The following is a 72,089-nucleotide window of genomic DNA, read 5'->3' as shown; positions in this document are numbered from 1 at the left end:
ATGAACAGATTGTATTTAGGAATAGATTGTGTGTGTATGTGTGTGTGTGTGTGTGTGTGTGTGTGAGAGAGAGAGAGAGAGAGAGACAACAATTAATGAAAAAAGAGGACATAAATTGGAAAGACTGCAAAAGAGGTATATGAGAGCATTTAGAGTAAGAAAGGGCTAAGAATAAATGATGTGATTATATTTTCATCCCAAACAGTAAAATAGAAATTTAAATGGCAATAACAGTATCTACACTAAGATTTTTAAATTTTTTTTATTATTTAAAATCAACTTTAAATTAAAATATATTTTGATTTTCTTCTTCTGCCCCCCTGGTGCCTCCAGATTCACTGCTCCTCCATAGACACACAACTTTGTTTCTCAAAAAAACAAATAAAAAGTCAATAAACCAACAACCGCACTCTCCAAAATGAAGAAAATAAGATAAAACAACACTCAAAAAGGAAAACTAAACAACAGGTGTACCAAATGAATGCACACACACACACAGACACACACACACACACACACACACTCCTGAGGATTACATTATATGTTGGTCATTCACCCCCTTGAACAGGTGGTTTGTCCTGGAGTTGTTGATATACCTAGTGTCACTCTATTAGAGAAAACTGATTTACTCTCTCCCATCAGTTCTAAGAGACAGTTCTCTTGTTAGCATTTACCCTAGTGACTAAGTTTGCATCCACCCATTTATTTAAAGACAAAACAAAATAAAATATGAGATGAAACAAAACAGTCACATCAAATTTGGCATGGCAGAAAGAAATTTCTTTCTGTTGAAGCCTAATGAAAGGCACAAGAATCAGAGACTAACCCATCTAGATACTCAAAGGTCTTATAAACCCCACTAAACTGGATGTCATAACACATACGCAGAGTACCTGGTGCAGATGCATTTGGCTTTATATAAGTTTATGTGGCTTTGCTCATGTTGACTTAGAAACCTGGGCAGTTTGTTGTTGTTTGTTTTGTTTATGTTTTTGTTTGGTTTGGTTTTTGTTTGGTTTGGTGTTGCTCATTGCTCTTGTACTCTTTCTGCCTCCTCCTCCATGGCGGCACTGCCTGAGTTCTGTGAGGAGAGATTTGATGGAGACATTCCTTTTAGGTATGAGTGAGTATTCCAAAGGTTTCTATGTTCTACATGCTGTGTGGCTGTTGGTCTCCATATTTTTCTCCTCTGATACAGGAGGAAGCATCTCTGATGATAGTTGAACAAGGCACTGATCTATGACTATAGCAGAATATCATTAGGAGTCATTTTATTGCCACAATTTTTTCCTTTTTATAATCAGTTTAGTTAGTTAGTTAGTTAGTTAGTTGTTAGTTAGTTACCCTAGGTCCCTGGGCTATCTAGTCTCAGGTTTTTGATTACCCAAACAGTGTTGGGTATAGAATCTATCTTGTGGAGTGAACGTGAAGTCAAATCAGTTATTATTAGTTGAGTTATTCCCACAAGCTTTGTGTTACCACTACCCTAGCACATCTTACAGGCAGGACACTAAAGGACTAGTGGTTGCCTTGGTTCTTACACTTGTCCTTTGAGACCGTGAGTGTGTTTCTGTACCAAAGATGCTGAAACAGGGGTGAATGTAAGCACCAATTGGACATCTCCATGTGCAATGACTTGTGTATGTGTTTTCTTCAGCAGTGAGGACTTGATGACAGTTTGTGGAGATCAACCTGCAGATTTAAATTGGTAAGATTACATGAAGCAATTCTTGAAATAGAGATAACCCCCAATAAATATTAATTTACACCAGGAAACAAATTGTTTGTTGAATTACTTACAAAGTAAATAGTTATTCTGGAATGACTCCCATTTAAGACAAAGTCTAAGAATTGACTCTATGACAAAAGGGATGAGGAGTTGGTAATAGTAGATCTGGATCATGGTTCTCTAAGCTCAGAACTGAGGAGGTTTCCTATATTTCCACAAGAACAGCTCAAAGCACATGATTTTATCATTGATCTATGCTGCATTTGATCAGGTTAATTTGATTGTGTTTAGACATTGCATGTCAAGAATGATTGTCACATAATTCTAAACAAGCAGGATAAATACCAGCTTAACATTTTATTTTTATTTCTAGAACAGAAAGGATAGAGTAAATATCAATAATACTCTTTTTTTCTGTCATTTTTCACCAGTTGAAATAACCTCACATTTTACTTGGTTTCAGAGAATTGGGATACATTTGTTTCACTAACTAATCCCCACTGTCACAAGATTATGATAGAAGAGCTGTTCGTTCATGTCATAAGCTAACTGTGAGGCCTGGAATTTCACTTTACCTGTCTTATTTCAGGACTTGAGATATATAGAATAACAAAGTAGTCCTTTTGTACATAATTCAGGCCCATTTTTCAGAATTACCAGTTCTGTGACATAAAGAAAAGCATACACTGGTAGATCTGCACACACTACTCTCAAAGTAGTCTGCTAGGCATGCTTCAAGGTCTCTTTAACTCACATCCAATGGCCTTAACAAATCCCAAACCTGTAGTAATGGTATAGCAATTTCTTGGTTAATTTCAATGTTAATGATGTGGTAATATATAAGCCTAACCTGAAAGAAAAGCTTTTATTCAAAGATATCCTAAGTTGAAGATGCAGCTAAGCTGGAATAGATTTTTGCCTAACACTCATAAAGTCTTGGGTTTGATACCCAGCATTGTATAAGCCAGTGCAGTAGGGATGCCTGCAATATCAGCACTGGGGAGATAAAGGCATAAGATTCAGATGTTCACATGGGACCCTTCTCTAAAAAAGGTTAAGGACACACTGAACTCTCTCAAAATAAAATATTTCCTATTCCAAAATTACTGAGGTTAATAAAAAATATATTTCAAAAGTGTCTGTGAGCTCTGCCTAGTGGTATGATTTTGTATCTCAATAGTTTAAAGGCAGATGAAAGAGGATTGAGAGCTTTGAATAGACTGCACTTCATCATAAAAGTATGAAGAAAAAGCATTTGTGCGGTTATGTGTGTTTGGAGTGGTAGCACCTATTGTAAAACACATTTGGAAGAACATTGTTGTAGGCAATTCAAAAGAAATTACCCTGCTTTCTGATATATTTTACTAATTTAAACAATCTTGATAGGATTTCATATGAATTATTTGGTGACAGCAATTACTATTATCTGGCAAAGGTAGATAGCTTGCTTATGCCACAGTCTGGCACCCACAGGAAACAGACAGACATTAAATTAAATCTTTAATTATTGATCCTAGACATTTAATTAGACTCAACCTTAAAATTTTTTACGTAAAATGTATGCATTTTCCTCATATGATTAATTTACAGAGTCATAAATCAGAGGCTCGACCCAAAACTTAGCTGTGAGGGGTACTCAATCTCATTTATATTTTAAAGCAAGATATTCAGAGACAAAGATGCAATAATTGGGTAATTTCATGGAAATTTACAGAGGAAAGTGCCAATTTCATGGTGACATCTAGGGAAATGTGATGATTTCATGCAGATTCAATCCTCCGTTCCTAAAGCATCCATAAACACAATTTACACAAGTGTAAAAACTGCTTCCTGTGAAATGGCCACTATTGTAATTACAAAAATGAATGGAAAGCTAGAGAATTTGAAAGTTAGTATAGTTGATTCTATTACTACTATGAGGCTAACTGCTCTGTCTTCTGAAGTTAATTTCTTTCATTACAAACTTTGTAAATTAATTTACAATGCAAACAATTCTATATTGACACACATAACTAACTTCCTTTTGACACAAAAACTAGCCCATTTTTCATAGAGAGCACATACTGCCACCTGACACTCCGCTTCCAAAGTTTAGTACATAGTACTAATAAAATCCTTTAAAATAACTTAATTTTTAAATAATGTTACATGATGTTCTACTAAACCATGGTGAATTAAGACACAATGCATATATCAGCCAGACTTTTAATTTCAGCTTTATCTCACATTTAAACCGAAATTCTTAAATAAATGAATTATAGAAATATTTTTGTAATATGTGACATTAAAAAACAAAACAAGTAACAAACCCACAATACACTAAACACGCAAACACACACAAACATACAAAAACACACACACATGCATAGTACACCAAACACACACATAATACACCACACACACATATATACTTTCTTACACACACTCACACACACAAACACACTCATACACAAATTCACTGTACATCATAAACAAACTATCGTAAGACTCAGGCCATAACTTACATGAAGATTTGTAATAAACATAATTTAATGAGATCTGAGAATGTTTCGTTTCTTGGTTCTATGGAAGTAATTGGAAGGTCTTGAAAGAGACTTTTTACACAGAGAGAGATTTGTGGAGGAAACAAACGATTGGATTAAGAGATTTATAAGAGAAGACAAATGTTAGACTCACAACCATCTTATAGAATCCTTCCCTCCTTTTCTTCCAGTTTCACATAGCATGGCCTGCAGAGTTGTACTCTGATGTTTATGCTATTACATACCAAACGTAACAACAACAACAACAACAAAAGTAGTATATAGTGCTTTGATTGTTGGCAAGATGGCTCAGTTCAGCAGGTCATAGCACTTTCTACCAATCTTTTTGTTTTTTATTATGATTACATATTTATTTTATATATTGTGCCAGTAACATAACATTTAAATTTCAATTAATAAGAAGTAGGCATATAATATATTGCAACTTGCATACATTCTGTCACATATATAATACACTTTTTCTCCTTTTTTTAATTAGATATTTTCTTATTTACATTTCAAATGTTATCCCCTTTCCTAGTTTCCCCTCCCAAAATCCCCTATCCCCCAACCCCTGCTCTTCAACCCACCCACTCCCCATTCCTGGCCCTGGCATTCCCTTATACTCGGGCATAGAATCTTCAAAGGACCAAGGACCTCTCCTCCCATTGATGACCTACTAGGCCATCCTCTGCTACATACACAGCTACTCTGGAAATCAGTTTGACAGTTCCTCAGAAAATTGGACATAGTACTACTGGAAGATCCAGCAATACCTCTCCTGGGCATATACCCAAAAGATGCTCCAACTGGTAAAAAGGACACATGCTCCACTATGTTCAGAGCAGTCTTATTTATAATAGCAAGAAGTTGGAAAGAACCCAGATGTCCCTCAACAAAGGAATGAATTCAGAAAATATGGTACATTTACACAATGGTGTACTACACAGCTATTAAAATGCAATGAATTTATGAAATTCTCAGACAAATGGATAGATCTGAAGGATATCAATCATCCTAAGTGAGGTAACTGAGTCACAAATGATATGCACTCACTGATAGGTGGATATTAGCCAAGAAGCTCAGAATACCCAAGATATAATTTACAAAACACATGAAACTCAAGAAGGAAGACCAAAGTGTGGATACTTCGATCCTTCTTAGAAGGGGGAATAACATACCCATGGAAGGAATTACAGAGACAAAGTTCAGAGCAGAAACTGAGGGAATGACCATCCAGAGACTGCTTCACCTGGGGATCCATCCTATAAACAAGTACCAAACCCAGACACTATTGCAGATGCCAACAAGAGCTTGCTGACAGGAGTCTGATAAAGCTGTCTCCTGAGAGGCTCTGCCAGTGCCTGACAAATACAAAAGTGGAAGCTCAGAGTAGAATCTCTGTCCATCCATTGGACAGAGCACAGGGTCCCCAATGAAGGAACTAGAGAAAGTACCCAAGGAACTGAAGGGGTTTGAAGCCCAACAAGAGGAACAACATTATGAACTAACCAGTACCCTCAGAGCTCCCTGGAACTAAACCACCAATCAAAGAAAACACATAGTGGGACTTTCTACCAATCTTAAACACAAGAGTTCGAGCCCTAGACCTCATATGTGGAATGAAAAAACAGACTCCTCCAAGCTATTCTCTGACCTCTGCAAGTGCCAATGTTGATATTTATGTATGAGCTCATATCTCACAAACACAAATGATAAGTATATGGCAAAATAAACACTGAATGCAAGAGGTTTTGTTAGAGAATGAAGGCAGTCAAATAAAACTGAAAAAAGCAAGATGGCAGTTTTAACATCTGCTAAAGTTGTGAAAATGTTGACTTTTCTAAAGAAACAGGACTCAATGTCATCTAAACATAGAGACTTGCTGTACTGTGCATAACTGCAGTTCCTCGCCATGAGTGTGGTCATATAGATAATGATGTACATTTATTTGTATTTATAAATCACTGAAATCTCAAAGTTTTTAAAAACTACAACTAACACGTTTTAGAGCGTTTATAATACAACAACGATATGCACTGAAGAAAATTTCCAGGGATAATGACTCCTTTTCTTTGCTTTATTAATTACAGAGTAAGTGAATCACTGTGATTACTCTCCATATAATTTTCTTCTTCCCCTTTAAATTGGCCTGCTACGTTATTTTCTTTGCCAGTACATGAAAAAATACTTTGTAAACTACAACTTTTGATTCTAAAGTACAATCTTCAGGACATGGGAAACAAAGGAATGACTGACACATGGACTCTGGATGAATGCAGGTAGACAGGGCCCCACCATGCACAGAGCAAGAGGCTGAGGAATAAGGATAACCTTATGTTCTAAAACAAAACATAACTGGGGCACAGTTTTGGTTTGGTTTCATTTTGTTTTTAAGGCAGGTTTGGAATGAGCTGTGATTTACATGTTTAACACCCTTCTCTTATTGAAAAGGTATAAGCCTGACTAGATGTAAGAAAACGATAAAGAACAGAGTTTAGCATACAGAGAGCTTGTCAAGTGGTAAGATGTGAAGAAGATGCTAGTAATATCCCTCTTTATCTTTTTATAGCACTTTATTGTACAAATGATGATTAACACAGAGATCCTTAACTTGCCAAGTTTCAAAGAACAAAAGAGTGTGGAATACTCCATTATAAATCGGACATCTACAATACTTTCTTGTTCCATGTATCAAGGATCATTGTGAGAAGACAGAAAGATTTTACAAGACAGAATTGTGGGATGGAAGGAAACTATTTTCTGAACATTACAGTGAAGCTTATACTTACATGAACTTGCAGTATTTGTGACAGCCCACAGAAGTCTATCATACATTTAAGTCAAATAAAATCCCAACAATGAAAGCTATAGAGAAAACAAAGTCCCACCCTTATCTGAGGAGCTATCTATAGTTAGTAGTCACTGCAAAAGCAAGAGTCAATTCTATTTAAGCTTGTGGTTCCTGGTAGGTTGACAGTTCATCAGTGGATAGTCATATACCAAAAATGATATGGGCAGCACAAACTAGACTTGAAATTTTTAAATAATTTTATGATGACAATAAGTTGGGTAAGTAGAGAAGGAGGGAAACTGACTAGGGAGGGGGTAAATATAATCTTTAAAAAATTACATAAAATTTCAAAAAATAAGCAAAAATAACAATCAATAACAAAAAATAAAGAGATGGCACCAGTAGAAGAATAAGCACAACTAATTCTACAAGTTTAAAAAGGAACTCTAAGAAAATGTTTGTTTGATGCCTACTTTAAGAAATAAAGATGTGTCTATTGTTATCAGAAAATAGATTTGCCAGAATAGGAAATTGTTGTTATAATAATAAAAAAGCTTTAATATGCAAAACTACAGGAAAATTACACATTTCAATTCCTTTTCTGGGTTAGCTTTTTAATCACTGTAACAAAATAGATAACAGAAACAAGAAAGGGAAGGAAGATTGGTTTTGGATTATCATTTATGAGATCCCTCCATTCAAGTTTAGTTGGTCACAATGTTTCTGAGTCATAGGACAGGAGCTCAAACATGGTGAAAGGACATGTGAGCACACAATTGCTTGTCCTATGCTGCCAGGAAAGCAAAGACAGTAACAGAAATTAGCTCCGGCCAAAATAATCTCTTGAAAGCTATGTTCCTAGATACCCAACTCCTTAAAATAAAGCCTTACTTTCACTACCCCACCACTTTCCAATAGTATGCTAAGATTTTAGTGCATTAATGAGTTAAACCATTGACAGGATCAGAGCCATCATTATCTAGTTGTCTCTGGAAATGTTCTGCAAAATGCACCCAGCAATGTTCTTTAATAATTTCTTAGTCATGCCTCAATACATCAGCCTGGCAGTCAGGACTAGCAATGACAATAGGAGAGATGGATGGAGATAAAGGAAGTTATTACAGTATTTTAAACTAATGAAGAAAAAGAAATCTGGAAAACAAGATATTCTGCAGTATTCTAGAGGATCTGTTAAATATCACAGTTGTTAGAATATATTATTGAAAATGCATTTAGGAAAGAAATCTAGATTTGAAGGAAACCATTAAATTAATTAAAATTATAAAATAGACAAAGCTATTCAAGAGGAGTGTAAAGACAAAAATAAGAGAGATGATAACAGAACTTTGAAGGTCACATACTTGGGTAACAGTCGAAGCTCAATGCGTGAGTCTCTATGACCAGCCTAAGATAAGATGATATAATAAAGTGGAAAATGTATTGTTTGGTCCAGTGCTGATAAGAATGTTGCAAGATTCTAAACAGCGAACATAGGCAATAAAGTCCCTTCAATACTTTGATAACATCTGATAATCAATACATTCTTAATCATTTAAAACCTTTCATTCTTCCATGACACCATTGATAATGAAAAAATGGGTGTTTTTCTTTGAATACAAGTTCTGAGATGTTATACAATGCTAGGGGACAGAGTTTTCAAAAGTGCAACTGTGAAAACAAATCTGAGAAGTGCGTTGATGTTACATATATGGCAATATTGTAGTCTTAGAAAAGTGGTTAGAGACATTCAAAAACTATTTCAAGCAATCAGATTAGAACTACAAGAGGAAAAATAAACTCAAAGATTATGGCAAAGAATATTACAATGTTTCTAGGACAAATTATGCTTAGTGATTCCAGATAAATGATTCTCATGCACTCAGTGATAAGGAAAATGGCAGGAGCAAGCAACTGAGTTTGAAGTTAGTGATAACAGGTTTACATTGTTTTAAAAAACATCCTAAAATAATACAACTCCAAAGAAAGGAATTCACCACTGAGCCAGCACTGATGAAGATCTGTGGTACTTATTAAATCAATCTATAAATGCATAAATATATGGATGCAAACCTCACAATTTATCCTAAATACAACTGCAATTGATAAAGAAATAACATTCCTGTCCATAAAGGTGGACGAGCATGAACTGTAGAAATTTTACCTTTAGTTTAAATGATTAATTTCTGTTGTTTTATCCCAAAATATTAGTACCTTCAAACTTGAAGTTATATTTTATGGTTCGGTAGAAAAGTGATGCTGGCTTTTTCTCAAATTAATTTTAGGCTTAAAACAAAAACTAGTTTATAACTATGTTCTTAAACGCACTAGCTTTTAATACGTCGTTGATAACAGGCATACTTGATTGGTCTGTCGAGTTAACTGATAGTGCCTGTTAATAGGATCAGTGTGTACAGTTGAAACAGTCAATTAAGAAACCGAGAAAAACAAAATGAATGCGAATATTTTAGATTTCTATTGCAGAGTGAAATAAATGATAGTCATACTGGAGTTTGGATTCCATTTGAAATATTACACGTGGCATTTTGCAACAAAAGATGCAATTAGCATCATGGCTGGCACTGTCACACTGCATCGGAAACACTTCACTGGATGTCTGTCAAAATCAAAAGCAGCTGTCACAATTTAACATAGAAAACTATTTTAAAGAACTTTTTGTATCCTGAAGAAAAAAATCAAACTAGTAATTATACACATAGCCGAATGCAGACTAGAAAATTAATACATTTTTACCCCAAATCGTTTTGCTTTACCCTTTCTTGGGATTTTTTAAAATGTGACTTTGAAAAAGATCTCAAAGATGGCAATACTATTATGACAAAATTTGCCATTCTACAGGCTTAGATGTCTGCCACAAAAAAAAATGTTGACTTTTACTTCATGGTACTTTTCTGTCTTCAGGGCACTGTGATTCCACTCAATCTTTAAATTACTGACTTTCTATAGAGACATTTATTTCAGTGATTGAGAATAAGACACATAGATAGCTCACAAGACTAGCTAGGGACCTTGGGAATGGAGATAAAACCTGGGAACCACTGATTGTACATTTGTGATATGGAAGAACATTCTTGGTTTTGTCTTTAACGGCTCTGAAAAAAAATGTCTTTAAAAGATAAATTTAAGGAGCTGCTTAATGTTCTCAGTTGAAATGACAATTCCTGCAGTGAAGCTGGCCTTTCTTAGGCTTCTGTATGTGATGCTGCTTATGATAAATTGTAAATGAACCGGGAGGAGAATTTTGATAAGGCCTTGAGTGTGCCATTCTCCTTTTCTAATTCAACATTTTTAAAAAAAACTTCAGAAATATGGATTTTTCTCCTTCATATTAAAGTACACTAAAAACAAAATGTTATATCAGCATTGTAAATACTGTTTTGCAGGTCAAATATGTATAGGAAACTTAAATCATCTATGACTTTCTCAAAGAGAAAAACAACTCTTATTTGCTGCATCTGATGGAGATACTCTTTTCTTTGTCTGTTAAGAACAGGACCACAAGCCCTACAGTACTGATCTGGAATAAATGGTCTAAGCATCATTATGAATCTACTACCTTGCAGGAATGCATTCAATGTGAGTGTTCACAGGAAAGACTGAGATGATGCCCAACTTCAGAACCTTTAAGGTAATTTGACAACTCTCTGAGTGAACTTAGAGGAGAGTTGGATCAAGAGAGTAGAAGAGAAAGTATTTCTGAGACCATTAAATCGGCAGATACCCATAATACGCATAGCTTGAACATTTAGCTTGAACAAAATAGAGAGACTGCTTAATGAACTATCTAAGGGTTGCCCTGTTAACTTCATGACATGGAGCTCTGTCAGTCTGATGTGAGAGGAAGAAGGTCACTCTCCCTTCACGACCATTCCAGACTCTGCACATATCTGAACCCATAAAATCAGGCTGGCCCAGCTGTCAGATCAGATCTTTGACAATAATATCGAGCAATAATCTATTCTAATCATATGTCAAGCTGCTAGAACAACGCAAATCATATTTCAGACATGTAAACTATTCAAAATTTTGGCAGGATAAAACTATTTGCCAATTGAAAGGTGAAAAGGTGGTTTTATTTGCAATGATTTAAAAACTTTAATAAAAATAGTAGGATACAAAATTAACATACAAAAACATCAGTCTTCCCATATACCACCAGCAAACATGACGTGAAAAATAATAAGATGAACAATTTTACATAATCGAGTATTGCTCAGCAGCTAAAAAGTGACATTGTGAATATTTTTTGGTATTTTAATTTATAATTTGCTCACAGTCATCCATTGGATGGAGCACAGGGTGAAGAAGCTAGAGAAAGTACCCAAAGAACTGAAGGAGTTTGCAGCCCTAAAGGAGGAACAATATGAACTAACCAGTACCCCCAGAGCTTCCTGGGACTAAACCACCAATCAAAGAAAAGACATGGTGGGACTCGTGTCTCTAGCTGCATATCTAGCAGAGGATGGCCTAACCGGTTATCAATGGGAGGAGAGGCCTTTGGTCCTGTGAAGGTTCTATGTCCCAGTATAGGGTAATGCCAGGGCCAGGAATGGGGAGTCGATGGGTTGGGGAGCAGGGGGAGAGGATAGGGGATGGGGGACTTTTGGAGCAGAAACTAGGAAAGGGGATAACATTTGAAATATAAATAAAGAAAACATCTAGAGAAAAGTTTTTAATATCTTTGCTAATATAAAAAATAAGGTTTTAAATGATTGGGAAAATAAAAGAAATCCTGACAAAAGTCTAGAAATAATCATCTTGGTATAATGAGAGTAGCCTTCCATGGAAAAATGTACCCAGTGAGCTTAAGTCACTGGGGCACAAAGATTCTGAGATTCTGATCAATCTGAGATAACAGCATCAAATCTTAACAATAAATTAGTAAATTATTCAAGAGTTTGAACTGTGTTTTTGCATAATACTATGGGTATTGGCATATACAATGGGTAGATGGAATTGTCAGTGTTTTAACAAAACACTTTAGAATTGGTAAATTGATTCTGTACTTCATTTGGAGTTCCCTGCCATTAGAAAATCAAATAAGAAAACCAAAATAATGTGATTATGTAGGTCAGAGGAGAATCTCCTTTTGTTTTGTTTGATTATTTTCTTGTGTTTTGCATCAGGGATTTGCTGTTTTGTTGTTGTTTCACAGATGATGCTGGAATGATTGGCTACACATTGCAAAAAAAAAAGGCAAATAAAGACTCATTTTATATAAACAGAACTCAAACTAGATTACAGATCTACATCTAAATATAAATCTATAAAACTATAGCATATAGCTAGATATGATGGTGCATGCATTTCAAGGCCAGCCTCACCTACATTTTGAGTTCCAGGATAGACGGAGCTACACAGGGAGACCCTGTCTCCAACAAACAAACAAATAAAATGTGGCTTAGGAAAATAATTGGGAAAAAAAAAAAGAATCTTAGCCCCGATACGAAAAGCATGATTCACAAATGTAGGAAAACTCCCAGTCATAAATGTGAAAGGGTACAGTTGCTCTCACAGGCAGTGTGTCGGTGTCCTCACAAGTTGAGTGTATGTGATATAAAAGTCACTTTCCTAAGCATTTATTTTAAAAAGGGGAAGAGTTACATGTGGATACATATCCAGACAGGAGAGAAAGAACAGAGGGAGGAAGGCAGAGACAGAGACAGAGAGAGACAGAGAGACAAAGAGACAGAGAGAGAATTAATGCTTCATTTGAGAAAAAAATAGAAATTATTTTATATTTTCTTAAGAAGATAAAGAGTTACAGAACATAGTACATCCATAGCTGAGACTACTCCTCAGTTATAAAAGCAATGTGAGATTGAAGTACACAATGACTGGAAAAAGAAATTAATTATTATACATGAAAAGCCAATCCCTAAATTCCTTAGACATACTATGGGCTGGAAGCATGTGATTAGCCTCCATCCCCCATTGTGATTTGTATGTTGACACTGATCTTTAATGTGTTAGTGTTTGGGAAATAGAGTAAGATGGCATCATGTGTATGAGGCTTTCATAATGGAATTAGTACCTCGATAAGAAGGGGCAGCACAGGCCTTGTTAATTTGAAATGTGGTTCATTTAAGGACACAACAAGAATGGAGTTTTCTGCAAGCCAAATTGATGGTCCTCACTGGGAATTAAATGGATCAGGCATTTGATCTTGAAATCTGCAGACTACAAAACTATGAAACCACAATGTTTGCTGTGTACATGCTTGCTATTCAAGCCGTATGTATGATGCTTGCTGTTTAAGCCATATACATGATATTTGGCATCATGTGTAACATTTGAGAAGACACTATAAGCTTTCAATCATATTACCTATGAAATGAAAAAATTTACAAATGAAAACTATCTATTGGTAAGTAGGGGTTAAGGAATGGTTGAAAAGGGAAACAAACAAACAAACAACACCAGTTTTCCTTATAAAATAACAACCTGAGTCACATCATTTTTAAAAAATCTTCTGCAACTAGACTGTGTCATTGTCATTTCTGGTTATTGCATATTATGTCTGTAAGATGGTACTAGTGGGAGAAATCAATAAGAATGCATGCCATTTCTCATATTACTTCTGCCAAATACTTAAATTTTACGTTTCTCAAGATAAAAAAAAATGTTTAATTAAGCATATCTATGAGAAAAAGTAGACTTGTATATTATTAGCAAAAATTAGAACATATAGATAAATTGGGACAAAAATCCTAATTCATAGCTTGTTTATAGGGGCTGAGGCTTCATTTAGTACTTACTGGTGAGATAAATATTTGCTTAGGAAAAAAATTCTCTGATATCAAAGAATGTCTTTATTTTCAAGATGCCTTAGATTTTAGAATAAAGAAACTTAAATCTAAAATGGATACTACCAGTTGTCTTGCTGTTACTGTGTCCTTCTCCCTTTGTTAAGGAATTATATAAGCAACAAATTCTTTACCACTTTATTAAGCCAAGTAACAACAAGAAAGGAATTCTGTATTGGAAGAAACATAAACCTGAAAAACTTTATCATAATTTTTAAAGGACATTATTTTATATACAGAATTGAAACAATATCGACCCCATCTAACTAACTGGCCAGTAAATAAATAGCAGGGTGGAATCAGTGGGTTCTCATTGCAGGTGTTATAATTTATCCAAAAGTAGAAAAGCAGGGAAGTAGCTGAACTCGGACTACTGTGTTTACTATTTTATACTTTTTACCAAGTAAATTTCCATTAAATCTTGGTGTTATGGGCTGATTTCACAGCAGGATCACCCAGAAGCAGACCTCAGAAAGGAAAGAATTGTCTTTTTAAAGTGTAAAAGAATCTGTGCATTTATTGATTTTCTTGTCTTTCCCTTCAAATCCTTTGAAATATGATCAAAAAAGTGTCTCCATTTTATACACCACAATTTCCTTTTAATAGCTTTTTCTCCACAACAGAGTCAGAGCTCTGCCTTCCTAACTAAAGAGGAAAAAGCTGTTTCAGAAGAAAAAATAACAACCAAGCTAAGCCAACCCCAAGCCACCATTAAATGTGTGAACATTTGAAAGATCAGGAAAAGCCTGTCTGGTGGATCAACTCTGAGCTGCAGCTCCTCTGCCTGACTGCCCGGGCACAAGTCTTGTTCAGATGCATAACCTAACTATCCGTTTTCATTTTTGAGTTTCCCTTTTCCTGCTTCATATATTTGCCTTCTTAGCTTGATACATGCACACCCATGAATTGCTGTTTAGTTCCAACAGTCAGAAAGGATGATCGTCTTAGAAATCATGGACTCCTGAACAAAACTCTTGCCAAAAACCATCAAGTTACATAAAGTGGGGGAGATGTTCAGCTACAAGACTTTTGCTCTTTTACCAAAGCATTTTGAAGTTATTTTCAGATACTTCTGATGGGTACAAATGACCTTCTAGTATTAACAGTGAAAACATATCCCGAATGCTTCTAGTTGGAGTTGTCGGAGATATTTACAATCCTTCTCTTATTTGACAGCAGGCCTGCTACAAAACAGTAAGCCTGCCTGCACCGAACTCTCCTCTTAAATCTAATTCTTCATGACCTTGTTCATTCCCAAATGGCTTCAGTGCTCTTCCAAATGCTGTTCTCACCCTCATTTTTACATATTGGATAGCAAACCATTTGAATAGTGCTTTTAAAGGACTATGTCAGTAGGTCTCTACCTTTGCAATGTTGTGGCCCTTTAATACAGTTCCTCATATTGTGGTGACCCCAAACCATAAAATGATTTGTTGCTACTTCATTATTACAATTGTGATACTATTACAAATGATATTGTAAATAGCTGATATGTGACTCACAAATCAGTAATGGTCCACAGGATTAAAGCCCCTGCACTCTGATCTTTAGCTGGCAGGTGTGCTGTGGCACTTAAATATGCATCCGAACATTGACCTCACACAAACTCCTTGTCAAGCAATATAGAGTCTTAATGCCTAAAGACTTTTTATTGTGTAAGATTGATAATATGAACAGTCTTCATATGATTTTCAGTGGCTCTCATATGTTCACCAATCAAAGAACTTAGAGTGGCTACCTCATGGTACTGTGTAAACACTGGCTTTCGTTGTTGCTATCTCTGATACAGACCTAGAAGAGCTAGGTGACATAGGACCATTTACATTATCATTCTACATTCAATTTTCTTCCGATAATCTAAAATCTGCTCTTTAAAATTTATCATCAAAAACCATAATCCCACTGCTAAGAATTCATAAACATGAACTAAGAGTAAGCACATAGGGTTTTATCCAAATACTACCCTAAGCAGATGCCAATGGACTAGCAAAATAGAATTCCTTCTAGACTAGTTCTAGTCCCTCTTTCTTGAAGCCAAAACAAAAAGACAATCTGGTGAATAGAGGAAGATCCTCCTGGACTTTTGGAAGAGTCAGGTTATGGAATGTGTTGGACTCTGCTGCAGGATGAACTTGATGCAAAGCACTGTCTGTGGTCACTCTGGGATCATATACTTTGGAGCAGATTGAGTGGTAGAAGTGCCTAGCACCCTGCCTCAAGGGTTGTTCATTTTTAATTAGCAAGAGACTCTCATTCACATTAATTGAGCTTGCATTTTTTAGTTCTTATTGTGAAAGGATAAAAGGTGACTCATCACCAATGAACCAAGCATGGACTTGATATCAGGCAAAACAGAGATATAGTCTCTAGCTGTCTTTAAAATACAGATTCCAACCAACTTAGCAGGTCTCACATGGGCTCAAAGACCGAAACAGGAAGCTCAGATCCTGCATGGTCATGTACTAGGTCCTCTGTATATATATTGTGGCTGTTAGCTTGGTGGTTTCGTGGGACTTCTAACAGTGGGAGTGGGTATTGCTATGACTCTTTTGCCTGCTCGTGAGACTTTTTTCTTCCTATTCAGCTGCTTTGTTCAGCCTTGGTATGAGGGCTTGGGCCTTGTGTTATTGTATCTTGTTTTGTCTTCTTTGACTTTCATTGCTTGAAGGCCTGCTCCTTTCTGAAGAGTAATAGAGGTAGGGGAAAGAAAGTAGATACAAGGGAGAGGGGAGGTGGTAGGGGATAGGAGGAGTGGGGGAGAGGAGAAAACTATGGTCAGGATGTATTGTATGAAAAAAATAATCTATATTCAACTTATAAAAAATAATGAAAGAAAAGACAGATTGCAAATTCTCTCAAGTTCCTCATATTGTTGAGTTTAAAAGCAAACAACCCTGAGAGGTAGGTGATTTGGGAAGAGGAGTCATTAGTTCCAAGTAGAAATTATAGGATGATACTCTTTTTCTAACAATGTGGTTAATAACACTGTCAAAGTTAAAAGCAAAAATATTATCATTTTATGATCACATATATCTTGGCAAACAGCTGTGTATAGCAGTAACTTTTCCAGTCAGAATTAGAGAAATACTTGTGCCATATGCTTCTTTGGGTCCACTTCTGAAGCCCTGAAATTAGGTATTTTTATACCTCATAAAAGATATGATGTTGGAGCAACTGAAGCTGCCCCACAGCCCATTGTGGGATCTTTTATTAAAGTTGGATTCTCTTATGTGGTCCTGTTTCTGTATAAAGCGTTATGTGATCCTACATGATTCAAAGGAGTATGGCCATTGCCGTTTTTACATTTTTGCCAGAGGAAAAGCTAAATGAACTCACTAAATCATCTATGTTTCAATGGGTTGAGAATTATCCCCTGACTTTGGCACTATCAATCATATATTATGTCATGAAATCCCTACCTGGAGAGGAGCCTTGTCTTTTACCAGCATTAGCTTGCCATGCCCCTAAGAAGCATTTTAGGTTGAATTACAAAATTAGTGCAACTCTGGCAAAAGAAGGAATTGTAACTGACAGTTTGCAAAGGGGAGAAAAATCTGTCTGTATGCACAGGCTGCTACTTTCTGGACTGAAACAAGCTAGAGGATTTTTACTACTATCTAAAAGACAAACGGAAACTTCTTATCACTCCCAAAACTGTTCCTGACCGACCTACCCTTGCACATATCCTGAGATGAGGAGGAGGGGAGATCAGTTCTGACTGAAGGTCATCATCCCCTGAGTCACTATTATTCACAGATGGGCCAGCCTGTCCTTCACCACCATACCAGCCATCTCTCCCAGCCTCATTTCCTCAGACACTGTGTTATTAGGAATGACGTCCTGGCACACAAGATGCCCATTTCCTAGTTCCTCATGACATCTCTGAAAATATTGCCTAAGAAACAGTCCATGAAATTGTGTTCTCAGGGCTAGGTCATTGACTTAAGAAGAAAGGGGGTGAATTCAATAGATGGTATTTTATTATACAAAGAAATACCATCATACTGAAATTCTGAAACCAAAGGTGCTGATACTTTAATGACTGGTTAGGAATGAGATAAGATAAGAAACAGGCCATGCAGTGCCATTTCATTCTCTGTGCCATAGGAAGAAAAAATTCTGACTCCAAACAAGCTGTTACTACATAGTATTAGGGAAATGAAATGTAACAGTAACTGTACACAGCCGTTCATAAAAGTCAAGATCATAGCATACTCTACTAACTTTTAAAAAGGCAGCTGTATATTATACACATACAGATATATGTTATATTTTACCTAAACTTAACAATTTTAATGTGTATTTTAAAAGCGGGTTAAATGACTTCACACACTTAGAGATGAAACTTTAAGACTGTTATACATAAATTTAAATTTACGCAAGCAAATGCAGCCTCTGCAGCCCAGAAATTGGTATGTTCAAGTACTTCCCTGAAGCACTAAGGGCCCAGAGTCAATGCTGTTTCATAATTAAAAATAAATTTCTTAAAGTACTGCTTCTTTATCGCCCTGACACTCATGATCTTTTTTCAATGATTCTGGATTTAATTTGATTAATGTTAATTTTAAAATTGAATGAAATGTTATCAATTTAAACAAATCACAATGCTTAACTATTAATGAGAATTCAAAGGTTAGATAAATCATAAAACTTAAGTATTAATGATGATGTAAGGCACATGAAAGGGAGAATTCCCCAATACAATTGACTCTACTTTTCTCATAAGAAAAAACTATATCAAAATTTCACACTGAGAAGAAATTCTGCACCTTCACTGTGCTGAATTTCTCTCATTGTCACATTATTCATTTTATTTATTTCTTTATTTAAAGTTTATATTGATTCTTTTTTAGTTTCACATCATATACCCCATCTCCTCGTATCCTGCCTTTGCTCTTGCCACCTTGCTCTCTCTTTTTTGGGGGGAGGGGGGTTGGGGGAGGAAAGGGTTTATTCAGCTTACACTTTCCACATTGTTATTAATCACCAAAGGATGTCAGGACTGGAACTCAAGCAGGTCAGGAAGCAGGAGCTGATGTAGAGGCCATGGATGGTTGTTACTTACTGGCTTGCTTCCCCTGTCTTGCTCAGCCTGCTCTCTTATAGAACCAAGACTACCAGCCCAGGGATAACACCACCCACAAGGGGCCTTTCCCTCTTGATCACTAATTGAGAAAATGCCTTACAGCTGGATCTCATGGAGGCATTTCCTCAACTGAAGCTCCTTTCTCTGTGATAACTCCAGCTGTGTCAAGTTGACACACAAAACCAGTCAGTACAATTGACCCCTTGTCAACTTGTTACACAAACACATCACTATTAAGCCTCAACCCTTACTTTCTTTTTTCTTTCCTTTTTATTTAATTAGGTATTTTCCTCATTTACATTTCCAATGCTATCCCAAAAGTCCCCCATACCCTCCCCCCACTCCCCAACTCACCCACTCCCACTTCTTGGCCCTGGTGTTCCCTTGTACTGAAACATCTAAAGTTTGCAAGACCAATGGGCCTCTCTTTCCAATGATGGCCGACTAGGCCATCTTCTGATACATATGCAGCTAGAGTCACGAGCTCTGGGGGGGGGGGTGGGTACTGGTTTGTTCATATTGTTGTTCCACCTATAGGGTTGCAGATCCCTTTAGATCCTTGGGTACTTTCTCTAGCTCCTTCATTGGGGGCCCTGTGATCCATCCAATAGCTGACTGTGAGCATCCACTTCTGTGTTTGCTAGGCCCCAGCATAGCCTCACAAGAGACAGCTATATCTGGGTCCTTTCAGCAAAATCTTGCTAGTGTACCACAATGGTGCCAGTGTTTGGAGGCTGATTATGGGATGGATCCCCGGGTATGGCAGTCCATCCTTTTTCTCAGCTCCAAACTTTGTCTCTTAATAGAACACATATACACACAAACATCTACTACCACCACCACCACCAAAAACACACAGAAAATGTCTCATCTTGGGAGCTGTAGTGTGTCATATTGTGTCCCACAGTATGTGCCTCTGTCCACACATCTTCACTTGCAAATGCTCTTTGCAGTGAGTCATTGGTCTGGTTTGAGATCTTTGGTTTCTGTGTTACCATCAATATTGGATCCTCATTGTGACTCCTGGTTAACCTGCTGTTACCCTTTGTGATGAGGATCCCACAGCTTTCCAACAACAGGACTGGCCCTTTCACTATCCCCAACCTTCACAGATTCAGAGTCCTGGATCTGGGTCTGGGTGGTCACTGAGCTGTTTGGTGGTGTTATCCACACCACCAGAGACTACTCTCCAGCATTGCTCCAACTAGGCTAGGCTACCCAATGCTACCATTGGCAGAAGGCAGGGTTAGCTCCCTACTCTCCTGTGCTTGGTGCATATCACCTGCACCCATGTCTCCAGGACCAGCTCCACTATGCTGCCCAGTTAAGGTGTTGGGGACCATTCTCCCAGGTGCTGCATTCTGTAAGGGACTAGGCCAGCTCTCCTGTTCTCACATTCTTAAGGCTGGCTCACTCATGCCTTTGCCATCAGGGCCAGCACCATCACACCTCCCAGGTCACAAGGCCTACTTTCCCAAGTGCCACACCCAGCAAGGGGGCAGGGCTAGCTCTCCAGCTCTCCTGGCCTCGGTCTGCTCTCAGGTCTATTGTAGGTGGCAAGGGGGATGGGAGCATCAATTCTTCACCTATACCACTTCATGCAGGACAGATGGTAGGGTCAACTCGCCTATGCTCTGGCTTGGGGGGCTGCCTAAAATATACAGGCATCACTAGGACCAGTTCTACCGTGCTGCCCAGACAATGTGCTGTGCGGAGCCCACTATGAGGGCTGTAGCAAGTGAGCAGCAAGGCCAACTCAGCCACTTTCATGACTCAGGGGCCAGTTCTCCCGACAGCTAGAGGTGGTGCAGGGGCAGGGGGCATCACCTCTGTGCCCATGCCACCACAGGACAAATGAGTGGTGGGGTCATCTCACCCACACCACTGTCACTAGGGCCAGTTACACTGTCCTTCTTGGGCCAGTCACAGGGCCAGACCACCTGAGTATTGTCACTAGGGACAAATGAGGCCAGCTCTCCTGAGCACTGCACCCAGTGAGGTACGGAAGCCGGTTATGCACAATTCCTGGATATTTAATCTCTGGATATCCTCGTGGTCCCTGAAGCAGCTGTCACAACCAGGGACATCCCCATGATCCATAATGGGCACTGACTGCAGACAAGGCTCAGACATGGCCCTCAGAGGCAGCTCTGGTTGGAGGCTCACCATTGGTCTGGGGGCTGGCCACTCAGGCTTCTCTTCATCCTGGATTCTCCAATTTTACCCTCTTCATAACACTCAAACTTCTCCACTTCTCTTTCTCTCCCATCTAACCATCACATACTAGCACATCGCACATCATGGTGCCTTCTGCTGCTGCATGCTGGCTGGCCTCGCAGCTGGTGTGACTTGAGTGCTGTCCTCCATCTGTACTTTGATGGCAAGTGAGTTTCTACGACCCCTTTAGGCTGTGAGCTGGAAGGCAGGTCTTTGGGTGGCATGGTGGTCCACAGGTCTCTCTGTCTTCCTTCTCCCACACTGTGCTGCCTTGGTTTGATTTGATTTGGGGTTTGTGTGTGTGTGTATGTGTGTGTGTGTGTGTGTGTGTGTGTGTGTGTGTGTGTGTGTGTGTGTCTTGGGCATAAGAAAGCTTTGGCAACCAAGAGAGGCATTAAACTAGGATCAACTAAGGACTACTATCTGCTCTGCCCCTGACTGATACAAGGCCAATACCACAAAAAGGAGTTTCTTTGCCAGTTGCCAAGGGGATATTAATTTTAAGTGAGCAATTACAAAACTAGTTGAACTTTGTGTTCATATATATTTTTCAAAGCCTAGTATTCATTAAAGAGGACTTTTTTCATGTTTTTCACCAATGATGAGAAATATACTTATCATCTGAAGAGAAGTGAGAAACGTATAAACTAACTTAAAATTAGTACAAATGAAGGTCATCATTTATGTTATACAATAAGAAATCAAAATACTAAATATTATCACTAGTTATATTTGCTCTCAATCCAAAAGGAAGAATTTAATGAAATCCAATGAAAGTGTGGTGTGACTTGGGATCCTCCCTACACCTCTCAGAATTGATACAGCCATCATATTTTACTAAACACCTGATGTATACTAATACCAGTAGATTTTTAATAGTGTGTTCACTAGAAGTTTAGATGTTTATAAAAGTTAAGAAGAAAGCACACAAGTTTCCCAGTTATCTCCTGCCCCTACAAAAGCATAACTTCCTCAATTATCAACATTCCTCACAACAGTAAAATTCCATGAACACAACTTGATGCATCAAAGTCATCCATACTTTCTCTCACATCAGGATTTGTGTATCTCTACAGGCATAAAGAGAGGTATTCCTCACTGTATCATACAGAGAATTGGTACTTTGCCGTAACTCTCAGTATGTCCTTCTAACCGTGTGTTAAGTAAAGCCTCCTTTCCACTTTTATTCATGGTCAAATTGTAGTACACTTTCAATTATATACCTAATTATCTTGACAGATTGAATTATTATAATTATTAATTTGCATTTAAGTTTCCTGCATGCCAATTCATAATTTAGTAAATCCTTTACTTGGGTGCTAAGTAGTATTACAGTAACGAGCTCATCCATTCACCCCCAGAAAGATAACTTGGCTTCTTCCAAATATTGACAATTATGCATAATTTTGGCAAGTTAACATTATAAAATCGATGTGCAGATTTGTGTGAATAAAAACACTTTTAGTAAGAACCAAGCTATGGAATTATATTATTTTACAGAGTATACTTTTATTTAATTTTGCAAGGCATAAACAACTGTCTTCTAAACCCACTGCATCATTATGTATCCCCAATAAATCTTTTTTATTAGATATTTTCTTCATTTACATTTCAAATGTTATCCCCTTTTCTAGTTTTCTCTCTGAAAATCCCCTATCCCCTCCCACCTCCCCCTGCTCCCCAATCCACCCACTCCCATTCCTGGTACTGGCATTACCCTATACTGGGGCATAGAATCTTCACAGGACCAAGGGCCTCTCCGCCCATTGATGACCTACTCGGCCATCCTCTGCTACATATATAGCTAGAGCCACAAGTTCCACCATGTGTTTTCTTTGATTGTTGGTATAGTTCCAAGGAGCTCTGGGGGGTACTGGTTAGTTCATGTTGATGTTCCTCCTATGGGGCTTCAGTCCCCTTCAGCTCCCTGGGTATTTCTCTGGTGCCTTCATTGGAAACCTTGTGCTCCGTCCAATGGATGACTGTGAACATCCACTTCTGTATTTGCTAGGCACTGGCAGAGCCTCGCAGGAGACAGCTATTCTTGTGCGCACTCAACTGGCCAGGAAGAACGACGCTGCAACAAGCTCCTTCTGCACATGTTTATTCAGTCCTGTTTCTTCTTTCTCTATATCTCCCTTGTTTATATCTCCCTTGTTTATATCTCCCTTGTTTATATCTCCCTTGTTTATATCTCCCCCGAACCCTGGGCCTCTCTCACTCTTATATACTCTCAGTTCCCATCCACGCACAGCAGGCCACGCCACCTCACCAGCTTCAGCTAATCAGGGCAGCAGGGGCATATCTCCATCAAAATGGATTCACCGGTATCCTGGTACACCTGCGCAGCTCTCAAGATGTTTGTGGCTTATATGAGGAAGTCAGGTGCAAGTCATACAACTTAGCTGCAGTCCCTGGCGCCTTTGGGACTGCCGCCACACCTGCTCCCCACAAGCTATATCAGACTCTTGTCAGCAGGCTGTTGTTGGTACCTGCTTAGTGACTGGGTTTGGTGGTTGTTTATTGGGTGGATCCGCAAGTGGGGCAGTCTCTGGATGGTTGTTCCTTCAGGTTCTGTTCCGAACATTGTCTCTGTAACTTCTTCCATGGGTGTTTTGTTCCCCATTCTAAGAAGGAACAAAGTATCTACACTTTGGTCTTCCTTCATCTTGAGTTTCATGTGTTTTGCAAATTGTATCTTGGGTATTCTAAGTTTCTGGGCTAATATCCACTTACCAGTGAGTGCATATCATGTTTGTTATTTTGTGATTGGGTTACCTCACTCAGGATGATAGCCTCCAGATACATCCATTTGCCTAAGAATTTCATAAATTCATTGTTTTTAATAGCTTAGTAGTACTCCATTGTGTAAATGTACCACATTTTCTGTATCCATTCCTCTGTTGAGGGATTTCTGGGTTCTGTCCAGCTTCTGGCTAATATAAATAAAGCTGCTATGAGCATAGTATAGCATGTATCCTTATTACAAGTTGGAAGATCTTCTGGATATATGCCCAGGAGAAGTATTGCTGGATCTTCTGGTAGTACTATGTCCAATTTTCTGAGGAATCACCAAACTGATTTCCAGAGTGTTTGTACCAGCTTGCAATCCCAGTGCCCAGCAAATACAGAAGTGGATGTTCACAGTCATCCATTGGATGGAGCATAAGGTCCCCAATGAAGGCACCAGAGAAATACCCAGGGAGCTGAAGGGGACTGAAGCCCCATAGGAGGAACATCAACACGAACTAACTAGTACCCCCCAGAGCTCCTTGAAACTATACCAACAATCAAAGAAAACACATGGAGGATTGTTCCTCTTTCTCCACATCCTCACCAGCATCTGCTGTCACCTGAATTTTTTATCTTAGCCATTCTGACTGGTGTGAGGTGGAATCTCAGGGTTGTTTTGATTTGCATTACCCTGAAGATTAAGGACTTTGAACATTTTTTTCAGGTGCTTCTCATTGAGTATTCCTCAGTTGAGAACTCTTTGTTTAGCTCTGTGCTCCATTTTTTTAATGAAGTTATTTGATTTTCTAGAGTCCAGCTTCTTGAGTTCTTTGTATATTTAGATATTAGTCCCCTATCTGACTTAGGATTGGTAAAAATCCTTTCCCAATCTGTTGGTGGCCTGTCTTATTGACAGTGTCTTTTGCCTTACAGAACCTATGCAATTTTATGAGGTCACATTTGTCAATTCTCGATCTTACAGCAAAAGCCATTGCTGTTCTGTTCAGTAATTTTCCCCTGTGTCCCTATCTTCGAGGCTTTCCCTCACTTTCTTCTCTATAAGTTTCAGTGTCTCTGGTTTTACGTGGAATTCCATGATCCACTTAGACTTGAGCTTTGTACAAGGAGATAAGAATGGATCAACTGGGATCCATCCCATATACAACCACCAAACCCAGACACTATTGCATATGCCAGCAAGATTTTGCTGACAGGACCCTGACATAGCTCTCTCTTGTGAGTTTATGCTAATACCTGGCAAATACAGAAGTGGATGCTCACACTCATCTATTGGATGGAACACAGAACCCCTAATGAAGGAGCTAGAGAAAATATCCAAGGAGCTAAAGGGGTCTGCAACTCTATAGGAGGAACAAGGATATGAACTAACCAATACCCCCAGAGCTGTGTCTCTAGTTGCATATGTAGCAGAGGATGGCATGGTCAGCCATCAATGGGAGAAAAGGCCCATGGTATTGGAAAGATCATATGCCCTAGTACAGGGGAATGCCAGGGCCAGGAAACAGTAGTGGGTGGGTTGAAGAGCAGGGCAGGGAGGGGGAGTGTATAGGGGGCTTTGAGGATAGCATTTGAAATGTAAATGAAGAAAATATCTAATAAAAAAAGAATGGAGCATTTCTCATTCTTCTATATGATAACCGCCAGTTAAGCCAGGACCATTTGTTGAAAATGCTGTCTTTTTTCCACTGGATGGTTTTAGCTCCCTTGTCAAAAATTAAGTGACCATAGGTGTGTGGGTTCATTTCTGGGTCTTCAATTCTATTCCATTGATCTACCTGTTTGTTGCTGTAATCGTACAATGCAGTTTTTTATCATTATGTATTCCCAAAAAGTCTGAAAGAAAGAAAGAAAGAAAGGAAGGAAGAAAGAAAGGAAGAAAGAAAAGAATTCTTGGTATTCTATAACATCTCTTACATTTGATATATCCTTGTTCTAAATTGGGGCTTCTTGAAATCTGTTGTGCTTTTATATCAATTTGTGCTAAGTGTCTTTAAGTATTTTTAAGATATAATGGTTTAACATCTTATTATGTGCATATGTGTTCTCTCTCTTCCTGACACACATATAAACACAAATATGTATTTGGTCTTCTTTTTCTGTCAGCTCCTTATTTTCTTACTGTTGAATTTTAAATGTAATGTTTCTTGGAAAACAGATTTTTATTAGACATGTCACTTGCAAATATATTCTTTCAGTCTGTATTTTCCCATCCCATTCTTTTGAAAGAGTCTCCTTACAGCATAAATGTTTAATTTTAATTTTGATGAAACCTAGCTTCTCAATAATTTCTTTGAGGACTATCCTTTGGTTGTAAATTGCAAAAATCATTGTCAAAACTAATATCACCTCAGTTTGGTCCTGTGCTTTTTAATGAGAATTTTATAATTTATGTTATGTCTATGATACATTTAATTTTGGTGAAAGATATAAGTTCTACATATAGAATCACTTTTTTTTTTTTTACTTGCAGAATTCAGTTACTCCACATCACTTTTGGTAAAGGTCTCTTTTTTTCTGCTTTGCATATCTTTTACTTTTTGTTCAAATCTAAGTTGAGGACCTCTAAGAGGGCATAGCAGATAAAGACACTTGCTACCAACCTGGGACCCATTTTATTGAAAAGAAAGATGACTCTAGCAATTATCCTCTGACCTCCTCATACATGCTATGCCACATGTGTGCTCATGTACATGCACAAACATGCAGACACCAAATAAATAATTGTAAAAACATTAAAAAATATTCACATGAGTCAATTTCTGAGTCTTTTATATTCTCCCTGTGATCCATTTCTTTATTACTTTGCTACTGCCACATTTTATTCTGTGTGCCATGGTCTGGGTGAGGTCTGAGAGTCACTTCATGGCTGTTCTATTGATTCCTAAGTTCAGGCTGAGGTACCAAGCTTCAAAGCTAATAGCACCTTTACCCAGTGAGTTTCCTTTCTAGCTCTGGAATGTAATTCTTAATCTTTTTTGCTCTATAGAAACAAAGGTAAAGGTTTCTCTCTCATTTCCTTCAGGATATTTTTCTTTTGACTTTTATGGCTTTTATTCAGCAAGCTTGTGTGGGACAGCTGATACCTTTTCCATAGGTAATTCTGGGTGTTCTCTATTCCTGTTGAATCTGCAATTTTGTTTCTAATATCAATATGGAAAATTTCACAGCCATTGTTAATTACTTATAATATCTATTTTTCTTTTGTAACATCCTCAGTCTTTTCTTTTGGTTTTTGCTTTATATTTTGTAATTGGCCAGCATGCTTCCTTTTTTACTTGATATTTTGGTCTGATTAAATTTTGCTTTTCTACTTTGGAAGATGCTATGGGAATGCCTTCAAGATGATTTAACATTTTATAGAGAAACCCTAAGAAGCTATATTCGTCTATTAAAAATTTTAATCACCTTTTGAAATCATGGTTTTATAATGAGGAATTGTAATTGCATATATTTACAAGTGTAAAGTGATGGCCTCATGTGCTGACAGGCCCCAAGGTGATACTGCTATGGTTTAAAACATCCCCTTAAGTTGCAAGAGAAAAATGAACTAAAGAGTGAATTATAAGGCAGAGTGTTGGTGTCTTCAGTCTGACTACATCTTCTTCATGTGCTCTCTGGAGAGTCTGGACCTATTTCCTGCACTGGAAAGTATCTGAAACATTTCCTTTCAATTTCACCCACATGTAACTTTGTGATACATATTTTTAAAGCATTGCTTGAGGCTATATTTGGAATTTTACTCTCAATTAAAATAATCTACTCTGGATTTTCAGTACATTTTACTTCTTAAGCACACTCTTTGATTAAATCACACATTGCTAGAACTTACACAGGGTTTCTCTCTCTCTCTCTCTCTCTCTCTCTCTCTCTCTCTCTCTCTCTCTGTGTGTGTATATGTGTGTGGAGGTGTGTGTGTGTGTGTTTTTCCTGCCTTTAGAGTAATGTTAACATGTGTAGTATAGACAAAAGCACATACTCCTTTGAGATTAAAAATCTCCCAGTTGCTGTTAAGACTTGTCTTAGGAAATGCCATGATTACAAAGATGTTAAAAAAAAAGTGCATTGTAGTTGATGGATTATATTTAGATTTCTCCAACACTATATTTTTCCCACTAAAGTATACTGTCTTTTTTTTTTAATCCTCAGAGTCATATATGTTTATTTCTTAGGAATGCTATCCTTTTCCTATTGTTTATTTCTCCACACCTGCTTTAGTTTCATGCTACATATCTATCAGTATATATCTTGATAATGATATGAGTTCATTGACACAATATTCTTATCCTTTCTTTCTTTCTTTCTTTCTTTCTTTCTTTCTTTCTTTGTTTTTCCTTTCTTTCTTTCTTTCTTTCTTTCTTTCTTTTCTTTCTTTCTTCATTTCTTTTTTGTTGTTTTTTTTGTTTGTTTGTTTGTTTGTTTTCAAGACAGGGTTTCTCTGTATAGCCCTGGCTGTCCTGGAACTCACTTGGTAGACCAGGGTGGCCTCGAACTCAGAAATCCTCCTGCCTCCCAAGTGCTGGGATTAAAGGCATGTGCCACCACACCCGGCTTATTCATTATTTCTTATTATTTTAAAAATGGTTTATATTTGATTATATTCATGTGTCTGTATTTTTGTGAGTGCACATGCTCATGCCATAAAGCATGATTGCTTGTGTAGGCTAGAAGCCATCAGATCCCCTGAGCCTGGAGTCATTATGAGTTACCCTGTGTTACAGGAAACTGAATGAGAGTACACTGAGAGATCAGTACACAGTCACCTTTTCAGCCCCTATAATCATTTCTGTTTATGTTTTATTACATATTTTTCATTTCCTTATGTATGTGGGCAGGGAGCTCATGTGTGACAGCACATCTGTGTAAGTCAAAGAATAAGTGGAAAAAAATAGTTCTCTATGTCTATCAAGTAGGTGCCAGGATAAAATTCAGGTCTTCCAGTTTGACTGCAATCCTTGCTAATCACTGAGCTATCTTGACAGATCGATTTCTGCTTTAAATTTTATTTACTTATTTTCCTAACTAGTCCTCCAACAGATATTCCACTGAAGAAAGTGTTATCCCTCCTACCACAACCAAGAACAGCCAAGAGTTTCTCAAGAAAGTGTTGGTGTTTCTGGACATCTTTTTTATATGTGATGGAATATAGAGTGGTTCAGTGTTACAAAGTTCCATAGCTATTGAGTGCTCATGATTTCAACACCCATGTCATATATGCATAGCATTCTTTTTCATCTTTCAGATTTGACATCCGTTCTGTCCTTTTTTATGCGAGTATTCTCTGGTCATGTGTGTGTGGGGGTGTGGTGTGTTTTGGAGGGTTACAGATGATTTATTTTAGGGTTGTGTACCCAATTGTCAGTTTATTCTCATATGAAAGTCTCTATAATAACTCTTATCTCCTGTGCAATAAAAAGTGAGCTCTTATACACAAGGCTGTGAGTAATTGATGTGTATAAGCATAAATACTTAGGAAGTTTGATAACACGTATACATAAGAAAACAGTGACATGATATTACTCCTTTCAGTACAAAATCTTCTCACCATAAGTTTTACAAGCTTTAGTTACAAACACGTATTCCCTCCTAGAAGTATGCCTCTGCCCCCCCCCCTCTCTGCTTCTCTTTGTGTCTCTGTCTCCCTCTGTCTCTGTCTCTCTATCTGTCTATCTGCCTGTCTGTCTGTCTTTCTTTCTCACTGGAATACTCAAAAAATAAGAAGTTGAGTTTCCTGCAGTTGCTGTACTATAGAGACAACAGGCAAAAGCGGTGTAGACGTATTCAGTGATGTCTAAGTGCCCCCCTCCACTCTTAGCACCTTAGGTGCCACTAATGTGAAAGCAAGCCCAGGATGGTACCCAAGAGTCTACTCAAGCCATGAATCTGTCCTGGCACTGAGGCAGAAAGACAGACATCATGCACAAAACCCTGCCCATACTGTCAATTTCAATGCAATTATTTTAATACACTACTGTTGGAACACTGTCAAAAGTATGACCCACGATGCCTTGGGGGAACTGTGAGAGAAGATCCAGGAAAACAGACAGAGAGTTTTTTTTAACTCAGGTACACTTTGTTCCCTAAATTGTTTTTGGGTGTGATTTCATGCCTCCTGTGACAAACATTTACATTCAGTTTATAAGGCATATTTATTCTTGTTGGATGTCAGGAAATAGCTATAGAACCCAGCCTGGTCAACGTACCCTGAATGTGGATATGGCTGGCCTTCTGCTTTGCTTTCATGCTTTCTCAGATACAATCTATAGTATGTCCCAGGCAGTTGTGTTTAAATTGGTCTTTACCAAGATTGTTCTGGGATAGGAGTGCCATGTTAATATTTAATATGTACACACTGACCTTAATTTACATGTTTTTCTGATCATGTGTTTCTGTTCTTAAATAGCTCTCCTTAGATCATTGATTCCTTTGTTACATTCATGCATAAAAATACACTAAAACTGAAGTAAGATTGTCTACTGTTAGACTGTAGTCTGCCCCATTCTTTCAGGTCCACAGATCCCAGGTCCACAAGACAAGATCTGCAGAGGTCAGCTGAAAAGTTCACATACTTTTAAACTACTTTTAAAGTAGATGGCAGGGGAAATAAAAATTTGATTCATAGGGAATATGAGACCCCTTTGGCCAATGGCTTAAAAATATGTAACCCAAACTCTAACTTTTAAAACAATAATATCCTACAGTCTGGGGAACCAAATTGTGAAGTTTATTTTGGCAGAAATCTCATAGTGATTTCAAACTCTAATACAGTAAAATGTTATTACCTGAAATAATATTGACCCTGGGAAAAAATCACAGAGAAATTATGCCTGCAACTTATTTTGATCCCATGCTCCAATTCTTTCTTTCTCCTCTCTCCCTGCCACTGATTTTAAAGGCCTTAATGATCACCATGTTACCTCATGTTGCTGGTATGTTTCATGTTCCCAGTGAAACAGTAATAGGCATAAAGTATCTATGAGACAGAGGGATCTGATGAAGATGGAGGTGCAAAGGAAATCTCAAACTATTCCCCACATAATGAAATGCCAATATATTAATATTGTGCAATGTAAAGTGGATGCAATGTCTCTATTCATTAAATGTTGTTTCATTAATCACTCCAAAAGACCTGTACATCTTGTCTGCTAGCCCTGGCTTCTGAGGACCTGAAACAATGGGGCAGACTACAGTCTAACTGTTGACAATCTTACTTCAGTTTTTGCGTATTTTTATGCATGAATGTAACAAAGAAAACAATGATCTCATGAAAGTTGTTGAGAGCAAAAACATGGTCAGAAAAACATGTAAATAAAGGTCTGTAAGCACATACTAAATATTAACAGAGCAGTCCTTTCCCAGAACATTCTCAGGAAAGACCAAATTAAACACAACTGCCTGGCACATTACCATAGATTGTGTCTGAGAAAGCACAAAAGCAAAGCAGAAGGCAATGTCCACATTCAGGGTACACTGGCCAGATTGGACTCTGTAGCTATGTTCAAACATCTAACAAGAATAAATATGTCTTATAAACTGAATGTTAATGTTTGTCACAGGAGGCATGAAAACATGCCTAAGAACAATTCCAGGAACCAAGTACACCTGAGGTAAAAGGCCTCCTTCCTTTTTTCTTGGAGCCTCTCTCACAGTTCCCTCAAGGCACTGTTGACCACGGGTCATACTTTTGACAGTGTTCCAACAGTAGTGACTTAAAATAATTGCACTGTGTTTTGACAAATTGACAGTATAGACAGGGTTTCATGCAGGATGTCTGTCTTTCTCCCTCAATGTTGGGGCAGATTCATGGCTGGAAGATACCCCTGGGAACCACCCTTGGCTTGCTTTCACATTACTGGCATCTAAGATGGTAAGAGGCAGGGGTGGGGGCTTTACACACCACTGAATACCTCAACACAGTTTTTGCCTGTTATCTCTATAGTACAGCAACTTCAGGAAACCCAACTATTTTTTATTAGATATTTTCTTCATTTACATTTCAAATACTACCCCTAAAGTCCCCTATACCCTCCCCATGCCCTGCTCCCCAACCCACCCACTCCTGCTTCCTGGCCCTGGCATTTCCCTCTACTAGGGCCTATGATCTATGTTAGACCAATGGCCTCTCTTTCCATTGATGGCCAACTAGGCCATCCTCTGCTACATATGCAACTAGAGACACAGTTCTGGGGGGTACTGGTTAGTTCATATTGCTGATCCTCCTATAGGGTTGCAGACCCCTTAGATTCTTGGTTACTTTCTCTAGCATCTTCATTAGGGGTCCAGTGTTCCATCCAATAAATGACTGTGAGGATCCACTTCTGTATTTACAAGGCACTGGCATAGCCTCTCAAGAGATAGGTATATCAGGGTCCTGTCACCTAAACCTTGCTGGCATATGCAATTGTGTCTAGGAAACACAACTTCTTATTCTTTGAGTACCCCAATTTGAGTGATAATGATGGGGGGAGAGAGAGGAAGTGGGAGCACTTCTTCTTATCATTGTTTGAGATAGGTTTGTTTATTTGTTTGGGTTTTTTGTAAAAAGACAATGTATAAAATACTGCCATAGACAATCGAAAACTATTGCTCTGCCTTGTATACTGTTAGATACTTGTTTTGCTCTGTGCTCCTCTGTGCCTTATGGTACAGGAGCTTCCATGTATTACTCCTCATGGAAAGGAAGTGAACACATGGCACTACACAGTGTAAGCATAGACTGGAATGAAAATGTCCAGTGTGCGACCTGCTGGGTTTTTTTGTTTGTTCATGTTTTTTTTCCCCTCAAGATGCTGCTGTATTTCCAGAAGTTAATGAGTTAATCTATCATCTTATATGGAAAGCCCATTTTTATGTGAGTGATTAGGTCAGACTAGATCATCATACAGAAGGGAGCTCTGAAAGTGCCTCAGATTTAGTTAAACAAGAGCTCAGTGGAGTGGCAGACTTACTTTGGCTCCTGGCTTTTGTTTATGTCAGACTCAGCTAAAACCCATTCTCTATTCCCTCCCACATCTGAAGCATGAATATTAGAGAGTGGGGAGGATTGATTAAGAAGTTCAAATGGGAAATAGGAAACTTCTTACACTACTGCTTTTGGCAGGCTTTGAAGTTCATGGCTAGGGGCAGTTAGGTGACTACAGATTTAAGCTATTTGTAATGAAAGGAATGGTTTTCATCTCACTAGAAAAACTGAATTCTTGCCTTTAGAAATAGCTTTGCTCCAGAACTAGTGTCATGATGGAAAATTTCTACTTTTTCTTACTTTCACTTTCAATTTTTTCCAGAGATGAACCTGGGAAAATTTTTGCACATAGTAAAAATACAAAATACTTTATGTAATCTAGGGTCCTTATCAGAAAGTCAACTTTGTTAATAGAGATATGAACATATGCTAAAGGCAATGAATGGCACCTAATGCATTACATAATAACAACCCATGTTAAGAGATTCAAAATAGATATCACAACCAACTTTAGTAGTAGATGGGGGAGCAGGATTTGTAAATTAGAAACTAAGATTATATTCTACAGGCTACTCAAAGTCTATGACCTTCAGCTAATTATTTAATTAACTTCTTTATCTTTTAAATAAAAAGGTGAGTGCCTTATTTCTTTCTTTGTGAGGACACAACAGGAAATTTCATCAAAACTTCTTTGAAAAGTGCCAAAAAATGGTATGCGATTCAATGGCTTCATGGTTAAAACTGGTCGGGCCAAAAGTTTTCTTTTCTCTTTCTGCCCTTATTCACACCCTGGGAAAGGAATAACACCATCAAGAAAAGAATGGGACATAGGTGTAATACAAGAACTTGTACTGTAGGCAACAGAAAACTGATTTTAAGGCCACCTGGTAATATAGCACCTTCGGTATAGTACTCGCTTAACCTCCACGGAGATGTGAGTTCGATCCCAAGTACCACAAAAAGTGGGCAACTGGATCTGTAGGATGCGAAGTTCAAGGTCATCCCCAAGTACACAGTGAATTCAAGGCCAACCTATGATACAAGTGAGTCATGGCGGGCAGAGGGAGCAAGGCAGAGAGACAGAGACACAGAGAGACACAGACAAAAGACAGAGTGTCGTCATCACCATTTGCACAGCCCCAACTTCCAGGATGCCAAGATCACACTAGCCCATGCACTTTTCCCAGGACCCTTACTCATGCTTGCACCATGCCATGTTGTCCATGTCCTGAAGCTAAGGTCAGTCTTGCACCGATTAGTTATAAATCTTCTCTTTTGAGAAACATTTTTAAAAATTCAGTCTTCATAGTTAAGTGAAAACGTTGGTGAATTTTAAATAATTTTCCTACAATTCACTTGTGTGGTAATGTTCATTCACTTAGGACAACACTAGTGTAATAACATCTCTGTGCTGATTGATAAAAATGGTATGGGAAATGATGAAGGCTAAAACAATTAACCTCTTATTTTTAGCAACTTATAAGCTTATGAGAGAAAATATTTAAATCAAATAATGTAACTATATATTCTATATTGTCTTATATAACAAATCCATTATTTTTTATTAAAAATAAATATAATAAAAGCACTAGCTTTAGAATATTAATAAACTATTTGTGTATTGATGAGTAATCAAAATAAAAATTATCCATCTTATGAAATATTAAATCACATAGAAATACAAATATTTGTGCTATGTTCTTAACCAGCACCCAAATAACAGGTTTTTGGGTTCTTTTTTTTTTTTTTAGATCATTTCTTTATTTACATTTCAAATGTTATTCCCTTTCCTGGTTTCCCCTCTGAAAACCCCTATTACTCCCCCACCCCATGCTCACCAACCTACCCACTCCTACTTCCTGGCCCTGGCATTCCCCTATACTGGGGCATAGAGCTTTCACAGAATCTAGGACCTCTCCTCCCATTGATGACTGACTAGGCCATCCTCTGCTGCATATGCAGCTGAAGTCGTGAGTCCCACCATGTGGTTTCTGTGGTTGGTGGTTTAGTCCCTGGGAGATCTGGGGGTACTGGATAATTCATATTGTTGTTCATCCTATAGGGCTGCAAACACCTTTAGCTCCATGGGTACTTTCTCTGGGGATCCATGACATATACAATCACCAAACCCAGACACTATTGTGGACGCCAACAAGAGCTTGCTGACAGGAGCCTGATATAACTGTCTCCTAAGAGGCTCTGCCAGTGCTTGACAAATACATAAGTGGGTGGTCACAGCCATCCATTGAACTGAGCATAGGGTCCCCAGTGAAGGAGCTAGAGAATGAACAATATAATTTTTAAGTTCAATCAGTTAGAAAGCATAGCAATATCTTAAAATGAAATAATAGATACAAAATAAATATAAATATATTTATAAGTATATTATCATTAACTGTACAATAAAAATGTGAAAGGAATTTAAAAAAATAATAATTGGATTTCTCCTAAAATTGTCAAATCAGTTTGAAGAATAATTAATCTAATTAAACCTGAAATTTTCTAATAATTCAATACCTTTGCTTATGATAAGTGATTTGGAATGTCACCTTGACCAGGTAAGAGATGCCTAGCTGATACAGTGTTGTGTACGTCTAGTGCCACAGCACCAGGAAGCCCTTTTCTCTCCTGCTGGATAGAAATCTAGGTAGTGGAGTTTCTTTGGCTTATAATAAATGGCTGACCAAGTATGACTGCAGAGATACTATCAAGGGCATTTGGAGACAAACGGAGATTTATATACAATTGGGTGGTAAAAAAATTGGATCAAAAAGGCAAGAATTATTTTTTTCTATGAGTCAAAATTCCTTTATATTTCTCTTAGACAGGGGCTTTTTTTTTTTTTTTTTTTAGGTTTGAGAATTCATAAGAGGGAAACATTGTCTACTCTGTAACTATCTTATCCCAGGTTTTCCTCCCATTGGTGTAGACTAAATATCATTGCATTGCAAGAGACCTGACTAAAAATAAAAGTAAAATAGTAGTAAAATTAAGATATAAAGCTTCAGAGTTTATTTTTAGGAAATAATCGTATGAAAAGGATGGGTGTAAGCATTCTTATAGACATCATTTCTTTCAAATATTGTCAATAAACAAGTGATTAGTTTAAAACCCTCAGGAGACTGGAGGCCCCAGGGAGTGGAGAAGTCTGGGAGGGTGAGGGTGGGGATGAGGACATCTTTGTGGAGATGAGGCAGGGAGGGAGTATAAAATGTGGAACAGTCAGAAGGGATAAAATCTGGAATGGAAAAAATTAAATAAAATTTTAAAAATTGGGAATCTATTAAAGCAGTAAGAGCCAAAGGAATCCACACACAAATATGAACTTTTATAAAGTCCTCCATTTAATATTTTTATAGGATAAACTATTAGAAAAGGCCATGACATAGACATTTTGAAAGAATGTGCACAGAAGTGAGTCAGATCAGTACATCCTTGTTCTTCTCTGGGGTGACAAGCACATTCATCAAATTTCTCATATTAACGTTACTCAAAAGTCAGAAAATTTATTTTTTTAAATAAACACACCATTCTCAGACCATTTTGATAGCTATTTGCCTAGCATATGGTTGAAGTTGAGATCACTAGTCAAAATAAATTATTCCAATGCTGACAAATATAGACTCCACATATATCAATGAAATATTTGAATTAAATGTAAGCCACAGTTCTAAGACTGAGTTATTACCTTGCACTTACTGACTTCCAGATAGCTTGTGTTTCTTACCAACTAGATGGAGATGTGAGCTCAGTTAAAGTGAAATCAATGAACACAGCTCAAAGGATCAAGGAGTTGGTCATGTCACAGAAAGCAAACATCACTGCAAATAAATATATGAATGAATGAATGAACTGTCTCTTAAGTCTCAACTTTTCTTTTTATTGGGGCAAGTTGATTAATTATTATCTCCTATACTGCAGAGCACAACATGGCAGGTACGTCTTTTCCACACAATTTAAAAGTGTTCAGCAGTCCCATATTTCTATATTTTATATACTTATAAGACAAATAAATCGTGGTATACACTCTACACTACTAGTATAAATAACGATTTTATATTATTCTATGAGAATAATCAAAATGTTCCTGGCAACAATTCAACTGGCATAGAAATTTGGTGCAAAATCCTTAGTTATGACCTTGTAAGTCATCAAAAATTAAATACCAAATATGAATAGGTTCTGATACACTATAGTTATTTATATAATGTAAAATCAAAAGCAGACTACCATCTCTTCATTTCTTCACAATAACTCAGCAGAAAACAGTAAAGCAGACAGAAACTCAGAGGGTTATTTATTATAGATAAGTTTAAAGCATGCATCAAGGTGAAATTCCAATAGACAAGGTAGGTGTTTGGTTCAGCATTGATTCTTCTCATCCACTGAAACAGATAATTCTGTTACATATAACTTTGTAGCTCACAGATTCTTGGAAACATCAAGCTAGATATAATCTCTAAGATACCAGCTATGTGATATCTCTCTGAATTCTAACATGAAGTCCTTTATCCTTCAAATGACTTTATTGTATTTCTCAAGTATCTCTGTCACTGAATGCTATAATCTCTTCCTTTGAGAATCCAGGAGTGGATATGGAAAGGATAGTTCAGTTTGATTATGTCAATCATGAACATAGCTTCAGTGTCATCTCTTATTATATCTTCAGGAGCTACTACTGGATTATAAACTGAAAAAAAAAAGATATGCTATCTCCGTTAACCTTACAAAGCTAGAGGATTCCATCTTGTTTGTGAGACTATCTAATTGCTAATCTATAATCCTTTTAATATGTTATGTTTTCTGATTGATCTATTGCCAGATGACCCCACACTGCCCATAGCTATATTAATCCTATTATTCACATCTCATTACAGAGTATCACTGAAACTATTTAATGAATTCTGAAAGGCTGCCAGACTCCAATATTAATGACAATTATACTAGTATTCATTCTCTTACTCTTAATTATAATTTGCCTGATTATATTAATTGTATGCAGTAAAGTTCAACATTTCTTTATTCCTTACTTATCTGGGTGCTGATAATATGTGTTTGGATAGAATGCATTTTAGAGATGTCATTATCATATATATTGTTTTGATCCATCTGCATGGTAAATCAATTCACAAAGTAAAAAGTTATAATATACTTAGAGATTAAGTCCTGTGGCAAGGTAAAGTATGGGATATATAGAAGTTTTATCGAGACTAGATAGAATATTCTAGCAAAAAGTCTGCATTTCAAGTCCCTGATATATTCACAGTATTGTTAATCCCCTAACAGGATGGATAGGTCTGTCTAGAATGATAAGATTACTTGTTAAGGGAAGTACATTTTCTTTTAAATTAATCACTCTGTATGGAAATGGAAAGTATCATCAGCCCGAAATACTATGATACCTTATCATAAGCTTTAGACTGAGGTGTGGCTAAAAAGAAGTAATGGATTTCAAACTCCAACGAAATGTATTGACAATAACAATTCTCTTGTTTATAAAAACATATTAACATATTTACAGTTGAAAGAACAAAATTCTAGTTGATTTAGTTGCTCTTAGTGAAAGGGGGACTAGTTGATTTCCCTGGTGGTAATAGGTCACTCGGTCATGAAAACAGAGCATGCTACTACTTGCTTTGGTGTTTGGAAGCCACTGAAACCCACTGAAGGAAAGCAAGTTCTGGTAGAATCAAGGATCCATGTATCTTAGAAGGCAGTCAATGAGTAATATACCCATCTTTGGGTATTTCCCAATGTCACTGCACCCTGCCTCTACAAGCTTTCTCCAGTACTACCAGTTCTCCCATCTAAAAATCCATGCTGCCCTTTGATGCACACATTTGCTAACCCTTAGACTAATTGATATGATGTTATGAGCTATGTTTAACTGCAGAGGTCTCAGGTACACTTCTATTTTCTACTCCCCAATAGCTAAATGTCAACAGAAATACCAGCAGTTATTTTCCTCCCAGGTGAGTATGAAGATGCCAAAAAATATAAGATGCTCAGGTAAGTGAAAGCTTAGTAGTATATGCCATACATTACACACAATATTCATATATAATGAGCCCATTATTCATGTGAAATTTCACTTTAACCTAGTATCTGGTATTTTTCTCTAGTATGTCTGATAATATTAAGGCTTGGAATCTTAAGAAAAAGTGTAGAAGAAACTATCTGTGTTAATGCTGGAAGCGCTCAGCTATGGTATTCTTGCATTAGCTCAAGTATGAGCAAGATTTCTCTAAAGATGTGGCTATTTTAGCAATAATATGAAAATTATCAGTCTTAATATTTCACTATTTTGTGGATACTTAATTTCTTTTTCTCCAACATCATTTTTTAAATTTCCATTTTGGAGCAATATTTCACACATTCTTTTTAAACATGGCTTTAAAGAATGACTACATAGAAAAGCAAAGTTTTATTGAATTAAATGAGACCTTTCTCAGCACAGGTGCAATCTTCAAAACAGCATGAAAGAGGTGGATTTTACACAGTAAAGTAAAAGCATTTAGAATTGAAACTCAGACCAACTAAAATAAATTCACTCTTCAATTGTGACCTTTATACCCTCAAATGCATTTTAAACAGTAGGTTGCTTTTCTTTTTATAGTGGAGAGCTGCATGTAATCACACAGGAGAATAGAAAATGTACACATGAAGCCAGTTATGCAGAAATATGCCAGGACTACAGACCCCACCCCATCTCTAATTCTTTCCCCATACTGATCTTATGACTGGAACTAGAATTTGATCAGTACCACACAGTTAACTTTTAAAAGAGGCAAATCAATGTTTAGAAATACACACTTTGGGATTTGTATGGTTACTCAAAGTACATGGCTCTGGCAGAAAGAATAGTGGTATATGGTTATCGCGAATTACATGGTTCTTTTAAATATGAAAATCTAGCATTTGCACAAATGATAGCGTCATAGCATTGCTAGCAATCGTTTATAACTTTATTCCCGTCTGTCAGTCTTGCTATCTTGAGTCCTAAAAATGTGCAAGTACATATTGTCCTCTCTAATTTTACTGTGCAGATTTTTTGAAGAGTACCCCAGGTCATTGTTGGTTTCAGTTCCTTTAAATCATCTCCCAAGTCTCTATGGGGAAGTGATTATTATTTTTCATAGCATATTACTGTCAATATACTAATTTATGGCAAATTTTACTTGCAACAATTAGAGATATTATCAGATTCTGTGATGTTTATAGCATTCTGCAGCATTCTCACAAATGTTACTATTTATATATCATTTTCTAAAACAATCACAGAGATTTACAAAGATCAAGTAAACACTTAGTAACAAAGACAACAGACACCGAAGGTTTTCCTGCAAGCTTGACTGCTAGAAACATTCAAGAAAAGAAAAGAACAGTTCAGTGGAAAGGCCAATGAAAGAACAGGATATAGCAGTCTCTGTGAATTAGGGTTATATTGTTTAAAACTCACAAAGGACCAAGTGGAATGGTGAGTTATTAAAGGCATTTTGCCCCTACTCTGATGACCTGAGTTTGATTCTCAGAAGTCACAACACAGAAGAAAACTGACTGCAACTACTTGTCTTTCATGAATACACCATCTCTCTCTCTCTCTCTCTCTCTCTCTCTCTCTCTCTCTCTCTCTCTCTCTCTCACACACACACACACACACACACACACACACACAGAGAGAGAGAGAGAGAGAGAGAGAGAGAGAGAGAGAGAGAGAGAGAAACATTGTTGATGACATGGATTCATTTGTCAGCCTTTAAGGATCCTAACTTTGAAACCTTATAATTATACATCATTTATGTGTTCACATCTGTTAAAGCAAATATGAATAATTGAAATGTATTTAAATAAACAAATGTGAGTAATGAGTAATCAAATAATAATATCAGCATTTGTATGGACTCTATTTGCCATTAATCACTATACTTATTACTTGTGAATTAACTCCAGGATACAGGATATGTTTAAGCAGCATAAGAATTAAGGAAATTTCATCAATAAATGCTGACTTTGTTAAACTTCCAATGACTGCACATTAAAAGAATACTTTTTTTTATTTCTGACTATTGTGCTGTATATTTACACAAAAACTCATAATTATGAGATGCAGTGCTCCACTGCTGTCCTCATCATAACCCAATAACAGATAACACACTTCCCCTCTTGAGAGTATTATTTTGTATCGTATGAACAAAGAACTGGGTCTTTGATTGAGTCAAACCATAATCACCACTGAGCTCCTACTGCGTTCTGTGTTACTCAGCTTGGATCTTTTCAAAATCCCCATTGTGTGAGGAAATCGCCTGTAGGACTAAGTATCAACATGAATATTGTTCTATCAACTCATATGGATCTCCAAAAAGAGTGTCATTTTCCTTGCTGTCTAACATATACTACCAATTTAACCATGGGACACTGACAAAAATCACAGCAACAGCCAACTTCCTCAAGACAACTGTGATCTGCACCCAAGGAGAAGATGAGACACTTGTCCTGACTTTCATCCTTGATGATGTAGTCTTCAATCAATCTCACATGTTTTCTATGCTAATACTGTATTTATGGGAAACATGACTTATGTATTTATGTGGTAAGTATATTGCAATAAGGACTACAAAAACTGACAAGATTTCTAAGCAAAAATAGCTGGTCTCTTGTGTTTGGTTACATTGTTTTGTTTGTGCTCGATTAATCTTTATGCTAATTATGATTGACATCATCTAGTGGCAAAGCTTCCCTTTGGATTTCTGACATCTTCCTCAACAATGAGCCAAGTAAGATTACACTACTGGAACATGGCTGCTTAGCTACCAAAATATATCTCTATAAATCCTCCTCCCCTTATTCAGAGCATTCACTGTGAAGCACATGGAGATTGCAAGTGTTTTTTGCACTTGATTGTGCTGACATTTATATTTGGCCCCAGAATTATGTATTTCATATATTATTATAATCCAAAATAGTAATCTGTTTTGAGAATGTTTTCTGTATAGATTCTTTGCATAACAAATTCAATAATGCACTAATTCACCCATGTAATTCTTTCAGCATGCTATATGCCATAGAAACATTTTTCATATTTAAATATGTTTATAGAATAAAGCATTTCTAATACAAGTTGGCTGATTATTCTGAGTTATACTAAAGAGCCTCTGAAATATATTATTATGTAACTTTTAGATTAAAAGATGTTTGTAAATGTTTATGACTATCTGATATGGGAATTGATCGATCTAACAAGCTTAAACTGCATTACATTCCACAAAAATGGTTAGAACCTTGAGGCAAGCCATCAAATAGAAATAGCAACATTAATCAAAACATGACTCTCCACAATAATTGAAGTTTTCATAAGAATAAGAGTACTGAAGCAAAACAGTTGGTTAACACTGTATTCTCTGCTGAATAACTAAAACTTCATTTGCATGTGCTTTAGTCAGGAGGACATTCTTAGAAAGAATGGACACTAAAACTGTTTGAATCCAAGTTCTATCATCACATCATCATTGATTTTCTGTTGAATATTCTAGGTCAACAGATATTTATTCCCTGGAGACTATGCGAACCTACAGCACTTATGTTTTCTTGATATCATAAAAGTAACAATGATTAAAGTTCTTACTTTTCATTATTGTGATGTTAACTAGGTTTGTTGGTCTTCATTCCTTCTTTAAATCACAGTTGCTGAGTAGTCACTCTGAAAACAACACATTTCAGCTTGACAACTATGAGGGGAAGATTACTAAATGCATATGAGTCAAATAAAATCAGAGTCTATCTCTGCCATCATTTTAAGCTAGCTAGTTCAAGATAAATATGCATCTTCGGCTAGCTAGAGCCTAAAAGAATTAACCTTTATTCTGGTATTCATTATTTACTTTTGTTCATGTCTAAGGACTTTGTAAGCATATTTCAAAGCTTTCAGGCATTTCGTGGTGATAGTATGAATCTCTGACTCTTAAATCTCCAGTATTCTCTAACTACAGTGTTTTAAAGCACACTCTCTCTACTTAGATTCCCAGCCTCTGTATACTCTCAGTACCAGTGGCTTGCCTGTTACTGAGCACTACATGTGGTTGTCATATGCTCTTTCCAGTCTCCAGACATGCTCCTAATTGCCTATATTTTTTATAGTAAATATATTTACTTTCTTATTTCTGGGTTATATAGTACTGTTAACACAAGCCATACAGGTAACATTGAATCGCATTCCTTTCTTACTATGACTTATGCCTACATTGATTTTATATGTGAGCATATCTACTTGTCACTGTATTAAGAGTGAATATAGTTAAGTATATGAATACATCAAAAGTCTATAAACAAATTCAATTGTTTCATTATTAGTGGCTGTATTATATAATTCCTATCACTCTAACTATAACTCTTGAGATGTCAGGTGAAATGTCACTCTGGGAAATACTGACCAGAATGAGTCCATGTGCTACAGTAAGCCGATATTATTCTCACCCTTATGTAAATTTCTAGCTGATTATCTCTTACTGAGAAGCATTAATGAGAGTAATAAAATAGGGAGGTCTAAATTAAAACACAAATATTTTTCATGACAATAGAAATGCAAATATGATTCTAATAATGTTTGCTTTTTGTAGAAACTCAACTCTAGCTGCACTCATACATATAACACACTTTTACATTCTGCCCTTCCATAAATTGTTGGACAAAGGGAAAAGTCCTATAGGTAAGAAAAATTCCAACCTATAACTATGACTCTTTCATAAAAAGAGAATTTGATGTTCAACACAAACAGAATTACGATAATAGAAATGCTCATATAGATTAAATTGGATATGTGTCAAATTATCTTATAATGTGTTGAAAATAAAGCTTAGGAGAGAAATCACTGACTTTTATATTATTTATGAACTCACAATCATTAATTCATTTAGATTAGACACCTATTTAATTTCAAAACATTAAAAATTTCTAAGTAGTCATGGTAACACATGTCTGTAATCAGAGTTGGAGAAGTGGTGTTAGGAGGATCAAGAGTTCAAAGCAAGTCCCAGCTACATATCAACTCACATGGCAGGCTGGGCTATATGAGATTCTGCCTCAAGAAAGCAACAACAAACAAAAATGAAAAGCGAAAGAAAAAAAGCTGGTGATGGCTCACAGAGCTCTTTATCTTACTCTATCTCTGTGTACATTGAAGTTGTTACCATTGTTGCACTATAAACTTTTAAAATGAAAAGAAGAAACCAACTATTTCCCTAGTATAAAATAGTAGCTATATGTTTTTCAAAACAAATCCTATGGCACACTTTGGAGTTTTGAAGTGCCATGGGAAATAATCTATATTTATGGTCTAGAGTTGCTATGCGATTTTCATTGTGTCAAATCTTTCCACAGAAGTGGAGAATATATGAGTACTTAGCATCTCATATGAAAATATATAAAAAGTGTTTCTATGGTTTGTAGAGTATAATTACAATGTGAGGTTTCCCAGTGATTCCTAACTGAAACGCTGTATAAACTGTAAGATTCATTATGAAAACCACACTCTGGGAAATAGACTTCCCTGCTAGGTTACCAGGTATGAGAAACCATTAAGAGGAAAAGTGTTGGACACAGCATTAGCAAAGACAGAACTCTTAGGATCTCATTTTGTTTTGCTACTTTTCAATTTTAAAGGAACTGAAAACAATGAGAAACAAAAATATACAATTTGAGCATGACAACTTAACTAGGCAAAGAAGCCCTCTTCTGGTTGGAGAAATTCTAATTTTCTCCTATGAATAGTTACTGTCTACTCCAATGGAGAATTCAATTACAAGCACAAGCAGAATAAAACATCAATCTTAATAATGGATTTCAATCTGGGATAGAAGACAAAAATAGGTGCATGTATTAAAATATGTTAATCTTAGTGTTCACACAATATCATAATATGTTTTTAATGTACTTTGACAAACTAGAAACAGCCAACATTAGCAAAAAATAATATAGTGTTAGTTTGTGCATCAAGATGCTAATTTTGTAAGCAGTGATTATGTACTTTTTATCATGCATGTGTAACCAAAAGCAGTAAAATATATAAAAGTGAAAAAGCACACCATGGAGTTAGTAGCATCATGGAATATATCAATATTCTAGAGTAAAGAGAGATAGGGGGTGGGCACCAAGACATCATTGTACATATTGTGTGGTAGCTTGAATGTGCTTGGCCCAGAGAGTAGCACTACTAGGAGGTGTGAGCCTGTTAGAATAGGCATGGCCTTATTGGAGGAAGTGTGTCACTGTGGGGGTAGGCAGTCAGACCCTCCTCCTAGCTGCCACTGAGATAGTCCTCTTCTAGCTGCACTTGTATCAAGATGTAGAACTTTCAGCTACTTCTTCAGCACCATGTCTGCCTGGACACTGCCATGTTTTCTGCCTTGATCATAATGAACCAATCTCCTGACACTGTAAGCCAGCCCCAACTAAATGTTGTCCTTTTAAAGAATTGCCTTGGTCATGCTGTCTCTTCATTGGAACACAACACTAATTAGGACAAAAGTTGGTACCAGGAGTGGTGCTTAAGAAGCAGAAGTATAAGGGTGAATCTTTTAAGTATCTTGAATTGAAAAAAATTCAATTACATGTGTTGAAATGTTGTGTGAGCACAAGAAAACTTATTGTGTTGTAATTATGAATAGCAAGGGCCCTCGGCTTAGGTGAACCGACACTCAGGTTTCCAAATGAATTAAATAACATTGATCATAGTACTCACAAGGGCAAGTCAATATAAAATATTTTTTCTTTCTTTTTTATTTTATTAGATATTTTCTTTATATACATTTCGAATGTTATCCCGAAAGTTCCTTATACCCTCTGCCCTGGCCCTGCTCCCCTACCCACCCACTCCTGCTTCTTGGCCCAGGCATTTACCTGTACTGGGGTATATAAAGTTTGCAATACCAAGGAGCCTCTCTTCCCAATGATGGCCGACTATGCCATCTTCTGCTACATATGCACCTAGAGATACGAGCTCTGGGGATACTAGTTAGTTCATATTGTTGTTCCACCTATAGGGTTGCAGACCCCTTCAGCTCCTTGGGTGCTTTCTGTAGCTTCTCCATTGGGGGCCCTGTGTTCGATCTTATAGGTGACTGTGAGCATCCACTTCTGTATTTGCCAGGCACTGGCATAGCCTCATATGAGACAGCTATAACAGGGTCCCTTCAGTAAAATCTTATTGGCATATGCAATAGTGTCTGCATTTGGTGGCTGATTATGGGATGGATCCCCGGGTGAGGTAGTCTCTGGATAATCCATCCTTTTGTCTTAGCTCTAAACTTTGTCTCTGTAACTCCTTTCATGGGTATTTTGTTCCCTATTCTAAGGAGGAATGAAGTATCCACCCATTGGTCTTCACTCTTCTTGATTTTCTTGTGTTTTGCAAATTGTATCTTGGGTGTTCTATGTCTCTGGGCTAATATCCACTTATCAGTGAGTGCATATGTAATGACTTCTTTTGTGATTGGGTTACCTCACTAAGGATGATGTCCTCCAGATACATCCATTTGTCCAAGAATTTCATAAATCCATTGTTTTTGATAGCTGAGTAGTATTCCATTGTGTAAATGTACCACATTTTCTGTATCCATTCTTCTGTTGAGGAACATCTGGATTCTTTCCAGCTTCTGGCTATTATAAATAAGGCTGCAATGAACATAGTGGAGCATGTGTTCTTATTACCAGTTGGAACTTCTTCTGGTTATATGCCCAGGAGAGGTATTGCTGGAAGCATAAGTAAACTTTTAAATGCTGAAACTGTCACAAATATAGAAGCAATAGAATCATTCATTCCTAACTTGAATTAGACAGTAAAAAATGATACACTTTTCTTAGCTAATTTTGGAAGTGGTTTATCAATTCAAATTAACCTGTACCTATAGTAACTTTTGTGTCTTTCAATACAATAGAAACCAAATAAATAGTAAAGTCATGAATACATGATGAATTATCATGGATGAAACAAATCTCTAAAGACACATTTCTCATGAATGTAGCATCTCTAACAGAGAGAACAGGAATACTTCTTGGGAATCATAGCTCCTGAAATGTTATATTTAAATTCTATTTGTTAACTGGTGTAGCAACCAATATTAAACACTTACTTTAGAAAATGCTACATTAAAAGTTAGATTATATATATATATATATATAGTGAAAAAACCCTCAAAATGTTCTTTAAACACTTCAGTCACTTTAAGTAAATATTTACTAAAATTTGGGGGAAAGCAGGTACTTAATCATATTTCTCAATAGTTATACAATATAGAGTTTTTTTAAAGCAAATATCTGAATGTTACTGAAACAACTTAGTTATCTATTATTTATTTATGCTTGTAATTGTTTAAATATTTAAACATTTTCAATTGAATTTGTGGTAAGGAATGCAGTATATAGCAGGGAAGTTTTCAATAGGAGTGTCCTGCACAGGAGCAGTTTTAAATCATTTGTCAATTTAAAAAAAATCATGTTTTAAGTCAATGATTCCCATCCTGTGGGTAGCAACTTTTTCCCAGAGGTTTCCTAAGACTATCAGAGAAAACATAGATATTTACATTATAAGTTATAACAGTAGCAAAATTACAATTATGAAGTAAAAATGAAAATAATTTTATGTTTGATGTCAACATAACAGAAAATATATTAAAGTGTCGCAACAACAGGAAGGTTGAGAACACGTGTTTTAAGCAAAGATGGAAGAGAAACCCCAGGTTGTCATGGTTTATGAAGTATTAAGTGATTTTCTTCGCTTGGGAGAGGAAACCATTCAAGTTGATCTGCATTTACTACCCTTGTAATAAAAAGACTGAAGACTAGTTGTACTCATCTAGTACTAGTTGTACTCTACTGCTTACTGGCAACAAGATTTGAGTCAGTCCTTTAATGTCCTAGTTTTCTAAAGTAGAAGGCTTCTTCACAGGGCATTTGAGAAACTACCACATCAATAATGCTGTCTCATGGTGCTTACTACATGATGGTTTTGTTCACTACAACTTGGTTGGACCCAACCCAGTGTAGAATGTATTAAAGACATCCTTGATCCTCACCACAGTGGTAAAGAAGGTCAAGAACATCTGTCTCTGTGGGACTAGATACACCCGGCGTGACCTGCACATCGTTTAGGAAACAGGCTTGTGTTTCAAGACTAAGATGCAGGAAGACATGACCAAGCGGAACTTCATGGCTTTAAGCTCTCAACAGATTTCCTTGCCCCTATATTTCAGAAAATGAAAATATCTCAATTCTCTAGAATCCTTTCTTCACATCTCTATTCCTACCTCTAATGCAGCTAAAAATGTCTCTCCTTGGAGTAAAGTGCTCCCTGCACTTCCAGACTTGTTTGTTCTCTCTCTCTCTCTCTCTCTCTCTCTCTCTCTCTCTCTCTCTCTCTCTCTCTCTCTCTCTCTCTCCATCTCTCTCTCTCTCCCTCCACCCTCTCTCTCCCTCTCCCCCTCTCTCTCTTCCTCCCTGCCTCATGAATTTGACTCAAGGACTGGTAAAAACATTGCTCTATCACCTCATCCCTCATCTCCCACTGTCCCAGGGGAGCCACCATCTGGAATTTCTTTACATCCGCATCCACATCCCAACTCATAAAGCATCTTGAGTACACATTTCCTCAGTTCCCATTCAAACTCTCTGCCCATCACTGAGTCAGGACTATTTAGGAAAGATCCCAATGTTGTATCTTACTAAGTGTAATGAATGCTGATGCTAGAAGAGCCTTTTTCTTTGTGTTTCCTGTGTCTCAATATTAATAAAACTCGGTTTAACCCTTAGTCCTCGAAATAATATCCTCCCTGCCATAGAGCATCCAAATCCCTCAGTCTTTTCCATATCTGAGTTTTACTTAGACCAATTTTCTTCACAGTTTTCTAAAATGTTAGAATTTGTATACAGCTTTTCCCATCTTTTTATTGTCTCAAAGAAATATTAAAAATACCATAGCCTTAAACACTATGGGTACTTGAATATATGCTCATTCTAAATATCCTTCCCACAGTTAGAAATTCATACATTTCACCACACCCTGTTTTCAGTTGTCACTGTCATACTTCTCATGTTCATCTCATACCCTTGCCTCTTTCCTAAGTCATGGGTATCAGTTCTCCTTTCCAATATCCTTCCACACAGCCTTGTAAGGGTTGTATGTCAAATATAAATATCCTGGGCTACCTTGTCTGCATTATAACTGAGGCAAAAGTGATCACTTTATATCTAGGCTTATTTCTGGGCTGGTCATTTAATAGACTGCTAGGATATCAATTTCTCAAATGTAGATTTTCTGGATCCACAAAAATATACCATCTTTTGTAGCACCCAGACTCAAAGGTTATCGATAACCAAGACAGTGTTGGGACTCTAGTTTAATTCATTCCTTTCTCATCAATGGAAAAAGGAGAACATACATGCTCAAAGAGCATCCAGTTCCCCTACCTACAGTTCCAAAGGTCATAAATCATCCAGGAAAAAAATGTGTGTTGATGTATCTGCTTGGTATACATTGTAATTTGAGGTACTTACTTTATGCTATTCTCTTTTTCCCCTAGTTCTTCCCAAACTGGCTGTGTATGATTTCTAATGAAGAGGCATATGGATATCAAACTTTCTCAGAAAGCACCCTAAGCTTTTGAAATGAAGTCATGTTTTTAAAGTGAAAGTTAATTCGAAGTTAGCTTATGCTTTTTATCCCTAGAGTGGGATAAGTAAGTGTGCAATTGATTTTAATTTAATATTCATGGTGTATTACAGCTGCTGGAGAATATAAGGGATTTTTTTTTTAAAGGAAAGAAAGCACAGCCTGGACCTAGCCTCACCCTTAGAATTATCGCTAGAGTTGCAAGGACACTTTTGAATGCTAAACAACTTGTATGTAGAAAATAGCTGTATAAATACATTTTAAGAGACGGCCCCACATAAGACATTCAAAACCAGCTATGGGCTAAGGGAGACTTCAAATAGAGTTTTATTTCCATGTCAAAACACACACATCATACTGGTGCTGTGATCTCTCATCATACAAGTTTCTGCCTGAATTTCTTCTACCTGGATCATCTCTTGACTGAATCGTCTTCATTATTCACTTCCAAGTTCCAATGTCATTTCCTCAAAATAAAACCAATTTAATAACATTTCTGTTTTCAGAAAAGCCCTGACTTGCTATATAGTCTAGTATGGCCTCCAACTACTAGTAATACTACTCTTCTCTCAACCTGGCAAGTACTGGGAGCAGAAGCATAAAACTGGACTTCTGGCTCACAGACTATTTCTATGATCAATCATCTGGAACCTTCCATAGCCTTTGTTATAATTGATAGTATTCACTTATTTTTCAGATTCCTACAAAAGCAACAAACTCAAGTGTCAGTTGTATATTACTAGGCACAATGGTATGTTTATCTCTTTTCCAAGTCAACTTTTTACTATATATATATATATATATATATATATATATATATATATATATATACATATTGAACACATGTATGTGCTATTGTGATACAGAGAGAAACTTATCTATTTCTAAGATTCTACTTTTTCACTTATCAAACAAGTCTACTGAAACATTTATACAGGTCTGCAAACTGAGCAATATGTATTTATTTATATGAGGAATATGTATGCTTATATATGTATATGCATATATATATATATGTATGTATATGCACATACATACATACATATATAAAACAATTAATGGAAAAAGAGGCCATAAATTTGTAAGAGAGAAGAACGGGTGCATCAGTGGGCTTGAAGGAAGGAAATGGAAGGGAGAAATGTTGTAATTAAGATTTTTACACATGCATCTGCTATAGGAAAACCTAAGATGTTGTTTCTTGGTCCTTTATCTTGGTTTTCAGGGGAGGGCCGTTCACTGGGCTGGAATCCCCTGACTAAGCTATGTGTTCTGGTCAAGGAGCTCCAGTCATCCGCCTGTCGCTGCCTCCTCAGTTCTGGGATTGTAAGTGTATGCCACCATACCTGTTTTATTTTAACCCAGTGTTGGGGATCAAACTTAGATACTTGTGCACGCATAACAAGCACTTTACCTGTTAAACTGTCTTTCTGACTCTCTTAGAAAAGATTTTAACATTAAACATAATATTGTTTCAGAAATCAGGTCTTTTACGTTAATTTGTAAAAGGTCTTTGATACCAATGCTATTTAATTTTTAACCAAAAACATGAGAAAGAAAACAAGAAAATATATTACCTAACATTCCTTTTGATATTCAAATTTATAGAGATTTCTATTTTCTTAAAGATCAAATAAGTTGGCTAAGGTTATTTCAGAGCACATAAAAATAATGTAAGAAATTAAAAGAATACATTTGAGAACTAAGCAGAGTGGTGCACACCTTTAATCCCAGCACTCAGAAGACTTTCTGTGATGTGGATCTCTGTGAGTTTGAGGCCAGCCTCTTCTACATTGTGAGTTCCAGGACAAACAGGTACACATAGTGAGACTCTGTCACAAAGTAACAAAACCAAAAAAGAAAAGAAAAACAAAAAAGAGAATGTTTGTGGTGGCTCATTTTGTTTTTATTAATGAGTTTTATTTCAAATCCCAAAGTTTGACTTTAGCACCCTTGACCGCTCCAGGGGGTATTGGAGACTGTCAAGACAAAAGCATTCATAAAGGCTGAAAATGTTTTAAGGAATATTTATAGTGTTTACCTGAATACACAAACACAGCTACACCTTTTCATGTCATGCAGGGGGCATCCTTTGTCAGTCCCTCTGATCCAGAAGCATCTGCAGACATGGTACTTGCCTGTCCTACACATCTTCCTGGGCCTCCCTTATAGGAAGAAGCACTTTGATCTGTGGTTTTTATGAATGCAAGAGTGTCTCTCACTTCCCTAAGAAAATTTATGAATATTTTTCTTTTTCACTCAGCTCTTCAAAAAGCAGAAAGCTTATATATGGCGTTTAGTGGCTATTGAATAACCTGAGTATTCACTCCACACAATCATTATATTTTTGCTTGGTGTATATGGCTTTTGGAACCTGTGTAGACAGACATATTGTATTTCCCTCACTATATCAAGTACCTATCACTGCTGCATTTTCCAAACGCTCCTGTTTCTTTGTGAGACATCTTTCCCAGTGTTTCTGCTGTCGTATTAAATACAACTTTGTATCATTTGTAGGTATATGCGTCCAGTGTAATTAGGATACGTAAATCTCAAGGCACTTCCTGGATGAATACAAACCTGCCCTGGTGCTCCTGAAGATTATGGCTCACCACGAGTCTTAACAAAAACTTGCTCACACCCATCTGGCCTTGCCTATTATTATTGACATGTCTCAGATTGAAAGTCATTCACTTTGGTATTCCTACCAAAGCACATGTGAGATTTATTTCTGTCTCATTCCCAGTATTGTCTTCATTGCCAGTCAAGGAAAAAAAGCTATCATTCATCATTATTATTAGTTATTTTCCTGACAGTATTCCTTAAGAAGATACTTAACACTCTCCAAAAATACTTCATAGTGAAAGCTCTAGATGTATGTGCCTGAATAATAAGCATGTATAAACACTAGGAATAATATTTTCTGAGTTGCCAAAGAATTAAACAACCACATTCACTTGCATAAAAATAATGAAACAGCAAGCAATATAATTGTAGAAAATCTCTGAAAATATTAAATAATTTAGGCACTTAAGCACTTCTGTATACCATTGAGAATTGAAATAGGAGGTTGGTGAAAACTTTGTTAGAAAGATATTCATTGTGAACTTATAAACTTAATTAACCCTGGAAACTATTTCTTTAAGACCATTCTTTGTGTTGGAATATTTTTTTATTTTTTGTAGTTTTGGGAACTAAACACTGGACCTTAGACAAGTAGAAAGCAAGCATTTTACTACTGGGCCACATACCAGCTTGGAATCACTTATTAATGAGGTCCTCTGGGCACAGGGAACAACAGTGGAATAGATAGCTCAGCTTAGGTCTTTGTGGGCTTCATGAATGCCTTGTGTTTTATACTACTGTAACTGTCCCCATCCCTGATTGACCCACTGCCTTTTCTAGCCCTATTGTAATGACTTTTATGGTATGCCTGTAGTCTTCTTCATCTTCAATACAAAACCCATCTTATCAGGCAACCTATCTGTCTCTCAATTCTCAGCATAAATGTCTCTTCTCTCACTTTTCCTTGTGTTTACTTATCTCAAATCTGTTTCTCCTCTAACATGCGAAATCCTGACATGGTTATTTCATCCAACTAAACAAGCCTGGAGACAGGGCCTGACACAGAGCCACCATGCCTGCTTTTTTTTTTCCTTTCTAATTGGGATGCTGAAAATGCTGTGATCAAAGTCCTTGAATGTTCTTTCTCATCGAAATCTGCTATATATGAAGAAAAAGAAAAGGATAGGAAAGGAAAGGAAGGGAGGGAGGAAGGGAGAGAGGGAGGAAGGAAGGAAGGGAGGGAGGGAGGGAGGGAGGGAGGGAGGGAGGAAGGAAGGAAGGAAGGAAGGGAGGGAGGGAGGGAGGGAGGGAGGGAGGGAGGGAGGGAGGGAGGGAGGGAGGGAGGGAGAAAAGATAAAGAATACACATAAAGCACTAATGGGTGGGGAAGGCTATCTGTTGTGCTTTACAATTGAAGATCACTGAGAAGCAAAGTCAGTCATGATAAAGCAGGAAGCTAACCAGAAAGGCCCTGTGTGCAGGTCTGAGTTTTCATTTACCTGTAATTCCCTTAGAATAAGTCACCTGACAGATAGTTGCAGGAACTCAGATATGGTATCCAGAAACTTGCACGGTAAATCAGGTCAGAATGCATGACCTTCATCTGTAAGAACCAGTGGAAATAGCAGAGGTGCATTTTCAGGAGGCAAAAATAGACAAGTATTTACTAAACATATTTTCTGTTTCAAAATTACTTAGTTAATCCTCTGCCTTATCCTCCTTATTCAGAAGATGCAAGGGAAATCCCTTATTGGGAAATGAGCAAACTGAGGCTCAGAAATCAAATTACTAATCATTGAGAATAGCATATATACTTATTCATAATTAATTTCAATGAATATGCCAGTGTTTGGGTGTTTGTGAGACAGGCTGACTCTGTTGTTCAGGCTTGCAGGAACTCTCCATGTAATCAAAGATGCCCTTAAGTGCATGGCAGTTCTTAGATGAGCCTCTTGGAAGCCAGAGAGACAAGCATAAGCCACTCAGTCTTGAATGTTGTTTTCCAATTCGTTACATTTTGGACAAATACTGAAATGCAGAGAACAGTGAACACCATGACAAAGGGTGTGTGCTCTGAAAGTCAAATATTGTGAGAAACAATCTTTTAAATGGAAAACGGTTTGTCATAGGGTGGTATTTGTTTCTCCATCGGGCATTGTTCCCCAAAATTTTATACTCAATTGACCTCACTGTTTTCCTTGTCAGAACTAATAACATACATGTGATAGAGCCGTAGTACTACATGCTTTAGAACAAAAAGTCCATGCTTATGTTGAAGAAATATCATAACTCTACACTTGGGAACTGGTCTTTTTTAATCTACTCATATTTTTAAACAAAATTACGTATGAGCAGAATACTTTTTAATTATTATAAAACTAAAGTGATAATAACCAGTTTTCAAGACGTCATTGAAAAAATATTCATAGCAATTTGACTTCATGGTCTTAACAAGAATATTAAAAATATAGATAGATAGAAGAAATTTAGGAGAAACCATTGTTTCCCTTTGGTCCCCAAACAAGCAAACAAACAAAAATATTAGTTAATCAGTGGTCACAAATGTTTATATATTATCTCTTTATTTGAGAAAGAGTGAAATATCCAAAGCTTTATTAAATATGTCAAAAACTAAAACTTAGAGGTTGCAGTGATAGAAGTAATCATACATTAGATGACAGGATTAGTTGTAGGATCTTTCGAGAAATAATGTTAATAATGATAACGGTGAAAATATACGAATTCCATGCAAGACACTGACATTCTGCTATACCCAGAGATCAGTTCCTTGCTCAGCCATCATCAGAGAGGCCTCGTCCTCCAAAAATTGAAAATATATATATATATATATATATATATATATATATATATATATATATATATATATATATATATAAACTCCCAACCAGACAAAGTTCCCGTGAGAGAACTCAGCAACACTCCACCCACAATGGGAAGTATCCACCAAAATCCTCCCCTCCCCTCAGGGCTCAGGGAACCCTGCAAGAGAGGAGACAGAAAGAGTGGAAGAGGCTCAGGGGATTGAGACCACTTGAGGCAACAGGCTTTCTTTCTTTCTTTCTTTCTTTCTTTCTTTCTTTCTTTCTTTCTTTCTTTCTTTCTTTCTTCTCTTTTTAAAAATTAGATATTTTCTTTATTTATATTTCAAATGCTATCCTGAAAGTCGACTATACCCTCCCCAACCCCTGCCCTGCTCCCCTACCCACAAACTCCCACTTCTTGGCCCTGGCATTCCCCTGTACTGAGGCATATAAAGTTTGCAAGACGAAGGGGCCTCTCTTCCCAATGATGACGGAATAAGGCATCTTCTGCTACGTGTGCAGCTAGATGCATGAGCCTGGCAAATACAGAAGTGGATGCTCACAGTCATCTATAGGATGGAACACAGGGCAGCCAATGGTGGAGCTAGAGAAAGTACCTAAGGAGCTGAAGGGGTCTGCAACCCTATAGGTGGGGCAAGAGGCTTTCTAAACAACATAGAAGGAGCAGGGTGCACAAAAACTTATGGAGGCTGTGGTAAAATGCTCAGGGCCTGAAGGAGTCTGCACCAGATGGGGTCCCAGAGCTAAGACAAGAAATGGACACAAGCCCCATCCCTAACGCACAAGCTATCCCCAACTGATAACCGCTCACAAATGAAAAATTCGTTTTCTCCAATGAGGTCTCACTGGGAATATATACTGCTCTTAAGTCAGGTCCCATGCCCAGTAGTAGATAACAACACAAAGAATATATATATATATATATATATATATATATATATATATATATATATATATATATATGTATGTATGATTTGTATTTATTATGACTTTCTGGTTTTGTCTTTTCATGGGATTCCTGTTAGTGAGAATGTGTGTATCTCTGGACCTATATATTTTTGTGTGTTCTCTTTGGCTCTTTTTCTTGTTTCTTTGTATTGTCCTATTCCAATTTGCTTTATCTTATCTTATGCTATTATTATTCTTTAGATGCCTGTTTGGTTTGGGGGGGTTGCTTGTTTGTTTGTTTGTTTGTTTGTTTTAATCAAAGACAGAATCAGTGTGTATCTGCATGGGAAGGGAGGTGGGGTGAATTCAGAAAATTTACATAGAAGAAAACTGTCATCAGGATATTCTGTACTTAAAAATGTATTTTCAATAAAAGATAAAACACAAAGAGAAGGAATTGTTTGACCCAATTGCTGTGGACACGAGTGCTCCTCCTCCATTCACATGCTATGAATTCAGCTGTTCCCCTCACCATAGCTTTCCTATAAAATCAGCTGTTTCCCTCTCTATTCATTGCTATAAATTCAACTGATTCATTCTCTCTTTCTTCCTTTTCTTCTCTATCTTCTACTCGCACAGAATAGCATTTTCTAAACTCTGAAGTTATGAGAGCACTAAAACACTTATTTGAATCAGCCACTAGCCAGTGAACAGTCGTCTAAGCATCGACTCTGCACATGCAGCTGTGCAGATGGACTAAAAGCCAGATTTCCATTTCAGATCAGAAATCAGAAGGGAAGCCGATTATCTCCAACCCCATCTCCCATTCTAAGACATTTAGACACTTAGTCATTTCCAGAAGAAAATCCAATTGTAATTGTTCAACTTACCACTCAATTTTATTCCCTACTACCCCTTTAAGTGGCAGCGTCATTTGATCCTCACTCCAAATCTCCAATTAATTCCAATAGCAATTTTGAATACGTGTTTAATACCAGGATCAAGGGGGAAAGATTCAGCTCTCATTTCACAGAATCTTGTTGCGGTATCTCAGGAATTGTCGCCCTTGGGGACAGACACCTAGATAGACTGAAACAATTCCTATGAAGGGCTGCTTTGCATCAACTTCGGTTTTAACTACTAATCAGGAAAACCTAATTAGATGTCCTATTTTCTTATTCTTCAATTTCTGAAAGGAGTTACTTAAAAAGAATTCTTCCTCGCTGTTTCTAATTATCAAGTCTGGTTATAGTGCAGACATAAAATTTGGGTGTTGATTTCCCTGACATCTTCAGCTAAATTTTTCAGGTGAAAAAAAATAAAAACTATTTAAAAACTTAGTTATTTGTAATGAAATTATGTTAGCTCTACTTGACTAGATTGCTTTAGAACTAAAGCTTTGAAACCTGTCACAGGTCTTAAAAATAAAATTGCTTGAGTAGCTGAGGAGAACTGTATTAAAATGCAAATTTTCAGCTGTTAATATTTCTTGAAAAACCAATAATCCCTCAAGGCCACCAATATGTCATAATACTTAATGGAAAAATATCCCTTAGGCAGAATGGCCTTTCTAAGTTGACTTTTGATTAAACTTAAAAAATATTGTATGGCAAAAAAAAGTTTAAATGAAATATAAATATAGAACCCAACTGAAATGCCATACAATACGCAATGAGGTGGAAAAGAAGCATAGATTTTATCCTACTTCCCTAATATGTTACTAGTACACCATGTTTAAAGATTAGTCAGTAACCATATGTAAACTGTAATACTCTTACATTATAGTCCAGCAATTATATATATGTATTGATGAATGTTCCTGTAAATCTCACTAAGTTTTGTAACTATTGAGAGAAATCATGTTTCCAAAATATATGTGTTTGGTCAATTGACAGAACTATACAAAATGGTAACTATATACAACAATTAAAGAGCTATGAATTTTAGGGAGTACTACAAGGTATTGCAATGCAGACAATGAAGGTTTGTGAAGGGTTTGACTAGTCAAGTCCTAGACAGGATTTTCAACAAACAAATTCCAGACCATGTGATAAATTTAGAACATAGCTAGAATTTAAATATTCTCAAGTAACTACTTAAATAATAAATTAAATTGTATCCTACAAATAGATTATATTTTAAAAACATTTCTTCAGTCTTTTAGAGAGAATTTTCATCTAAATTCTCTTTCTTTTGGTTTTAAATGCTATGGTTGAAACATAAGGAGTCCAGGGCTGGAGATGATGTTCTTTGGATAAAGGTGCTTTTGCTGCCAAACCTAAAGATCTGAACTCAATCTGTGAGACTCACATGACATAAGGAAAAACAAACTCCCCCAAGTGATATGCTACCCTAACACACAAGCCATGCACACTTCTTCAAGTATACACACACACACACACACACACACACACACACATGCACACACACACACACACACACACACACACACACACACACACACATTTTTAGCAACTAATGTTTAAAAATGTTTGAGGAAATTGCTAAGTCCAGTTTTTTGAACTTTACTACAGAGTCTGAAGATACCAGTGTAATATATTCTACGGCCCAAGTGCCTTTAGTCATATTATTATACAACAGTACAATACTGAAACACCTCATCCTGAAGGGAAGCTCTTTAAGACTGAAAATAGATTCAGGAAGTCCCTGAAACTGGCCAGGTTCACTAGACTTCTCCTTCCATAAAGTAAACACTTAAAGACTATAGAGAGTCCCTCTCAGATAAGTGCAGCTGCAAAAAGACTCTCAGATAAGACTAGCAGCCTGGAAGAAGCAAAGACCAACCAAGCTTCCTGAAAGACTAATGGAACAGCAGAGCTGTCTAGATGAGGCCCGAAGCAACTGAACCACCAGGGGAGAACCCTTTCTTTTCTTTTCTTTCTTTTAAATATTTTTTATTACGTATTTTCCTCAATTACATTTCCAATGCTATCCCAAAAGTCCCCCATATCCTCCCCCCCACTTCCCTACCCACCCATTCCCTTTTTTTTTTTTTTTGGCCCTGGAGTTCCCCTGTACTGGGGCATATAAAGTTTATGTGTCCAAAGGGCCTCTCTTTCCAGTGATGACCGACTAGGCCATCTTCTGATACATATGCAGCTAGAGACACGAGCTCCAGAGGGTACTGGTTAGTTCATAATGTTGTTCCACCTCTAGGGTTGCAGATCCCTTTAGCTCCTTGGGTACTTTCCCCAGCTCCTCCATTGGGAGCCCTGTGATCCATCCATTAGCTGACTGTGAGCATCCACTTCTGTGTTTCCTAGGCCCTGGCATAGTGTCACATGAGACAGCTATATCTGGGTCCTTGAGCTGCTGCCAGTTATGTAGATGCTCTAACTTTATAGGTTTTGGGAGCTGTCACCTGTGCGGGAGTAGGCTTTGGTGATAGAGTTGTCTTTGAGTCATTTATGTTCCTGTAACTCACTCCTTGCTAATACTTATGTAAAGAACCCCACTAAAACTTACTGGTTCACCAAGTTGGACTTTGGTGGTGTGTCTGCATTGGTCTGTAGTGGGATCCCTATCTGCAGTGAATAAATGTTTGCTGAGTCTTCCCAGGAAAACTTAGTCACGCAATACGTACCAACTGCCACTACCTTTGTTATACAATGTTGGTCATTTCTCAGCTAATGGCAGCAAGGTAAAGTAGTTTGTCTCATGAAACAATGTGTGTGTGTGTGTGTGTGTGTGTGTGTGTGTGTGTGTGATCAGCTAGAATTCACAATCTATACTGTATCAGATAATATCAAAGTTGTAGCCAAGTATAACTGATTTCAATTTTGAAATAAATAAATTGTCTTGTAAGAATGCCAGAGACAACTTCTATAAAGTTTCATAAGCAAGATTGAACTGAGCAATCATGGTACCAACATACATGCTGACATGGAAGGGAAAGAGCATGTGAGGCCTCAACCCTAGACTAAGAACCACAGGTAACTATGGAGTGCTGAGAGAAGGAGAAACAGTCTTTCTAGAAGAGAACACACCAATTTGTTATCTAATCCCAAATACTCATCCCTGAAAACCTACATGCAAATAGCATTATACAAAGTGGGGTATTTAAGTTTAGAAATAAACACACACACACAACAAAACACACATGTAAGAACAATTGATTAAAGAGCAAGGAGGTTATGGTGTATGGGAGGATGTGGAATTTGAAAAGGTCAGGGGAAATGATTTAATTACAATCTCACAAAAATTAAAGATATAATTTTAAAAATATGTAAGTTAGTATGTCACTACATCTGAAATACTCTGTTAAGTAAAGCATAGATGCTGTTCATGGTTTTGAAAGAATCTGCATAGGAGCCAAAGCCTCTCATTCACTTAATGATCATTAAGTTTGGTCAAATGAACCTGTGTTACAACCTAATAATAAAAAGAATGAACTTGAAGACCTATTTAGTCTGGCTATTACTCCTCTCTTATTTGTTTTATAATTTTTAATGTCTTATAAAGCTAGAAAATTACAAAAAACTGAACACAAATGATAAATCAGGAAACATAAGGCCTTTGACATTTATATTTCTAATAAATTTATCTCTTAAATTAAATTATAACTAGTATACAGTGGATTCTTAACTTGTCAAGTTTATTTGGAGAAGATAGATAGCAAATAAAATAATTTACTAAGCAATAATTCTAAATTGTCATTTAAAATGTTTGTAAATGTTAAGGGCTGCAAATGTAACTCACTGGTATAGCATTTGCCAAGAATATGAAAGTTCTAGGATTGAGACATAGGACCTAAAACCAACCAACCAACCAACCAACGAACAAACAAAAACCAGAAAAGGAAGCTTTGTGAATAGTGCATTTATGATTTTTTCACTGCATATTCAGATTTAAAACAATGTTTTCTAATTGCAGAACAACTAAAGAAGTGACTATGTGGAAAATCAGAGTATATAAAATATTCTGTTTACTGAAACAAAGTATAGTTGACCAATAGAGCTTCATCTTCCCATACAAGTGTGGTTGCAGTCATGAATGTAAAACATCCTGGTATTTGCTTCAAATTCCATATCTTTGGCCATGAATCATTGCCCTTAAAATGGCAGAAAATTTCCCCTTTGCTAATGGATCTAGATATAGTTTGGGAAATGATTTCCAACTTTAAGCAGCTTATAAATTTGCTCTAATTTTTCCTTTATGGCATGTAAAGTAGCCAATGAAGTCAGAGGCAGAAAATAATGGCAAAAATCTAACAGTATGTTTAACAGCAAAGGGAGTGAGGAAAAGTGGGTTCTCCCAATTATACAGAGAAATAAAGAACTAAGTTCAAGCTGTATCTCATTCCGCTTGCAGACGGTGACTTGAAATGCATCACAGAAGGAGGTGTACAAGTGGAGGTTGTTTAATGCCTAATTTAGCATGGTGTCTCTTCTTCAATCTGCAAGGATCTGTGGTTGTTCCAACCTGTAGATATGTCCTATGCAGATTGAGGAAGAGATTACTCAATGGCTACTAAAATAACTGTAAGCAGTCCCAGTGTGCACACAGGGGAGTGTGTATAGGGAAAAACGGACCGTATAGATTGAAATTAGGAAAGACAGCTATGGTGGTATACGCCTTTTATTCCAGCACTGGGGGTGGGGGTGGGGTAGAGGTAAGCGGATCTTTGTGAGTCCAAAATCAATCTGATTTACACAGAAAGTTTCAGGACAGTCAGAGTTACATGGTAAGACCCTGTCTAAAAAGAAAAAGAAAAAGAAAAAAATAAGAAAGAAATGTTGATTTTGATCGTTTTAAATATAAAGAAATAGTAAATATTTCAGGAGATGTGTAAACAGCATTACTTAAACATTACACAAAGTATGTGTAGACTGAATAATCAAGTAATACCAAAAGTGTTACACAATATATATTTTATTGTTTATGTAACAATTTGAAATGTTTTTCTGCTTCAACCTGACTCAATATACCTCAAAGCTCTCCACAATGCAGCCCACTCCAAACAATTCCGAGTGCTGACATTGCGTTGCATAATGTTTGCTACCAGCTGAGTGGCTGATTTTTCCAGCTCTCTTACAACATTTTTCTTTTTTCTTTTTCTGATCCTCTACCTTGCTGGGCAGCCTCAGGCCTGGCAGGATTCTTTAGTCCCAAACTAATTGGCAAAAATCCTCCTGGGAAGATAGATTTTCAGCATTCTAACATCTTAGACTACGTCTGTGATCTTGCCTATAGAAAGGCTGTTGGACATAAGCAACTCTGTGCTCAGTTTGTCAAATGACATAATTAATGGGAAACTAGAATTTTATTGTTATATTTTTCCTAGAGCACCCCTGGTGTTTGCATATTAGCAACTGAGTGAATTTCATTATTTTTCTGAATTTATTATTATTATGTTCGGAGCACTTAATCTTTTTTATACATTCAAACTATAATACCATTCTTCTATTTTCCAAATTATTCTCATAGAGATTATATACTCTCAAAGTCATATTAACTACTAGACTAAGGGATAAAGTTTATTTTTCCCAATTAATTCAATTTGCTTATGCATATTTGCTCTACCTAGATTTTTTTTTTCTCTAAGCTTGGTAATACCTCTGAAAAAGAAACTAGAACTAAGAAAGGGAAAAGAAAGCATGTTGCCCAAATAAATATGCTCAAACAGCTAAGAATGAGCAACTTCCTATCACCCGTTAATTTCACTGAATGTGGTATTAAAAATGATTCTGTTTTGTGATGTCAAAAGAGGCTCTTAGATTTGACTACGGAGTGTTAGTACATTCATGTCAACCCTCCCGTTCCACAAGCACCAGGGCGGAATGAGGAGCTTCACTCAGCTATATATTCAGCTTTAAACTTTCTCTTAGTTTGCATCTACAGTCTACATGCTTGGTTTTCGACCACTTTTTCAAAACAAACTTCAGAAGAGAAGGTTCAATGGGTAAACATGCTTTCAGCCATGCCTCGCACATGAAGGGTTCCCCAGTGCCCCCATGGTAGAAGTTGAGAATCAGTTCTTCAGTTTACTCTCTGACCTCAATGTGTGTGTGCTGTCACACGAGCACAGAAACAGACACACACACAGACACACACACAGACACATAGACAGACAGACAGACACACACACACACACACACACACACACACATACCACAGATACATATACACACAAACACAAATGAATACATGAATGAATGAGCAAAATAAGCATTATGTTCTCAGAAAGTATTCCTAAGAAAAATTCTAAGAAATTACAAATGTGTCTGATACAAATATGTTCTCGAGATAGTTATATCAAACATTAAATGTCAAGGTATTATATTAATATGGTATCTAAATAAGGGTTGCTCAGAACCAAAATAAAGGCTTATCATACAAACTTTATCCTTAGATTTCTAAACATCTAGAAATGAAATATTTTGAAAAACATTTGATCTATTTTATGATAGATAAACTAATATATTGGCAGTGTTTCCAAACCCTAATTTGTAAAGGAAATCACAAGATGTCTATTCTCAGAGCTTAGTTTACTCAAATAATTCCTCTACAAACAAAAAGATTCAGGGTAACTGAACACCAAAAATATTCAAAAGTATGTGGCCATTAATTTATATTAGCATAATGCCTACGGCATAGAAAGGAGTAAATTATTTCTGAATATCAGATAGACTTCTAGTAAGATTTTGTGTAATTTTGATTTAATTCATGAATCTGTCCATATATTTAAATATGAACCAAGACATAAAACCCTAATTCTGTAAGAAAAATAAAATTTAAGTCTAATTCAACAGTGTATGATTGATGTATAATAAACATAAGAATAGGTGTTTATATTTGGCAAAATTAACATTGTACTCATTCCTATATCAAATATCTATTTCGTATATGTTTCTTTAAAAGACTAAATTTAAGCAAAAATAATCCTGATAATTATATGGAATGACTATTCTTAGAATAACCTATTCCTGGTCATCGAGTTAGGCTTACGAGGAAGAAAGTAATAAAATAATGTGTAGCCAGCCTACTGGTTGCTGTAACTTCCATATATCTGGAAGAGGTTGGTAAATATTGGGTATTTCCTCAGTGTGATTTTATTCAAAGTAATCCATCATAAAAACAAAGAGAAAAAACAAAGAGATTATTTTACGATATGATTTTACTGGTCTGACAGTGAAATAAACATTATAAATCATTTACCCAGGGTGTAGGTCATTAAAAGAACAAAATCATTGAACTATTGTTGCTTGAGATAACACCACTTGAGATTAAAGGCTAGCTCATTCTTTCACTCTTGTCATTTTCAGAGAGCAATGCTATTTGAACAACAACAAAAACCCCACACATATTCTGAAATTTTTTTCATGCAGGAAAAATACAAAAACTAACTTAAGCTTCGAATTGCCGTTCACCATTCTTCTAGGTACTGAAGCCCAATACCAAAGGCTGTCTCCCTGAGAAAGGTAAACCAGCCTTTTCTGCTGCAACATTGTAGCTGATTTATTTCCTCGCTAGTTTTAATCAAAGTTTCTCCCTAGTAGCTTCATTTTTAAAACCAAATTGCTTCTCAGTAATGGTTTGTTCTATAACACAAGCAATCTGTTAGCGTAACATCCATTCCTTGATGAAGAACGTAATGCTAGTTAGAAAGTAAGGGAACAGTCCTTTGCTGTAGCTATTTGGCCGACAGGGCTGGCCAAAACCACCCATTCCTAAAGCTCCTGTTGCTCGTTTACCAGTCAGCTAGGTGTGCAACACAAAGGAGGGTTAAGAGAACAATACATATTTGTCCTGGAGGAGTCTGTTCAAAGACTTGCTTGCTTCTGTGTTCTCTCCTGGAGAGCTGGACAAACAGTACAAAGTAGCAGAAGTTGGACCAAGCTCTTGGCTAAGAATCATGTTATCTGAAATTAGATATGTTGTTAAAACATAATCAAGATTATATTGGTGATAAATATTCAGTGAACTAAATAAAAAATCAGCCACAGTCCAACGTGGAGAAATACAAAATAAACTGTTTCCTAAAGATTTAAAACTCTAACTCTAAATTTAACACTTAATTTGGTCAAGTCCTTGGAGATTTAACTTTATAATTCCTAACCAAATAGCCTATTAAATTCGATTTCTGAAAGATGACCTAGATGTAGTCATGAAAGTTAAGAATTATTGAATGGTACTTAGCTGGGACCTCCAGAACAACACAATCTTCAATGAGATAAGCCTGAATCTTTAACAGGGCTGTTCATTTTCCACATATGTATTGTATATATATATATATATATATATATATATATATATATATATATATATATATATATATATATATATATATATATATGACAAGTTGTGTGTGCATATATACGTACCTGTGAATTTTGGTTATTCCCAATGTTTCTGATGAAATGTGTGTACTTTAGCTGTTGCATGAACTTGGATCTTAACATCTTCCTAAGATCAACAGCAAAACTCTCTGAGCCCAAGGTGTGAGTAGGTTTTATAGTTTCCTCATGATGAAGATAGCCACATCTTGAGCCTACCTCTGTTTGCATTTGCCTAACCTCTTCACTGGGTTCATATTTGTAAGTCAACAGTATCAAAGATTCTCAATATTTTCTCAATGATCCTCTTCACAGTCATCCAGAGCAACAAAGTCATACTTAGCTGCCTACACCAAAAAACAAACCACCACTGCTTATCAACCCAAACAGCTGGTGATCATAACATAAGCAAACATTGCAAAACACAGCTCTTTAAAAGAAACATGAAGATTTGGGCAGTGAAAACATCACCACCAACACAAAATGTAGCAGTTGCTAAGACAGCTGTGCAGGATATGAGATCTAATATCATGGCAATGATGACATTTTAAAGAACTTTAAGGTATCTAAAACACATACATTCGGTTTTCTGTTCTCAGAATTATGTATGTTACTGTCATGGTTAATTTTACATGGCAACGGAACTAAGCCACTGATGCCCTGCTATCAGATCAAATAATATTCCTGAGTGTGTCTGTGAGAGTACTTCCAGGAGAGATCAGCATTGAAATGGATGGACTCAAGGAAGCAGATGGCCTTCACTAGTGTGGGTGAGCATCTTGCAGCTCTCTGAGGACCTGAGGGAAACAGATAGCAGGAGGCTGGACTGGCTTTCCCCACCTGGCTGCGTTGGATAACATTCCCTCTCCCCTTGCATTTGCTATTTCTATAATTGGGCTTTGAAACGATGGAATCTTTATCATCTGCTCTCCACCTCTCTGTTTGAACTACACTCCTGAACTACTGTATATTTTGAGTCCCCAGTTTTCTTGTTGGTTTGTTGTTGTTGTTGCTTGTTTTGTTTTTGTTTTTTTGCCTTGATAATCATGTAGACCAGTATCTTATGTGGTTTGGGGTGGAAAGAGTTTATTTAATATGCTTGTAAAAAGCTTTTCACCTAGTTTCTTAGGCAAAATGGCAATTTCTATTCGGCCTGTGTCAGCAGCCTCATTGTCTCACCATCATACTTAGCCTTTCAATTAATAAAAAACAGACTCCATGCAGAAGAGAAAACACCCAATATGCTCATTTGCTGTCATATTTCTTCTTTTAAATTCTATTGGATTTTTGAAATCTGGACTATTTTTAAATTATCTCTTAGGAAACTATTTATTTTAACCTTTCACCTTCTACTACATTTTAACACATCTGAATGCACATGTTCATAAATAATTGTCAATCCCAAAAGAATGCAGAACAATACTTAAAGACCCAAGAAAGCATAAACAAGGAACACATGTGCAGTGAAATTTACAAAGTGTGCACTGGCATTTTAGGAAGAGGGGAAACCACACTTTTCTAATGCACAGTGATGGATATTATTAAATAATATGAATTTAGCTCTGCCCCCTCACACTCAAACTGTCTTCCTTGTTATTTTAAGTGAATTGCTTTGTTAACTTTTGCCAGGCTTACTGGAGCTGGGCTAATGCTGTACTGCTATTTCAATGCAGCCTAGCAGCTATTCGATCTCTTTTCACATATGCAAACATCTACTTGAGCCATGTGGGATTTGTTTCTGTTTCCTCTACAAAGTTGTTCTGAATTTAGACAACAAGGAGCATATAATAGTTCATGCTTGATCATCTTATTAGTAGAGGGAAGTAAGAATACTATTAAGTTATTAAAATTATGACATAGTAACCAATGCTATGTAGGCTTAATTTATGAAGTACTTAAATAATTACAGTCAAATAAAAAAAGAACAGTGTGTGGTTTGTGCATTTTCTTTTGTACTGAGTTCTGAATAATCCTGTTCTGCAGGGCACACGCCTAAGAACTCTTTGAGCTTGTTCTTTGAAAACGTAGCATCTTCCCAACTGAGGGTCTGGGGGCATGTTTTTCCAGTTATTTTTATTTCCTCAAGTTTTATCTATTAATCCCCTCTCCACTTTCAAAGATCAGACTAAATAGCACTTCTTCTACATTCTTTGTAGAGCTGTGTTAGTATTCTCCAGAGAAACAGGCAAAGCATATGTCTTCATAGAAAGAAAGTGCTTATTTAAAGAATTGGTTCATAAGATTATGTAAGCCGTGAAGACTGAAATTCACAAGGCAAGTTTGCAGTGTACAGAATCAGAAAAGAATTAGGATTGTGGCTTTGAGTCCAAAGAAAATCTGGACATAGGGGGTGTCCTTACTCACTGAGGAGTTTAGTTTTGGTTGCTGTTTGTTGTCTTGGCTACTGGGACATTTAACTGGGTCCACCTACACAAGGAAAACAATCTACTAAGTGTCTGTTTATTTAAATGCAAACCACATAAAATAAATACCTTTACTGTGGCATGTAGACTAGAATTCAGACAGAGTGAGATTCTGGAATGTAGATATGATTTACTAAGTATGACTAGGTATCACTGATTGACATTTTTCTAATCAAAAGGATGTCTAAAACTACATACTGAAAGTTTTTATTCCTTGTATCACTGTCTCTTTATAGCACGTCTAATAAAAAGTCAATGATGTAATTTATAATTTTTCATTTAATGTCTTCTACCATTTCCTGATAATTAAATTAAAAATAATTTTTTAATTTAGAGTTGAATCCTCAGAAACATTTATTTGTTTGCTAAATGAGTTTTTCTATCATCCCCGTATAGTAAGACTTCAGAGATTTTAAAAACAAAATGATACAGTCACTCCGTCACTCCATTCTAAAAATTTGTAACAAAAACAATTAGGAAAACAAGCAGTTTGAATACAGTCTGGCAAGAGACTTGTGTTTCTATGACAGCAAATAGAGAAGAGAAATTGAATCTCATCTGCAGGTTTTAGGAGGCATTCTTGGACAACTGGTAGTTGTTTAAGACACCAAAGGGAAGTAGAAGTTAACAAGCACAGTTGTATGCCAAGGGAATAAAATATAGTTGACAGGTAAAAAATAACTGTCGTGTTCATGAAATGTTACATAACTATATAGAAAAAGCATATAACGAGTAAACAGAGTGACTTTAAATGAATACAAAACAAACACACAAAAAACAGATGAAATTAAATTAGTAAATTCTATTAAATATCTACTAAGTGCTAAGTTTATTTTTACAAACATTACTACTTATTCTTAAGTGGATATTACCAATCTGTCTTAATGCTAAAACAAAAATGGTCACAGTATCACAAACCATTTCATCTTTGAGACAAAATCACACATATCAGAGATTGTATCTTCTCTACTGAAACACACTACCTTATCATTGCCCAGCTAGTTATCTAGTGTCTGCATAATAATACTTTGTCACAGCCTCATCTATTATTTTATTAGGACAGACCCAGTTTAAGACTGCAAATGAGACAAACCTTCTCTATTTTAATAATAATTTAACACTTTCCATTAATGACATTCTTAAGTTACTAAAGAATTACGATGTCATTAACCAGCATTTCTAAATTTACGGTAGATAACTCAAAGCATAGTGCCCAAATGAATTTGAATCAGCATGTGTGGCCTTGTTTCTTATGTTAGGCAAGTTTTCTTCTACTGAACTACATCCCTAATCCTAGAGACACATTTATACACTCTCAACAATATTGTCCAAATGCAACCCCCTCATGACTCAGGGACTGTTCTCATGAAAGGATTGTATAGTACCCTTTTGGTTCATTAAAAGTCCTGCTACAAAACTGTTTAAAGTAATATTTTTGTGGTTTGCCTATATTTTGCTTTTCATAGCCTAAAAATTTCACTTTGGCATTCTCAATAATCATAGCTGTAAATATTCATATAGTCAGTGAGACAGAACTTTAATCTTCCCCCAAATCAATCTCCATGGATTCATTGTATAAGATGACATAAACAAACTGCTTGTGTAAATATAGAATTTAGTTCTTAACAATATTCTTATTTTAAAAATTAAAAATATTTACATATATCATTTGAAATAACTTTCTAGCTCTTCGAGGAATTGTTTAATTGACAAAGTAATTCATTTAAAAGTCTATATCAGACCTAGGGCTAGGTAATTAAGATACAAAGACTAAGGAAACATAATTGAATTCAAGGAAATCTTGTACACTAACATTAATTTATTTCTATCTATTTGTATTGCATAGCCCCTAGTAAAATCAGTTAATTCATGTTAGAAACACTAAAAGCCTAATGTACTGACAAGGTTTAAAATTGAAAATGAAATGTTCATTTGAAAATCAATACAAGGATCTATAGAAACTCCTAGTATCCCTTTCACTTCTAAAAACTCAACACTAATACCATTATGTAAAATCCAGAGAAAATAATGAGAAGAGAATATGTAAGCCTCATGAATATTGATTAAAATATTCTCAACAATAATTCTAGCAATCCAAATACAGCAACCTCTTAAAAGAATTACATATTATGAGGAAGTGAGATTTATTCCTGAAGTACATACAAGAACCGAAAATGTAAGTTCTGCAGCCACGTGATGTAGCAAAATCAGCTTAATTAACATAGAACTAAATTTTCCTAAGTGTATCTTACCAACAACAGAAAATATTCAGGAAAATCCCACAAAATAATAAATTTAATAAAAGAGTCTAACATCTTGACAGAATAAAACAACAAAAAAGTAATCACAATAGCTGAAGTAATTTTCAATAGAGACATAGTTTATGTATTGGAAAACTGTGCCTTGTAACTCCTCCAAAATGACGTTTAGATTCCAAACCAAAATCTTAGTTTGGGAGTAGGGGATCAAATGTACTGTTACAAACAGGCTGAACTTATCAATATTTCTTAGCACTCTCTTAATAAGGAAGTTTCAAAAGTAAAGCAATGAGATAGGAAGACTTAACCTGAGACTGTTGAATTCATGCTGCAATGATCACATACAGTTCAAAGAAATACAAGAACCTCAAGGACTCTCTTACTCAGACAGAGACATGTAACTACGTTCAAACCTGGAACTGAAGAATAGCAGAAAAGTATGGCTCTCAATGAACATGTTAGGGCAATTACACACCCATATTATAGAAAAATAATGACACTTGACTTCTACCACACAGGCTACAACCTTACATAAAAATCAACTTCAGATATATCATCATTCTTAACAGAAAATGTTAAAAACAATAAATACATGTCATGATAAATATCCTCACAAGTTTGAGCTCATGTGTGTAGGTTAAATAGAAAGGGTTGATTAAAATTAAAACTATTTAGGCAAATTTCAATGTCAAGGTAGACCAATCCATGTGAGAAATGATAACTGTAATTAATGCATTTGATGGATTAGAAAGACATAGAGACTATGTGAGACTGATACGTCAATATGAAAAAGACAAATGATCCAGCAGGACGTGGGGAGAGAATTACAACAAATCCTTCCTCCCTGTCTTATGGAGAGCTTTGGGTAGCCCCTTAGCAGGAATCTGACATTTGACCAAGGACAAGGAAATGGGCTTCAGGCAGGAATCTGACTACTATTAGGCCATGACAAGGAAGTAAGTTCAGGCAGGAATCTAATTTTAGGCTAGAACAAAGAAGTAGGCTTCAGGCATGAATATGACTTTGGGCTAGGACAGGGAAGTAGGCTCAGATATCTTGGTCATTTTGATAAGCCCTTAGAAACAGGGATCATAGGACTTTGTTTATTGCCTTGCTTGTTCCTTGCCTATTTGTGTTTGTTGTCTTGCTTAGAACTGACCTTATTGCTTGCATGTAATTAAAATGGTATAAAAGCAGGTTTGGAAAAAAATAAACCCGCCTCAGCCTCAAAACTGGCTGATGTCATGCTACAATGTTATCGAATTGTCTTTTTACTTTTTAATCCTCACCTCTGTGCTGGAGAACCTGTTGACTGACTGAGCTGGCTTGCTCTTCTGCCTCCAGCCTTCCCAAGCTCCACCTAATGTTTGACTGTAGTGCTCTACATTCCTTTCCAATTGTTGCTTGGAGAACCCTCTCTAATAACAGTTGGGCTAGACACCAATCTATGAGTATAATAGAATACCATTAGGAATCTTGTTTGTTTGTTTGCTTGCTTGCTTGATTGTTTTAGCTTGCATGGGTCTTATCTGGGTCCTCTGCACATGTGTCACAGTTGTACAGCTTGGCCTTCTTGTGGTACTCCTAAAATGGAGCTATCCCTGCCTTTGGGCCCTTTCTTCCTACTGGGATGCCTCATCTAGCCTTAATAGCAGAGGAGGTTCCTAGACTTACTGCAACTTGAGATGCTACAGCTGAGTGATATCATGAGAGTCCTGTCCTTTTTGGAAAAATAAAAAAGGAGGGGAGATAAGGAGGAGATCCTTGGAGGAGAAGAGAAAAGAAAAACTACAGTGGAATGTAAAATTAATTAATTTTTTAAAAAAAAGCAAATGGTTGTATCAAAAAATACTCAAATGGCCATCTATCATGTGAACTGATTTGCAACCTTATGAAAGAGCACCACTCACTTACAAGTAATGTTAAAATGTAAAGACATGTGAATGGGACACTTACCGACTACTGCCAACGTCTGGAATTCTTGGACACTGTGGCTGGAAGTGAAGTCCTAGATAGCCATTTTAGAATAACTGTTTGACAGTTTCTGCAAAATATGAATATATACGTTTGAAATCAGAAGTTCCAATCTTGAATATGTTCTCTCCATATATATTTCTGTATACATAAGTGAACTTGTATGAAAGTACATAAGCAACAAAAAATCATATATGTATATAACATAGATTGATTATATCTAACGCTGTTACTTAACTCCAGCCACATCATACCCTTACACATCAATTATGATCCCTCTGTTGCTGTGCTTCCTTTCACTAT

The sequence above is a fragment of the Mus musculus genome, chromosome 6 (assembly GCF_000001635.26).
Source record: "Mus musculus strain C57BL/6J chromosome 6, GRCm38.p6 C57BL/6J".
NCBI classification, from domain to species: domain Eukaryota; kingdom Metazoa; phylum Chordata; class Mammalia; order Rodentia; family Muridae; genus Mus; species Mus musculus.
Note: the sequence above shows the minus strand (reverse complement) of the source record.